Below are 72,089 nucleotides of genomic sequence, written 5' to 3' on the forward strand. Positions count from 1 at the left end.
ATATCAGGAAGGATCTTCTCCTTATGTCCTCTCAGGTTAGAGAACTTGAAACTTCGGTAGCAGATATTGTAAAAGCAACAAACGAGACGAGGTGCTCAGTCAACATGCGGCCCAGTTGGTCAAGCACTCATATGAAGCCAGAAAAGTCAACAATGAGTTCGAAAAAATGTCGCGCAGAATAAAAAATCTTGGAAAACACCAAACCGAACACACAACAACATGATACAAGTAGAATACAAACTTTACAGAATACTGTTCTAGATATCCAATGTCGTTCTATGAAGAACAATTTAATATTCAAAAATTTGGAAGAACAGCATACGGAAGATGTCGAGCAAAAACTCCGTAGTTTCATATATGAACAATTAGGTATAGAACACGATATCGAATTTGGTAACGTTCACCGGTTCGGTAAACGCTCAAGGAACAATCCGAGGCCTATCGTGGCGCGTTTCTATACCACAACGACCAGAAGATGGTGCTGGATAATGCCAGATGGCTAAAAAACACACCGTTCAGTATTCACCAACAGTTTCCGAATGAAATAGAAGAACGTCGTAGGAAGTTATATCCTATCCAGAAGGAAGCCAAACATTCGGGTAGACATGCTGTACTTGTCCGTGATAAACTCTTTATAGAAGGCAAACAATATATTCTAGATGAAATCATGGAGCATATGGATATTAGAAGAGGTAACCCTAGAAGTGATATTCCTAACAGTTATCGCGATTCTCTTCTGACCACGCCAAAGGATACGGACAGGCCGTACAAAAGGATGAGACGCTCAGATTCATCCCCACCAATGAATGGCAATGGCGTCTAGCATAGCCATGGAGTACAATATACTACTGAAATTAATGACAATGTAATAATTAAGTTATCACATTAGGATAAACTGGTTTAATAAAAGTAGAACTCCGTTTTTCCCGGAATCAATCCTAATTGTTTCCGAAATTTAGTCACATTTCATAATACGTCATTTCGTGACGTCATTCATGCGTTGTTAACCAAGTGCAAAGGCTGCCAGCATAGTTAGCTAAAATAAAAACGTTAAAAAATCGTTGAACATAGTTAGGGAACAACATGAAGCCACCAAAGAGACACAGGAAACCAACAGGACAATCACCAACTAAAAAGAAGAAAACACAAACAAAGACGACGTTAAACCAAATTAGGAGAGAGGATCTGTCAGACCATGCAACAACGCCAACAGCACCGCAAAGAATGACCCTACCAGACCAATCGGGAAGCACAGGAAGATCAGGAACAGATACTATTTCAAATACAGCAGTCGGCTCTAGGCCGTATTTCTTTGCTCAGTGGCAGTGGCCAACCATAGATGGCTGGAATACACCTTATCGCTATTTGTCCGCCATTACTGGACATCACAAAAGTACCCGTATAATTCTGACGTCATAATACACCTTATCGCTATTTGTCCGCCATTACTGGACATCACACAGGTAAAATTTTGACGTCATAATACAAAATATCTGACGCCACAATGGAAAAGTGATTGTTGTATGACGTCAATAGTTCAAGCGGGACAGATTATCGGGTCAGCCGGGAATACCGATAAGGTGTATAGAAAATATCTGACGCCACAATGGAAAAGTGATTGTTGTTTGACGTCAAAAGTTCAAGCGAGACAGATTCTCGGGTCAAGCGGGACAGATTTCCAAATAGCGATAAGGTGTATTGACCAAAACCCAGTACCAAGACAACATATAACCGGTATGTTTAACAATACAACAGGTTTAAGTGATTGTATCAGGGGTTATTCACAGGGTCTTAATTTAGACATCATACACGAAAGTGCAACGCCAGTGTACACATCAAGTGTTTTTGACACTGTAGGTGCCCATATACAGATATACCAGATACCGGTTAAAATTAAGGAGAAAATTTGGACCGGAGAATATCTTGATTTACATGTTTTACTGAAATCTGCAAAAGATTTAGCCACAGACTCCCATTTAAATGGCGATCTTTCAGTAAAAGGGGGCTATTAACTATAACTCCAGAAAAACAGAGCACCCTTACAAATGTGCACGTGTGGACATCTGCTTTCATCACCTATATGGATATAATGATAGAAAAATGGCCTAATAAAGGACAAGAGTTCCTGAAATACATGTTACTTTGTATTACGTTCGGCTAGCTTCATCTAGAGGGGATGACTCAAGTTGGGCTATATATGATGAACAATACCGCCTCCGTAAGGCTAGGTGTCCACACTCGTCTTGGGCAGAGATTGACATGGAGCTGTGGTTATTGAACGTCTCTACTCCTCAAAGATCTGTTTATTGAGATATTAATCATTCTATTGGGGGTCAAAAGGGATCACAATATGTCCACAATAATGAATCTGAACATGTAAAAAGATTCTCAGAACCATGCAAGAGTTACAACTTAGGCAAGTATACTTATGGGGCAGCATGTAAATTTGAACATAAATGTTTAAGGTGCTCTGGAAACCACCCTATTGGGGCCTGCAAAAACAGGTTAGGTTTACCAGCTCTTTGGGATGTTCCCCTTTTTCAATTTATTTGTGTAAATGAAGCAAACAAAATGTTTAAAACGACTAAGTCCATTAATATTTATTACAATACTATTTTGCCTCCTCAGTCTATAAAATTATCATTTCAAATATCTTGATTATATATAATAATATTACATTATAATATTAGTCATAAATCATACACAGTTCATATATTGACATTATAGTTGTTTCTCTCATTATACATTTCACTTATACTGTTAACAATAATAATAATAATAATAATAATAATAATAATAATAAGATAATAAAAAAAAATAATAATAATAATAATAATAATAACAAATAATAATAATAATAATAATAATAACAAATAATAATAATAATAATAATAATAATAATAATAAATAATGTGACTCAATTAGCATTCACTGTTCTACCTGGAGGCCCTCACAACAAGCATACAGAACAAATATTACAGATATTACAATTTTTGAACATATAAATGTTTCATGCTATATACATATATGATTATCTGTATCCGATACTCCAAATAATTATGACGTCTTGCAAGGCTATTTTATTTTTTTTCTGTGACGCCTTCCTACGACGTCATAACTCTGAAGCCATTTTTTACGTCTGGACTTTGAGAGAGAATTTTGGGAGAATTAAGAAATGATGAAATAAGATGCGATTCCATTTGAGGTGAGCAAATATTTGCTTTAATTTCAAAATGGTTTCCCAGAATTTCCAAAGTGCGTCACTTCCGGAAAGTATAAAATATCGAAATCGGTAAAATTTGATGGACCCGAATTTCCGGAACGTTCGATTTGTATTATCCGGAAAACCAGGTCCTTCAAATTTTACCGATTTTGATATTTTATACTCTCCGGAAGTGACGTATTTTGGAAATTCTGGGACACCATTTTGAAATTAAAGTAAATATTTGCTCACCTCAAATGGAATCGTATCTTATTTTATCATTTCTTTCGGATATTTCTGGAAATATTTTGAATCAATATGACAATAAGCACAAAAAAGGTAAGACTTTGTAACTATGCAAAAATTTCTAGCCGGCAATGAAGATTTCATGCCAAAATTGGGTCTCAAAGTTCCCCCAAAAATTCTCTCTCAAAGTCCAGACGTAAAAAATGGCTTTTGCGAATTAACAATATGACGTCGTTGGAAGGCGTCACAGAAAAAAATTAAAATAGCCTTGGAAGACGTCATAATTATTTGGACTAGATTGTCTGTAGAAAAGGAAAAATAAAAACAAATAATACATTATAGATCATTATATACAAACATTAAAAAGACAATTATAGAGTTAGAGAGTTGTTACATATCATTTATAGTTTATAATTTACACATTTTCTTTTAAAAGTACCTAGATTTCACATCGTTTTATTTATTTTAATTGGTAGTTTATTCCAAAGTATTGCGGAGCTGTATGCGAATAATTTTTGTATTAGGCCTCACTACAGCTAGATTATGATTTGCAGACGATCTGCTGTGTAGGTTTATAATTGGACAACATAGTTCTTTAAGCCAAATTAAGGTAATTAGGTGCTTTATTATTGAGAATTTTATGAACAAGAATCTATTTATGGTAAGAAATCCTAGATTTGAAATTTAACCATTTCAACTCTTTAAATAAATTTACAGTAGGTGTTAGTATTGGTGCGTCAAGTATAATTCTGGCAGCTCGTTTCTGCATCTTAACAATTCTTTGAATTCCATCTGCATTACAATGTCCCCATATTGAGCAACAAAAATCAATTATGGGTAGAATATATGCATTATGAAATAATTTTCTACTACTTATTAGATATAGGAAGATGTGGTATGAGTGCCAATGAGACAACTCTCCATCCAAGTTACAATTTATAAAAGTTAACCATTATAGGTCAAGGTACGGCCTTCAACACGGAGCATTGGCTCACACCGAACAGCAAGCTATAAAGGGCCCAAAAAAATTACTAGTGTAAAACCATTCAAACGGAAAAACCAACGGTCTAATCTATATAAAAACGAGAAACGAGAAACACGTATAAACTACATAAACAGACGACAACTACTGTAATCAGACTCCTGTCTTAGGATAGGTGCAAACATTTGCAGCGGGATTAAACGTTTTAATGGTACAAAACCTTCTCCCTTTTCTGAAACAATAGTTTAACATCACAACATAGAAAAACACACTATAAAATATTAATTGGAAGGCTTAAATCAATCAAAAAACGTAAATTAACAATGAACGAACAAATTTGACCTGTGACACCTGAATGCAAATACACAGTTAATAAAAAATTACAAGGGATAAATAATTAAAGTCAAAAGTAAATAAACAGGTTTAAACAAAGTTAAAGTATGATATCACTGTGATATATCTAGATATTTCTTTATTCAGTGTAAAAGTGGAATAAGTAATGTCTAAGTTTTACCTGATTCTTTTAAAAATATGTTCTGATTCCTGATGCATTAATCAAACGGTATCGGCATAAAAGTGTGTAAAGCCTCCGGGTAGGGAACTTGGCACCGAGCATCAGTGATTGCAAGTATAAAACAAATCTGGCACTGAGCATCAGTGACTGCAAGTATAAAACAATTCTGGCCACTGAGCATCAGTGATTGGAAGTATAAACAAATATGTATAAAACAAATCTGTACATGATTTATATGATGTGAAAATAAAGTATTTCCATTATAATGCACTCTAATAGTAATATTATAGATATGCTATAGAAAGCAATGTATATAGAAATGATCGAACATACTAATCAAAGCTTGCTAAAACAAAACAAAAGTATGTAAACACTTTGCAAGGTGCACCTGAAAGGTTTCTGACACCCGGAGGACTACTTATTGTTCCACGTCTAGAATATTAAAAACTGTTGTAAACTGATAGTGATATCATAAGCAAGTGAAACTCGGTAAGGGTGGTGCCAATACGTTTCAGTTGGGTTTCGAGGGGAATTGTTTGGCAGTGAGTGGGTATGCCCCACTCATTTGGCGGGATATGGCAAGATGAAAATGGAACATGTCCCCACATTGTACGCTAGCTTATATTATGGGTTCTCTTCTGTGTTCCCACAGAGTTTAGCTTGGGTCTTCTTTGAATGTACCAAAGAGACCGGTTCCTGAATTTGTCCCAGTTCGGAGCCATATTGCTCGTGAATGATCACTTACTCCATAGATGATAGAACTGAGAAACCAAAAAGAATATATTTCCATCTTCTAACTTTGAGACGCCAGTTACTAGTAATTGATTCGATTCTACAATTTTAATTAATATTTTTCAAGATTATTGACAGTTCATATTTTTATTACATCTATATGACATTTAATTCAGTATTATTATCATTTCAAATTTGTTGTAAATTCAAAATAAATAAGTCGTTACAGTATGTCCAGCGGGATATGGCAAGATGAAAATGGAACATGTTCCCACATTGTACGCTAGCTTATATTTGGGGTTCTCTTCTGTGTTCCCACAGAGTTTAGCTTGGGTCTTCTTTGAATGTACCAAAGAGACCGGTTCCTGAATTTGTCCCAGCTCGGAGCTCAGGTGTTCTCCTTGAATTTTAATAAGCTTCAAATGTAAACCAAAGAGTTCTTGGGGGAATATTTGCTACGTATCGGGTCTCATTTTCCATACGATCTCTCTATTTTATAGCAAATAACGTAAAGGATTGTAGCTTTTATTGCCTACCAGCGAAGCACAGGCTTGCCAAAAATAATGTTTCGGCGGTTTGTACGTTCATCTTGCCTTATCTTGTCTGCGCAAAAAAATCATACTGTGGCCATATCATTCCAAATTCTTTGTTTATTATATTTATCTTTGCATACAAAAGAAGAAACTATTATTATCCGCGAAAGGGGTTGATCGCACTTGAGACATATATTAAACGGAATCGAGAAATTTGGTTGATCGCACTTGAGACATATATTAAACGGAATCGAGAAATTTGGTTGATCGCACATGAGTCATGATGAGACATATATTAAACGAAAGCAAGAAATTGGTTGATTGCACATGAGACATGTAAATGTATATATATATTAAATAAAAACAGTTTCGTATCTTTGTTTAAATAAAAATACCCATATTTGTTTATCTGAAAATATAAACTGCATTGCTCATTCATTACTTGATAATCAAAATTCCAAATTGCCGCCAAAATATTTTTTCCGCCAAATTAACGCAATTTCAGGATGGCGGGCATTAATATCAGTCCCATTGTTGTCTTAAGAAAGTAGCAACAACGGTCGTTTCTAAGGGCTTACTTTCCAACTGTTTTGGTCAATCATTAAAAAGGTTTAGCAAAGTAGACGTGTACGTGTACGGGTAGTAGGGAAATTCCCTGATGCAGTGCGTTATACGTCATCAATGTATGCGACGTTTTACAAGTACACGCCATTGGGAACTTGTGAGGCGGGATTTACACGTTAAGTAAAAACTTCTGAGTTTTATTGGTTTTTCTGAACATTTTTTCAATGAAAATAGCAGTAAAATAATTTCTTTTTTCTCTCGGGAGTATGCAGCTCTAATTACATTGACTTCAGAAGATTATTTTGTTGTTTACAAATGAAAAGAAATATATGGGCCGCCAAGCTGGCACTTGTCACTGAAATGTACCTAAAATGAATTTCATGAAAAATTGATCCCTTTGATTGACGTTGCTGCAATACTTTGCTACCAACGGAGGAAAACAAAGTGAATAATAAATACAAGATCCCGAAAAAGGGGGAGGGGGTGTGTTAAAACATCCCCTCATTCCCTTCTAAAATTTAAATTGACTCTGTAATAGAGTCTTCCTCCCTATCCATATCTTTACCATTATTTTGTTAACAAATTACAAGTTTCATACATTTATTTTGATTTGTACAAAATATTTCATATCTTACAGGGCACTTTAAGATGGCATCTTGTACTCCTGCAAGAAAAAAGCAAGCAAGATTTTCTGTGGCTGATGATATTAAACTGCTAAGGGAGGTCACATTAGACAATCCATTCCGAAATAAAGGGAAGTGGATAGAGATAGGCGAAAACCTCTCGACAACAACCTTCCTAATAGATGGGAGACGGGCTAGAGAGAGGACCAACTTGTTAATTACTCAATTCAAAAAAAATAATAGGGAAAACTTGAAAAAGTAAGTGATTTTCCAGGGGGTGTCTTATTTACATTTTGTACATTGGTACATTTTTTCATAAAAATAAAAATAAATATTTTCCAGAAAATGAGCAGCCCCCTAAAATCAATTGCCTTTGTTTTTTTTTAACAGGAATGAAAAAGATTTATTAAAAGTGTAAAAGTGTTTAAAAAGAGTTATTAAAATTATTAGCTTTCAAATCAAATGCAAGTTCTTTTTGTTTTGTGTTTGATTTAGTTTCAAATATAAAGCCTTCCAATGGAGTGAATTAATTTTGTTTGATTTATAATTTTACATTATATGTTTTAGATCAGGTATAAATGAGGAACTATAGCGAAAGAGAAAGTTTACTGGAGGAGGTGATAGGGTTGATGGAGGAAGAAGAGAGGAAAAAGTATGCAGATAAAGAAAAAAACAGCTTCCCTAGAAAAGGCTTCCCTTGACATTAGAAAAAGGGCATTAGAAACCCTGACACCCACAAAAGGTAAGTTAAAATCATGATAGTTTTAGTTTATTTTTGGTATTCTATATTCACAATACAATTTGTATAAAATGACTCGGCTCAATCAGTTTGAAAAATAAAATGGTTGTGGTTATTATAAAAAAAAAGATGTGGTATGATTGCCAATGAGACAACTCTCCACAAGAGACCAAATGACACAGAAATTAACAACTATAGGTCACCATACGGTCTTCAACAATGAGCAAAGCCCATACCGCACAGTCAGCTATAAAATTCAAACGAGAAACTAACGGCCTAATTTATGTACAAAAAATGTTTATGTTTGGTTCTGCTGTAAACTATTTTTTTATTACTATCTTCATTTGTCCCTAAAAACAGAGACGGTAAGAACAATTTTATGGTTTTTCGTTGATTTGAAACATGCATTTTATTGCAGACGTTTTTGAATCACAAAGGTAAATCATAAGCATAATAATTTATTATTTTATTGTTTTAACCTTTAATTGGAAAGAACATATTTTCATGTGACCTTCTATATACAGATTGTGATGCAGAAGAAGCTATTAGACCAAAGAAATCAAATTCATCCAACAACATTCTTTCTTATCTGCAAGAAAAGAAGGAAGATGGAAATTAGGAAAGAGGAGATGGAAATGAAGAAACAACAACTACAGTTTGAGAGGGAGAAATTTGAGTTGGAGAAAAACGAGAGGAGACAGAGAATGGATATTGAAAGACAGGAAAAGATGATGATTTTTGAAATGTTTAGAAAGCTCGCGGACAAGAACTGAATTAGCTGATATTTTTGTGAATAGGAAAAATAAATTTTTCTGATATTATACAAAATATTGATTACTCTATATTTGCTGTAATTTTTCATCATCATTGTGTCATATTGTGCGATTCGATAATGAGATAGTAAAATGCTTGGTTTAATTTTGTTTTGGTGGGTTGTTGACTCATGGTCTCCTTGAAATAAGATGCCACAATTTAGTTTTACCCCCACCACATTTGACGTTTACCGGTTCCAAGACAGGAATACCTTGGTCGATAGTTCGTGTGTGAATGTCTTACTTATACTTTTTATTATGCCCCATCTTTGATAGTAAATTAAGGGGCATCATGTTTTCTGGTCTGCATGTCCGTCCATCCGTCTGTCTTGTATCAATTTAAGTTTTGGTCAAGGCAGTTAATGATGATGTAGAACTTAGTACACATGTTCCTCATGTTATGATCTTTCTAAATTGTTTGTTGAATTAAGTTTTTGACCCTAAATTTTACGGTTCAAAGAAAAATGATAGTGTAAAAACAGTACATTCTAAGGTTACATTTTTTGTCAAGGTTATTCATGATGAAGATGGAGTCGCATCAACTTGAAACTAAGTACAAATGTTCATATGAGGATATTTCCTAATATTTCAAAAGAGGTATCATGAAACTTTATTTTTCCTTTTTCCTTTCTTTTTTCAAGGGGAAGATGCAGTATTTTTTAAACAAATTAAATCGGAGATGAGAAGGCTGGTAAAAATTGAAAACATATACGCCTTCAAGGAATTTCTTGCAACATATCTATGAGAAATGTATAATGGAATAAAAAGTTACACCTTTTCAATTTTATTTAGACGTCCCATATGGTCTGGATCTTGAATTAGACATTTAAGATTTAATATTTTCAACAATATTTATTTTATTTCCAAGACAAAATTCACATCAATTGTACAACAAAAACGAATTACACGTAGTGTATATAGCTTCACCCAGACAAATAATTTTCCAAACTTGGTGGATCAATGTCAAAATAATGTCCAGTCTCGCTACCGTATAGACAAGTGTGACAATTTACAAGAATAGTGCCAACCAAGTAATATTTCCCTGCAGGTTGCAAATACAACTTCAAGTTTTTCTTATAGTCCAAAAATGCAAACAAAGTCAAAATTTTGCCAAAAGTCCATTCCACACATGTTCTCACGGCAGACATCTTCTTGTTGAATCGTGCCTGTGCTGCTGAAATGACTCCTCCTCGGAAAGGTTTTATGGTGTGTGTAGTCATGGGGTAAGCCGGATCACCGTAAATAACATAAATGTCACCAGTTGGGGTTGTCATATGTGTCTGAAGTTCTCCACAAATACCACTCTCTCGTAGTAGACCGGCATCATGCCTTCGACCTTCAATCGGACCATACATGTTTGCTACAAGTCCATTAGGAGCACTATGCTTTGAAATTTTATAGCGTGGACTCTTTTGTGACCATTAAACAGAATGCGCTGATTTGTAGTTGGTCTACATAAGGGTCGAACGGTCCAATCAATGAAACCCCAACAATTAAGAAGAGGTGCATCTCTAGCTGCAATGGCGTCAGCGTATTCCTGTAAATGCCTGTGCGATAACCAATTACTGTTTAAATCATGTAAGAGATGGTTATAAGCATCGTAAACAAAGTTCAATACTGTATTAATGATTATAGACATAGCAGTTTCAGAGCGTCCGAATACAGATTTAAGGTCTGAAAGGCGACTAGGATAAGCTAATCTACGTAATAAAAGACACAAGGCTTCTAGACCGGAACACACCGTTCGGTCACATACAAAAGAATCTGGGATACCCAAGGCTGTACATAAATTTGGAATGTCATCTTTTTCAAAACGGAACAATTTCTTGCAAGCCTCTGCAGATAATTCATCAAAATTAAAAGCATCTCCTGAATTTGAATTGTCCTTATAACATGAAAGAAGCAATAGCTCGTCCTCTATTTCCTCATCTATTGCAGCTAGCAGACGAAAATTGGCCATCTTGCCGATGAATGATATTCTCCGATTCGATAATCGTGCCCAATCGAAATCTCCGTTAAATTGTATTTACATGTACCCGTACAAGTTGCGCCATCTATTAGACATGAACGTGTACGTGTATGTGTACTTGTACGTGTATTTCATCCGTACAAGTACACGTACACGTACACATTCAACTGCTAAACTTCTCTATTACTTGATAATGACAATGTACTTGTAGATTTTAATGATCAAAACACGCAGGTTAAACTTAACGAAAATGTTAATCCGTGTGAAAATAGACGATCTTGTGACATAGACAAAAGGTCGTACTTTGAATTGTGTAATGATTTGAATGTAACAGACCATTTTACTGCAGTTGAAATATACAATTTATTTTCACAAATTATCATTTGTTAATTTCTATTCAGATTTTTTAAATGATGATATAAATGACAGTTACCTGAGTGTTAGTAATATTGATATTGACTTAAATAGTTCATATTCCTATGACACTAGTGGTCGTTCACCGAGTGTAACTAGTACCTTTAATAGTGGTCATGTCATTAATGATGTTAATATTTTATGTTTAAACTGTTGTGGCATAAAGTCCAGAATGCAATATCCAGAATTTGAAAATATAATAAAAAAGCACGTTATCGTATGTTTTGTTGAGACGAAAACAGACGATATTGATGTCATAAATTTTCCTGGTTTTCACTTTAAAATGAAAAACAGGAAAACGGTGACTAGCAGACAGACGATCAGGCGGTATTATAGTTGGTTATACGGAAAATTTAAAGAACATGATAGAAATTAATGAAACAGATTGTAAATATGCTCTGTGGTTTCAAGTTGACGGGAAAGTTTTTAATTTAGATGATCCAGTTGTTTTTGGCGTCGTTTACATTCCTCCGGAATATACTAAGTATTCTTCAGATGAAGCGATAAATCAGATTGAACAAGAATACTTACGCTATTCAAATTATTCAAATTATATATGCCTTTTAGACGACTTTTACCAGAACAGGTTGTGATGATGATGATTTTGTAATTATAGATGAAAATGAACATGGTGATAATAATTTGTCTGATTTTATCAAAAATCCCGTTAATGCTCTTAGAGGTCTGTCTATCCCCATTAATCGTGTAAATATGGATAAAGGAAAAAATAGATATGGAAATATGCTGTTGAATTTTTGAAAAGGTAACGGCGTTTTCATACTAAATGGAAGAATGGGAAGGGATCAAAATATTGGGCGATTTACTTGTCGTAATGCCAATGTCGTAGATTATTGTATCAGCAGTCCTGGACTTCTGAAATCGTTTAAGGACTTTGAGGTTTTAGATTCAAGTAAATTATTATCAGATGTTCATAATCCTCTCTCTCTTACTTTTTATTGTAATAAAAACTTGGTAGATGACCATGCAGAAAATTTTGATTGTTATAGTCACTATAATACTTTTAAGAAAATAAATAGATGCGATTCTGAAAAGATAAATGATTTTCAAAATAATATTGATGAAGAAAAAAATGTAGAATTAGAATACAAACTTTGTAATACTGATTTGAAGATGTTACAGTAATAAAAATGTAGATAATTCATTTATAGGTGATTTATGTAACATTTTTGTCAGTTGTTGGCAGGCAACTTTTGGTATTTCTACCGTAAAACGGAATAAAAAAAAGGGAGAAAGTGGAAATAAGAATAAACCATGGTTTGATGTGGAATGCAAATTTGCACGACAAATTAAAAATAAAAACAGTACATTCTAAGTTACATTTTTTGTCAAGGTTGTTCATGATGAAGATGGAGTCGCATCAACTTGAAACTAAGTACAAATGTTCATATGAGGATATTTCCTATTATTTCAAAAGAGGAATCATGAAACTTTATTTTTCCTTTTTCCTTTTTTTTCAAGGGGAAGATGCAGTATTTTTTAACCAAATTAAATCGGAGATGAGAAGGCTGGTAAAAATTGAAAACATATACGCCTTCAAGGAATTTCTTGCAACATATCTATGAGAAATGTATAATGGAATAAAAAGTTACACCTTTTCAATTTTATTTAGACGTCCCATATGGTCTGGATCTTGAATTAGACATTTAAGATTTAATATTTTCAACAATATTTATTTTATTTCCAAGACAAAATTCACATCAATTGTACAACAAAAACGAATTACACGTAGTGTATATAGCTTCACCCAGACAAATAATTTTCCAAACTTGGTGGATCAATGTCAAAATAATGTCCAGTCTCGCTACCGTATAGACAAGTGTGACAATTTACAAGAATAGTGCCAACCAAGTAATATTTCCCTGCAGGTTGCAAATACAACTTCAAGTTTTTCTTATAGTCCAAAAATGCAAACAAAGTCAAAATTTTGCCAAAAGTCCATTCCACACATGTTCTCACGGCAGACATCTTCTTGTTGAATCGTGCCTGTGCTGCTGAAATGACTCCTCCTCGGAAAGGTTTTATGGTGTGTGTAGTCATGGGGTAAGCCGGATCACCGTAAATAACATAAATGTCACCAGTTGGGGTTGTCATATGTGTCTGAAGTTCTCCACAAATACCACTCTCTCGTAGTAGACCGGCATCATGCCTTCGACCTTCAATCGGACCATACATGTTTGCTACAAGTCCATTAGGAGCACTATGCTTTGAAATTTTATAGCGTGGACTCTTTTATGACCATTAAACAGAATGCGCTGATTTGTAGTTGGTCTACATAAGGGTCGAACGGTCCAATCAATGAAACCCCAACAATTAAGAAGAGGTGCATCTCTAGCTGCAATGGCGTCAGCGTATTCCTGTAAATGCCTGTGCGATAACCAATTACTGTTTAAATCATGTAAGAGATGGTTATAAGCATCGTAAACAAAGTTCAATACTGTATTAATGATTATAGACATAGCAGTTTCAGAGCGTCCGAATACAGATTTAAGGTCTGAAAGGCGACTAGGATAAGCTAATCTACGTAATAAAAGACACAAGGCTTCTAGACCGGAACACACCGTTCGGTCACATACAAAAAAATCTGGGATACCCAAGGCTGTACATAAATTTGGAATGTCATCTTTTTCAAAACGGAACAATTTCTTGCAAGCCTCTGCAGATAATTCATCAAAATTAAAAGCATCTCCTGAATTTGAATTGTCCTTATAACATGAAAGAAGCAATAGCTCGTCCTCTATTTCCTCATCTATTGCAGCTAGCAGACGAAAATTGGCCATCTTGCCGATGAATGATATTCTCCGATTCGATAATCGTGCCCAATCGAAATCTCCGTTAAATTGTATTTACATGTACCCGTACAAGTTGCGCCATCTATTAGACATGAACGTGTACGTGTATGTGTACTTGTACGTGTATTTCATCCGTACAAGTACACGTACACGTACACATTCAACTGCTAAACTTCTCTATTACTTGATAATGACAATGTACTTGTAGATTTTAATGATCAAAACACGCAGGTTAAACTTAACGAAAATGTTAATCCGTGTGAAAATAGACGATCTTGTGACATAGACAAAATGTCGTACTTTGAATTGTGTAATGATTTGAATGTAACAGACCATTTTACTGCAGTTGAAATATACAATTTATTTTCACAAATTATCATTTGTTAATTTCTATTCAGATTTTTTAAATGATGATATAAATGACAGTTACCTGAGTGTTAGTAATATTGATATTGACTTAAATAGTTCATATTCCTATGACACTAGTGGTCGTTCACCGATTGTAACTAGTACCTTTAATAGTGGTCATGTCATTAATGATGTTAATATTTTATGTTTAAACTGTTGTGGCATAAAGTCCAGAATGCAATATCCAGAATTTGAAAATATAATAAAAAAGCACGTTATCGTATGTTTTGTTGAGACGAAAACAGACGATATTGATGTCATAAATTTTCCTGGTTTTCACTTTAAAATGAAAAACAGGAAAACGGTGACTAGCAGACAGACGATCAGGCGGTATTATAGTTGGTTATACGGAATATTTAAAGAACATGATAGAAATTAATGAAACAGATTGTAAATATGCTCTGTGGTTTCAAGTTGACGGGAAAGTTTTTAATTTAGATGATCCAGTTGTTTTTGGCGTCGTTTACATTCCTCCGGAATATACTAAGTATTCTTCAGATGAAGCGATAAATCAGATTGAACAAGAATACTTACGCTATTCAAATTATTCAAATTATATATGCCTTTTAGACGACTTTTACCAGAACAGGTTGTGATGATGATGATTTTGTAATTATAGATGAAAATGAACATGGTGATAATAATTTGTCTGATTTTATCGAAAATCCCGTTAATGCTCTTAGAGGTCTGTCTATCCCCATTAATCGTGTAAATATGGATAAAGGAAAAAATAGATATGGAAATATGCTGTTGAATTTTTGAAAAGGTAACGGCGTTTTCATACTAAATGGAAGAATGGGAAGGGATCAAAATATTGGGCGATTTACTTGTCGTAATGCCAATGTCGTAGATTATTGTATCAGCAGTCCTGGACTTCTGAAATCGTTTAAGGACTTTGAGGTTTTAGATTCAAGTAAATTATTATCAGATGTTCATAATCCTCTCTCTCTTACTTTTTATTGTAATAAAAACTTGGTAGATGACCATGCAGAAAATTTTGATTGTTATAGTCACTATAATACTTTTAAGAAAATAAATAGATGCGATTCTGAAAAGATAAATGATTTTCAAAATAATATTGATGAAGAAAAAAATGTAGAATTAGAATACAAACTTTGTAATACTGATTTGAAGATGTTACAGTAATAAAAATGTAGATAATTCATTTATAGGTGATTTATGTAACATTTTTGTCAGTTGTTGGCAGGCAACTTTTGGTATTTCTACCGTAAAACGGAATAAAAAAAAGGGAGAAAGTGGAAATAAGAATAAACCATGGTTTGATGTGGAATGCAAATTTGCACGACAAATTAAAAATAAAAACAGTACATTCTAAGTTACATTTTTTGTCAAGATTGTTCATGATGAAGATGGAGTCGCATCAACTTGAAACTAAGTACAAATGTTCATATGAGGATATTTCCTATTATTTCAAAAGGGGAATCATGAAACTTTATTTTTCCTTTTTCCTTTTTTTTCAAGGGGAAGATGCAATATTTTTTAACCAAATTAAATCGGAGATGAGAAGGCTGGTAAAAATTGATAACATATACGCCTTCAAGGAATTTCTTGCAACATATCTATGAGAAATGTATAATGGAATAAAAAGTTACACCCTTTCAATTTTATTTAGACGTCCCATATGGTCTGGATCTTGGATTAGACATTTAAGATTTAATATTTTCAACAATATTTATTTTATTTCCAAGACAAAATTCACATTAATTGTACAACAAAAACGAATTACACGTAGTGTATATAGCTTCACCCAGACAAATAATTTTCCAAACTTGGTGGATCAATGTCAAAATAATGTCCAGTCTCGCTACCGTATAGACAAGTGTGACAATTTACAAGAATAGTGCCAAACAAGTAATATTTCCCTGCAGGTTGCAAATACAACTTCAAGTTTTTCTTATAGTCCAAAAATGCAAACAAAGTCAAAATTTTGCCAAAAGTTCATTCCACACATGTTCTCACGGCAGACATCTTCTTGTTGAATCGAGCCTGTGCTGCTGAAATGACTCCTCCTCGGAAAGGTTTTATGATGTGTGTAGTCATGGGGTAAGCCGGATCACCGTAAATAACATAAATGTCACATGTTGGGGTTGTCATATGTGTCTGAAGTTCTCCACAAATACCACTCTCTCTCATCACGCCTTCGACCTTCAATCGGACCATACATGTTTGCTACAAGTCCGTTAGGAGCAACTATGCTTTGAAATTTTATAGCGTGGACTCTTTTATGACAATTAAACAGAATGCGCTGATTTGTAGTTGGTCTACATAAGGGTCGAACGGTCCCATCAATGAAACCCCAACAATTAAGAAGAGATGCATCTCTAGCTGCAACGGCGTCAGCGTATTCCTGTAAATGCCTGTGTGATAACCAATTACTGTTTAAATCATGTAAGAGATGGTTATGAGCATCGTAGACAAAGTTCAATACTGTATTAATGATTATAGACAAAGCAGTTTCAGAGCGTCCGAATACAGATTTAAGATCTGAAAGGCGACTAGGATAAGCTAATCAACGTAATAAAAGACAAGGCTTCTAGACCGGAACACACCGTTCGGTTGTCACATACAAAAGAATCTGGGATACCCAAGGCTGTACATAAATTTGGAATGTCATCTTTTTCAAAACGGAACAATTTCTTGCAAGCCTCTGCAGATAATTCATCAAAATTAAAAGCATCTCCATAATTTGAATTGTCCTTATAACATGAAAGAAGCAATAACTCGTCCTCTATTTCCTCATCTATTGCAGCTAGCAGACGAAAATTGGCCATCTTGCCGATGAATGATATTCTCCGATTCGATAATCGTGCCCAATCGAAATCTCCGTTAAATTGTATTTGCATGTACCCGTACAAGTTGCGCCATCTATTAGACATGAACGTGTACGTGTATGTGTACTTGTACGTGTATTTCACCCGTACAAGTACACGTACACGTACACATTCAACTGCTAAACTTCTCTATTACTTGATAATGACAATGTACTTGTAGATTTTAATGATCAAAACACGCAGGTTAAACTTAACGAAAATGTTAATCCGTGTGAAAATAGACGATCTTATGACATAGACAAAAGGTCGTACTTTGAATTGTGTAAAGATTTGAATGTAACAGACCATTTTACTGCAGTTGAAATATACAATTTATTTTCAGAAATCATTGTTAATTTCTATTCAGATTTTTTAAATGATGATATAAATGACAGTTACCTGAGTGTTAGTAATATTGATATTGACTTAAATATTTCATATTCCTATGACACTAGTGGTCGTTCACCGAGTTTAAATAGTACCTTTAATAGTGGTCATGTCATTAATGATGTTAATATTTTATGTTTAAACTGTTGTGGCATAAAGTCCAGAATGCAATATCCAGAATTTGAAAATATAATAAAAAAGCACGTTATCGTATGTTTTGTTGAGACGAAAAAAAGACGATATTGATGTCATAAATTTTCCTGGTTTTCACTTTAAAATGAAAAACAGGAAAACGGTGACTAGCAGACAGACGATCAGGCGGTATTATAGTTGGTTATACGGAAAATTTAAAGAACATGATAGAAATTAATGAAACAGATTGTAAATATGCTCTGTGGTTTCAAGTTGACGGGAAAGTTTTTAATTTAGATGATCCAGTTGTTTTTGGTGTCGTTTACAATCCTCCGGAATATACTAAGTATTCTTCAGATGAAGCGATAAATCAGATTGAACAAGAATACTTACGCTTTTCAAATTATTCAAATTATATATGCCTTTTAGGCGACTTTTACCAGAACAGGTTGTGATGATGATTTTGTAATTATAGATGAAAATGAACATGGTGATAATAATTTGTCTGTTTTATCGAAAATCCCGTTAATGCTCTTAGAGGTCTGTCTATCCCCATTAATCGTGTAAATATGGATATATGCTGTTGAATTTTTGCAAAGGTAACGGCGTTTTCATACTAAATGGAAGAATGGAAGAATGGGAAGGGATCAAAATATTGGGCGATTTACTTGTCGTAATACCAGTGTCGTTGATTATTGTATCAGCCCTGGACTTCTGAAATCGTTTAAGGACTTTGAGGTTTTAGATTCAAGTAAATTATTATCAGATGTTCATAATCCTCTCTCTCTTACTTTTTATTGTAATAAAAACTTGGTAGATGACCATGCAGAAAATTTTGATTGTTATAGTCACTATAATAATTTTAAGAAAATAAATAGATGCGATTCTGAAGAGATTAATGATTTTCAAAATAATATTGATGTAGAAAAAAATGTAGAATTAGAATACAAACTTTGTAATACTGATTTGAATGATGTTACAGTAATAAAAATGTAAATAATTCATTTATAGGTGATTTATGTAACATTTTTGTCAGGTGTTGGCAGGCAACTTTTGGTATTTCTATCGTAAAACGGAATAAAAAAAAAGGGAGAAAGTGGAAATAAGAATAAACCATTATGGTTTGATGTGGAATGCAATTTTGCACGACAAAATTACAGAAAATTAAAGAAACGATTTAAGTCGAAAAATATTTGCCAAAACCATTTAGACATAATAAATGCCGAAAAAGTTTATAAAAAGGTTCTCGATAACAAAAACAGAAACTTTAGAAATGATCTTACAAACAAAATTCAAACTTTGCGTGGCAACAACCCGAAAGAATTTTGGAAAATTTTAAATCACAGAAAGATGAAAAAGCCACCCGATATTGATATAGAAAAATTACACGATTTTTTTAAAAACTTAAACGCTGCACCGGAAGATGACCAAACTGTGCGTTTTCCCGACATTGATCCCATGCAAAGTGAGCAACTAAATGAACATTTAAATTCGCCTTTTTCACAAGATGAAATTCTTCAGTGCATTAAGAAACTGAAGTATGACAAAGCTTGTGGAGAAGACGAAATTATAAATGAATACATAAAATCCACATCAAGCTAGTTTATATGCATTGATGAGAAACTTTTTAATAATATATTCGATAAAGGTTTAATTCCACAAAGTTGGCTAATTGGTACTATTAAGCCTATATATAAAAATAAAGGCGACTTTAAAGATCCGAAGAATTATAGACCAATCACTATTGTTAGTTGCTTGGGAAAACTATTTACTGGAATCCTAAATAAAAGACTAAAAGATTTTTCAGACGAATTTATTATCATACAAGAAAACCAGAGTGGTTTTCGTCAAAAGTATTCTACTACAGATAATATGTTTACCTTATAATCTTTTTTTGAATTGTTAAAATGTAAGAAGAAGAAATTATATTGTGCTTTTATAGATTTTGAGAAGGCATTTAACACTGTATGGCGAGATGCTTTGTTTTATAAAATGTTATTGAATAATATAAATGGTAAGATGAATAATGTAATATTGAATATGTACAGTGATATTAAATCTCGTATATCATATAATAATTGTAATTCGGAATACCTTGCTTGTCCCAAATCAGGAGTCCGTTATTTTTTCTCGTTTGAATTGTTCTTATTTGTATATTCTATTCATTGAAGACCAAAAAGATTTACTGCAAAAGCAGAGTGTGTCACATGCAGACTATACAAATCACAGAACTGTTCAAGTTTTAACTAGCTGCAGCCATCAAGCTTCAATAGTGCTACTGTCTTGGTGTATCAAACATGTCTGGCATCCAGATTTAATAGTACAACATATCACTTTCCACATTTCCCATATAACTTGAGATTACTATATCAGTGGTTATAGGAATCTCAGATGTAACCATGCAGTTTGAGAATTTACCCATCAGGTTGACTTTGCAAGTGTTTGTTCAAATAGCATAACTCATAATTGTTGTACATAAAGGAACTGATGCACGTTAATCTGAAGAGGAGCTAGATACATGTCGTAAAACAGGTATCATTATTTTGTCATGTGTTACATGCAGTTCTTTTCCAATAGTTCGCAGGTACGTGGTTTAGTCAGTAACTCTGACGTAACAAGACAAATCTATGTAAACCTCTCAGTTTTTGTTTTTTTTTTTTTTTTTACAATTTCTGTATTAAATCAATCTATCGATCAAAATATAATACCTCTATAATTGAAAATGTATTATATTTTTTTAAAGGTTCACGGTAAATGAATCGTATACCTTATACGCTGATATCTATTATTCTAGTATGAAGGCATGAATTAATACAATATATAGTGTTGCCGATAGCCCAGCAAGCATAGTGGACAACGGAATTTATTAATCATTTACATACATGTATCTTAATATATATAAACATATGAAAAAATAATAACCACAATTACTCCGAATAACGAAACCATGATATACACTATTAGGTACAACTTAGCTAGAATAATGTAAACCTTATACGAACAAGAGCTATTATATGGTTGACATGAATGTAAACTGAATAACTGAATAAATGATTAACTCGACCTCGCCGGCCAGGAACAACCAAACAAACCCAATAATGGGATAAACTGAAAACCTGGGTCCGACCCAATGCGACAAATCGTCTCACGAGACATACTCGGACGTGTATTGTTTTGAAAACATATAAATACATGTGTATCATAATATATTCATAATATGAATGAAACTTGAATGTTGCCCTGTCTGCGGCGGGCTAGAAAGTCACGGATAGTCTCAGGGAAAAAATTTCCCGCTATAAAATTAATCACGTGTTTTATACCTAGTGACGTAAACTTATAAAACTATACGCTAGTACCGTACATACAATAATTTCTCCCTATACTATCGAAACGTGAGAAACTATACGTATACCTTATACGCTGATATCTATTATTCTAGTATGAAGGCATGAATGAATACAATATATAGTGTTGCCGATAGCCCAGCAAGCATAGAAATACCAAAGAAAGGGTTAGAGTGTAGTAAAATGATATCAAAATACCCAATTTTTGTGAAACTGAAATTCTCTTTTCTAAAGTATCTTCGATATAACCATCTTTAACAAAATCTGTTTTCCACCTCCCATGTCACTTTATGCATCTTTCATTTACATTAGACTTAGCAGCTGCAGTTGCACCACCCGATCGTAAGGAATGAAGACCAAGATTTAAACTTGGGGCTACCAGCTTAAGTCTCTTTACAATGTTTTCCTTAGCTGCAGTGTAGCTAATAGGTTTATTCTTATATTTAAGTTTGGCTACACCTTTTGGTCTAAAAACAGGTTTGAATATGAAGTGTTCAGATTGTGCGTCTAAACCAGCTAAAGACAAATATCGTAAATACATGTTAACTGGACAAGTGATAGTGATACCTTTAGAAATAAGAATTTCATTCCCTTGTCTGTATTGATCAGTTTTGCTATTAGAAATAAAAAGTTTTAAATGATCTTCGAAAATGCTAACATCTTTGCATCTTAATTTACTTATCTCATCGAACCTGAGAAACCCTGAATAAGACAACAAAATCATAGTGAGATCCCTAACTATAAGTAAATCTGAACTATCTGTGTACATAGAGCATAAATCAATCAACATGTCATTGTTAACTTGATCTTTTTTGTTTACAGGCCTACCATTACGTCTTTTAGCGGATTCTAAAAGGTATTTTACAAATGAATTTTCTGTCGGATCATTAAAACCGTTAAGATCATGGGCCCATTTGATTGAATATACAGCTGAATTAACAACACTCGGAGAACATTGTTCATCTATTAATTTTGTAATGTAAAGTGCTATATGAACAGGCTCGGCAGGCAATTCATTTAAACAGTTTTCGATTGCGAATTTCTTCCATCTATTGAAACTTGAATAGTACTTTTTACAGGTATTCTCACTTCTCGAATCAACAAGGAATGTAGTCATCTTTCCAGCTAAGTTGTACATTTTACTGTTCTCTGAAACGCCACTCTCTACTATAGCAGCTTCAACGTTTCGTCTAAGGTTCACTCCTGCAAATAATAATTGTATTATCAAAAATCTATTTTCAAAGCTAGCATTCTAAATTTCATTGGCACTTTTACGAACACTCCGTTTTTGCCTGCTCCTTTAACTATCACCCTTTTTCCCGACAGATATTCTATGTCTTGTATAAAATGTGCTCTACTTTTTGATGTGTAAATCAGCGGCCAAAAAGGGGCCGATTTCCATTCCGGAATAACTAAGGTACATGTAGCTTTGTCATGCTGTATTTTTTGTAAAACCATAGGAACAAGAGACGGTGGTGGGACTAACCAGTTTGTGTCGTTACCCCAATTTTGAGAGAATGCGTCTATACTTTCTGAACCTGGGCCCCAATATTTTGAGTTGAAACGTGTGCATTGTGTATTATAATGCGTAGCGAACCTGTCAATACTATATGGTCCCCATTTACCATTCAAATATTTAAACAATTCGCCGTGAATACCACAATCATCGTTATCAGTGTTTCTGCTCAATTTGTCTACATATTGATTGTCTGCCCTGGGTAGCCATATAGAATTTAAAGTGATGTTCTTATCTGAACAAATATTGTGAATATCTACTGCTATGTTTTGTAATATGTTTTTCTTGCTGCCGACCTTTAGTATATGTGGAACGTTTTTTTTTTTGTCAGAGTTGATGTGAAACGACTTGTTATCGAAGCTAAATTTACTTTCATAACTGCATAATACCCGTCTGGCGCATTCTAATTCGCGCCATGTTGAACTTTGCAACTTTTCATCACTTTTCCAATTACCTGACATTTCATCGTTGTCGACACAATTAACAACGCTACACTGGGTGGATAAAAAACCACCGTAGCCTACATCCGAGGCGTCACAAAAAATGTCAAAATCTAACACAAAATTATGATCAACTCTGCAAATGTCAACACCATGCTCATTTAATTTTCTGAGCGAGCTATCCCAGAATAAAATTTCTGTGAGAGCATCTGGATCCATCTTTACAGGAGCATCCCAACTTGCTCGTCCCATGATACACTCATACAAGTATCTGGTGTGCAATCTCACCTTGTTACCGATAACAATCATCATGGAAATTGTTTGACCTAAAATACTAGCTAAAAATCTAGCACTGAATAGCAATCTACCGTTTGTAATTTCTTTGCATAATTTGCGAATACTATTTTAGGCTTTCTCAATTCTCTCTTGCTTGATAAAAACTCTACCTATTCTGGTATCCCATGTGTAACCCAACCAATCCATACTCTGACTAGGTGACCAATGACATTTATCATGGGCTATTAAAAATCCCAATCTTTCGAGTGTATTTTTAACTTCAAGACTACTATTCATACTATTTTTAAAATCATTGTCTCCTCCGAGACCGTCATCTTAAAACATGACCGCACATTTACCTTCTGTTCTCATGTGTTTGACAACTTCTCTTAACACTTTGGTAAATATATACCCAGCTGTTGCGATGCCAAATGGCAACACATTAAAAACAAAATATCGCATAACACCGTCAAAATCAAATGCAAAACCAAGAAAAGATCTGAGTATTTCTGTGATCTCAATTATGGTGATATGCGGATTTCAAATCGTAGCTAAATAGAAAATCACCCTTTTTAAAAAGGTCTCGTGCGTTTTCTGTATCTTCGTACTTAAATCTAAATTTAAAGAGATGTGAATTCAAATGTCAACAATCTAAAACCAGTCTCGGTTTGTTCTTATTGTAAGCAACTGTAAGAGGGTTTACAACAAAAGGCCTTTCTTTTACTTCTGAAATGCATCTCTTCTCTATTAAGGTTCATCTATACACTTCAACAAAAATGGCTGTGTTTACACCATGAAATTTTCTCTGAATGCAGACAAAACTGTGTAATTCTAATAGTTTTAAATCCTGGCAGCACCTAGATATATACAAGTTGTATTCATTTTGTGTTTTAAAAAGAAAAATACTTTTGTGCATTTTGCTAAACATTTTCTTTCCTTGCCACAGGTGGTGTAAAAATAAACAAAGTCATGTGAAATCTTTGAGATGGTCCCCCTCAGGTAATGATTGTATTGTATCATATTGATTGATATGGACAATAGAGGGACAATAGAAATCTACTCACAACAAAGGTGAGTTAAATAGTGTAAATGAGTGGACTGTATCAAAGAAAACTCAGGTGTTTGTTTATTTCACTATCTTCTGTGGCAAGGAAAGAAATGTTCATCAAAATCCATAAAGTCTTAACTTTTTAGAACATAAATTGGATGTAACATTAATTTATCTAGATGCTGCCAGGCATTAAAACTTTTAAAATTACACAGTTTTGTCTGTACTCAGAGAAAATTTCATGGTGTAAACACAGTATAGATGAACCTTAATTTTCTTATTTTCTCTTATACAAATTTTGGATTATCAAGTGAAGATCTGTTATTCTTCAACAGTTCTGATCTTGGTTCTTTCTTAAAAGGTATCTTATATCCGTTTTCAATAACATCTAAAATATGTGTATTGCTTGTAATTGATTTCCATTCAGGTAATTTAGATTTTAACTGACCTACAGGTGAGAGAATACCTGTAGGCTGGTCAACCGTAACATTTAACGGCGATTTAAAACTGACCTTATTATTAACCTCGTCTTTGCAATAAAATGTCATGTGACCATCAGTTTCTATTGAACTCTGTTCAGTATCATTTAAATTTGAACATATACTATAAAATAATTAGAGATTGGCAAATTATATAAAGTTTTAAAAGTACTTATCTTCTTCTTATCCGGACAATCGTCGGTCCAGTGGCCTCTTCTTCCACAATTGAAGCACCTGCCAGGTTTCCAAGAAGAATTGGTAGTCTCTGCCTTTTCTCTCGTGTATGGTGTTTTTCTTGTAATTTGTTTCTTGGATTTCTCTGCTTTCTGTTTTCTTTCTGCTCTGTTTTGTGCCCTGATTATTTTCCTCTCATCTTCCGAATCGTCGGCGATAGGATTTGTCACGTATTCGCCTACAACCTTCCACCCGAGTTCCGAGGAATCTGTCATTTTAATTAGTTTCTGTCTTTCTTTTACTAATTATACCTTCTACTATCTTGGCTTTGGCTGCTTGTACGGAATCAACACTCAATTCTGGTCCTTCTAAATTAACGTCTGCTTCTTTCAGCTTAGATAGTACCTTAAACTCGTGTTTAAACTGGTTCTCGTTGCCTTTTCTCTTGAATGAGTAATTATCAGTAAAGGTCTGCTCGATTTTGTACATCTGAGACTGTGAAATGTCCTGTTGAGATTGTCTGATGTTAGATTGGAAAGACGATAACCTTGAATCCATTATAGAGGAAATGCTATTCAATATATCTTGTTGAATGTTCGAAACTGCATTTTTAACTTCCGAAGATATGGCGTCTTTAAGTGAACTAGATATCCCGGTGTCCATTTTCAATGTTGCCCTGTCTGCGGCGGGCTAGAAAGTGATAGTCTCAGGGGAAAAATTTCCCGCTATAAAATTAGTCACGTGTCTTATACATTGAGTATACGTACCTAGTGACGTAAACTTATAAAACTATACGCTAGTACCGTACATACAATAATTTCTCCCTATACTAGCGAAACGTGAGAAATTATACATACAATGTATACTTTGTAATTTTGTAAATGGCTAGCTTTTACCGAGACTTCCAAAGAATTTGAAAGGTATTAACAAATGTATGATGACATATACTTCTGCATAAATAAAAGGCATATATTTTGATTTTAACATTTTAATAGAATTTTAATTCCACCAAAATCATCAAATTATCTAAATTATCGATTGATATCAATTTACGTATGCATTATAACAATTATTAATAAAGTGAAAATAGTTTAAATAGACGTTTTATCTAATTATTATTTTTTATGTCTTTTTTCACACCATGCAATGTGTATTGCCAGGTTCAATAATTATAAATTAACCTCGGTTATAGAGTGATCAGCATATCTAATGAAAAGCTTCACCTACAGTGATGCCCGGGTGCTGTATCTAACGAGTTTAATCCTTGCTGAGACTTATAATACTTCTAATACAGTTTTCAATTCTTTTTTTATTAACCAAATGTTTTACAGCATATAGGTACATGTATAATCAATATATACTAAATATAGATTACAAAAATATACGATCATGACAAAACAGACAGAAGTATTAAATAAACAAAAAATAAATACATATAAATATAATTCCAAAAAGCAAATATATGTAACAAATGAATTACAAATCAACTTACTAAAACAGTCATTTCTGAGCTTCAATGCTCTAAATATATATTTTCCTAAGTTGCACAAGTCTTTTACGTTAGTAGTGCTTACGCCAATAATATGGTTTTATCAAACATTCACGCAAATGTGAATATAAAGGACATGATAAAATAAAATAATATGTAATATATGCTTCTGTTTTTAATGTATAAATCATGTTTTTTTTTTATCAAATTCAGTAACTTTCTCACCAGAAATTATGCTGGGAATTGCAAAAAATGTTTCTATATATAAATCTGCTGTTAACAGGATATCGTAAAGTATTCTACAGGTTTTCTTACTTCGTCCCCTTTCACAGGTAACACCTGCCTCATATTAAATAATACAAACATTTTTATTATGTTATAGATATTTCATATCTTTTGGATAGTTTTGCGGTGTTTTGTAAATTATACCATAGCTTTTGTTGAAACCACCGGCAATATGCCGAGGGGTTTCAACATAAAACTATGGTATAATTTACGAAACACCGCAAAACTATCCAAAAGTATGGAATATCTGTTTTAACCTATCGCATCTTTTGCTGTTTAAAATTGTATATTTCATATATTTTTGTTTGTTTACTTTAAAAAAATTTTTGATAAGAATCAGTTAAATAACCTTTTCGGGCCTTACACATAAAGCTCCGCCTACTTTCTAAAATAGGCACGGGCTTCTGAAACAGCGGGAAAATAAGTTAGACGAGATGCTTCGACAGCGATGGATGCACATTTACATTGGTGACGGCTAACGTTACAGACGAACAAATGTTAAAGGAATTAAATGTTCTGGATATGGACGCAAGAGACCCCAAATTGAATGGCAAAGAATTATTTTTTTTAATTTTATAAAAATGTTCGAATGTTTTAAATTTTTTAATATTCATTTATAATTCTGAAGAAATTAATTTCACAAGAATCTTTTTGAGAGTTTGGATGAATCATTCCACATTTTAATTTGTACCTAAAGCCCAAGTCGTACATTAATTAAAAGGGATTTCAAAATGTTCATGATTAAAATCACATGTTGACTAGCAATAATTTACACAAAAAATTAAGCTTCATTTAGAGAAACCAGACGCTATTTCAACATTATTTTTAATTACTTGAGTAACCCCGCTAAAGTCTAGATGTCAGCAATGTATAACAAATCGGGTGCGGATCCAGGATACAGAAAGGGGGATCTAGCAAGCCAACATTTGGAGTAATACAATGAAAAAGTCTATGCATTTACCATATATGAAGCTCCTCAAAAGGGGCTTGCTCCCTGTCCCCTCCCCCCAAAAAAGCCACCTCGGCAAATTCAAACCTATACATGTAGCTGTACAGTAGAGCCTATGGAATACAATCCAAGTATAAATCTCAATAACCGAAAATCAACTTATATTTTCCAGGATAATATATACACATTTATATATTTTTTTAAACTTTATTTGTTTGTTTATTTGTTCTAGGAGCGATTTTTTTTTTCATTTAAAAATATAGGACAACAGAGTTGGTGTACGTGGGTTCGATTCCCACCCTAGGCATTCATTTATATCAGCTGGTGCAAAGCGGGCAGTTTAGCTTAGTGGCCCCGCACTGACTGTTGTTCAAATGTCAAAAAATTCAGCCAGCCAAGTCTTGCTATCTTTCTTTTTCTCGAAGACCATATACAACAAAACCATGGTATAATTGTGAAAATTATACCATAGATATCTATGGTATAATTTTCGGTTATTGAGATTTATACTCGGGTTGCATTCCAATAGGTTCCATTGTACAGCTATAGGTTAATTAATATTAAACCCATCATAATGACTCGTAACACTGATATAATATGGCATCTGCTATTCATTAACACGCCGATGGTCAAACATTATTTTCAACTGTGTGCTAATTAGTTAAAGGATGTTTTGCATAAATTATCTCTATCCAGAATGCATCGCAAAAAATTTGGCCATTGATTTTTGTTACTATAAATAGCAATCTCGCTCAAATCCCGTTTCAATCACAGTTGGAAGTACGGGGACAACGTGATCGCCTTACTATATAGCGGGTTGCACACTTCCTCTAGTTATGGACTTCTTATATTATATTATTCATATGGAATTTTTTGCTCACAAGTTGATGCACATCTTTTAAGATTTTTAAACTTGTCAATGACATTGTATAATTGGCGTACAATCTATTATCATTATTTTATATTTTTATTATTATTATTATTATTATTATTATTTTTATTATTTTGCCAATATTCTTAAGTGTGGTGGTATCCCAGTGTGATATCCATATGAGTGAAGGCTGGTAAAGGTCGTCTGAGAAATATATGGTATGAGGGTCCTGATTGGTCGATCTTCATTTCTGAATTCTTTAATTTTTTTAGACCATTTTTCCTGTATTCTTTATTTGTTTTCCCCATAATTGTCTATTCTGTAAACCCAATCCAGACCCTCTGATATGATATGAGTTCATGACTCCATTTTATATTCCATATTGATTTCTTAGCAATATGAATACTTACCCTTCTTGAGCTCCTGTATTCACTTTCGGAATTTGGGCAATACACGAGTTCCTTAATCCTTTGTTTCTGTCGCAGTATTTAAAAAGAATATTTTCTAAAAAAGTTCATCGGAAGATACCAAGACCTTGTTGATAAATATTCGATATCAACTTCACAAATAATACACGATGGTCTTGAAGTATAGATTCTAGGTACTGACGTTGTTTATCATCTTAATTACGTGTTATAGTGTTCTTTTATTTGTCTTTGTAAATTATCTACTTTACTGTTTAGTCCATTTTTGGTAATATCCTCTTGGCGTGGCTCGGTACTTATACATCCCGCCATTGTGTTATTTTGCTATCGTCATTTTTGTATTCTTGTCTTTCATTTTTGCTTTGTCTATTTGCCATTTTGTTTTTCTTTGTTGACATGTTTGATTGTTTTTATATTTGATTAAGATTAAAACACAATGTTGACTGCTGTACCCCAATTTTTGACATTTTTACCTATTGTCTGTTTGTTTTGCTCACACATTGTTGTCAATATAATGGAATTCTATATGACTGTCATACAAGTGTGAGGTTTAGCTATAGCTATGAAACCAGGATTAATCCACCATTTTCTACATAAGGAAATGCCTGTACCAAGTCAGGAATGTGACAGTTGTTTTCCATTCGTTTGATGTGTTTCAGCTTTTAATTTTGCCATTTGATAAGGGACTTTCCGTTTTGAATTTTCGTTGGAGTTCGGTATTTTGTTATTTTACTTTTTATGGACTGTTGTTGGTCTACAGTATTATTATTGTTGCAATGTTTGTCCTTATTCGACTAAAGATTTAGTTATCTCCCTTGATATTTTTTTTTAGCAAGTGTATTTTTTTTTTCGACATACTATTTTGCATTTATATACCCCTCAGGCTCTCTTTTATATTCATGGAAACACAGAAATACAATGCATCGATTCACAATACAAAAATTCTCACCACCGATTGCAAATGTTCAAAACTCCCTATTTCATTTATGAAAAATATGTTTATAAAATGTGTTACGATAAGCATAAAAGTTTAGATAGGTAGAAAGATGAAATTGAACTAAATATTTTTGGCCTGATGTATGTACCGAAATACACTAAAATACTGTTTTGGTATGAAATACACAGTAAAATCATACACTCAAATATATTTGAAAAAGATATTGAGATACAAACAACATGTTTTTTGTTTACCCCGCAAAATGTTCGTTTGCCTGTCCGGCCCGATACTTTATCTTAATTTTTCTTTTAATTTGGGGAATTTGGTGTTGATTCCAGATCTTTGATAGAATTTCTTCACAAACGTTAAAAATCGGGGCAATTTAGAGTTTGATGTATAAAATACACAAAAGTATATTTATCACGGTTGGAGACAGTATTTCGACCTCTAGATGTGTGTTGGTTTTAAATGTATTTGTTACATTTTTTTTGTAGGTTGATGTCCCATCATCGTGCACCCAAAAATATTTTATTCATCTATAATATTATTGTCTTTAGTTTTATCTTAATGGTTTTGTTTTATATTAAATAACTTGATTTGATGGAAAATCCTTCAAATTGGTAGTCTACGTTGGATGTATTCATGATGATAGCTTGTCTAGAATATAGTCGGTTTAGAAATGGCGTATAGATGGAACTTGTCTATTGTTGAAAACCGTATGTTGATCTTTGTATACACAAGGAGGTTGAATAACCTCCTTGGTATACATCATGTGTTTACTAACTACAGCGTCTAGTATTAATTTCTATAACGGTACCATCAGTTCATTTAATTCTACACGTTTTAGAATTTAAACACTTTATTCTGGAATATCAACATTTTCAAAATATATTTATCAAAATATGAATAATTTATCGTGAGATGAAGAAACTGGTTTTTGATTGATTTTGAAGAAAGGAAATGTGGGGTATATGTCATTGAGACAGCAAACCCTCGACAAAAATAACCAAAAGACATATAGAGGGCAACATACAATATTCAACAAATAAACAGATGTCCATACAATATATCAAGTTCGATCGTCCCGGGTTTATATAAGTAGTGAAAAAAAATTAACAATGTCAAACTCTTAAGTGCTAGGGTCTATAAAAGTGGTGAATGAATTTAACAGAAACAATCAAAGATCTGCCATCAACATCAAACTGTATGTTTGCCGAATGTCCAGTGACAAAATAATAACAACTGCCTATTTCGCTAGACGAGAACAAATTAACAATAAGTTATTTTCTCAGACTAGGTTGATCTTAGGTTGATTTGAAAATTCATTGTTGGTCCTTTTTGGTCAAATAGATCAAAAAATATTTATGCATCCTTGGTTTTCGGGTTGGAACGTTCCGGATGACGGTAAATCCAGAAAAGTGCATCGGAAGCACCAACATATTTATAAAGTGTTAATTTTCTACAAATTTAATGGACTGGAACGAAGGACGGGAAATTTTGACTGCCACTGAAAAGACTGTATGCTTTTTTTTTCTTTATTAATTATGGCTCTATGCTTGATACGGCTAAACATTTTAGAAATGAAAACCATAAAAAAAAATTTTTTTTATTCAAAGGTACTATAAAATGTTCTTTTTCTTTTAAAAATGAAAAAATGAAAACTATTCAATAACTTTAAATGCAAATACAAGTATATTAGTGATGTAAATCCTCCATTATCTTAAAAGAAACTTTAATTAAGTCTTTCAAATAACAAAGAGATCTTCAATATATCATATCTGTGTGATGCTACCTTTGAAATTATCTGCAAAGTAAACAACCATGTACATTTCTGTAAACAATGTAACAGATTACTTAGAAGTTGTTATCTTTATGGGCTAGCGTATTAGTATCATGACGTAATCATAACGGTCTTAGGAATATATACATGTATATCAGGAATTAATAGATTCATACCTACTTACATATTTAAAACCAACTTCAATTGGTATCACAAGTCTGTGTTTATTTTACAAATCTTTGAAAATGAAAATTGAAATTTTGTTTGAGGATAGTCGAGGGCGTTTCTATGCGGAAGAACGTGACATTAAAACAATATTTCACGAAGGGTGAAAAACAATTTTTTGACTGGAACAGAGAATGTTTGCCTTACGTACACTGAAAAAGACATGAAAGAAAAACGGGTAAATACGTTGCTAGAAAATACACCTCATCTTTAAAGATCGATTAGTTAAATGGATTAATTGACATTTTCATAAATGTTGAGAGCCTGCTATTTTAAGTTTGTATCGATAATTTGGTAGCTAATTTTCATGTGGTAGGAATCTCTTTTATTATTATATTAAACAATTTCGAGTTAACTTATTTTGAAGTAAAGTTTAAAAAAAAAGACTTCCAAACGATAAAGAGTGTTTCTATAAATTAATTCACATTAAAGTTATTTTTTTTTTCTGATAAATCTGGAGTGTGTAATGTACAGTACATGCCCCAAAATATATAAAATATTTCGAAAATAGTTGTTATACAGTTTATAAATTTAGCCCATACACATCCATACCGGTATGGACAAGTCAAGAAATGTTCCAAAATTAAACACTCCTTCTATCAAGTGAACAGTTTAAAAAAAAACCATCAAAAATGTAGCTTAACTCTTTTTTTTTTTCATTTCCACCCTTCAACAAAACTTGAAATGAATGAGAAAGAGAAAAAGTAAAGAAAAAATACATACAAAAATTTATGATAAAAGAGATGATTTTTCATTTCCTATTGTTAATTATCCATTTTTATATGGTGATGTTCCCTTGTCACCATCTTATGGTGTTTATATATCTCAACTTGTACGATTCGCTCGAGTATGTAACAACGTATTAGATTTTAGCGAGAGAAATTTATATATTACTGAAAAATTATTACACCAGGGTTTTCGATATCATAAACTAGTCAAAACATTTACTAAATTTTATCATCGGTATAAGGACATCATTCGTAAATATAACTCAACATGCAGACATCTTATACGTTCGGGTATTTCACATCCAATCTTTTATGGTAATATTCTTTACAAAGCACAAAAATGTCAGTATTCACCTCAAAAGCTAACAAAACCTTTAAACAGACTTATTAAGAAGGGATATAGTTACGATACTGTTGTCAGGTCATTAAAAATTGCATATTTTGGCTTTAATATTAATTCACTTATAGGGTCTTTGCATCGGAATTAAACATATTTATTCTAAAACCAGTTGTTGGCATGACACGGGTTATGCTCTTCTCATATATTTTATGACGGTATAATACTAAACCCCTAACAGGAGGGATTAATTGTGCCCGATATTCATATGATGAAGACATAATCTTTCAATCAGTTTAATTGAGGTCTGGAGCTGGCATGTCAGTAACTGCAAGTAGTCTGTTGTTATTTATGTATTATTGTCATTTTGTTTATTTTCTTTTGTTTCCTATTCTGACATCGGACTCGGACTTCTCTTAAACTGAGTTTTACTGTGCGTACTGTTGTACGTTTGTTTTTTCTACATTGGCTAGAGGTATAGGGGGAGGGTCGATCTCGGAACAAAATTTCACCCCACATTTTTACCAGTAGCGTTAAGAACAAAGATGACGGAAGCGTGATGGAGGTAACGATTTGTTGATGTTGTTTCAGTTTGTTTTTGGTAAACGATCAATTTCAATCTCTAAAACAAAGTCTGTGAAGGGTCTCCTACGTCAACAACGAGTAATTCCGTAAAATTTAAATTAAGAAATCTCGGAATGATATATATCAGGCCCGTACTCGGGTTTTCCAAAGGGGGTGCGAAACATTGCAAATTGCTAAATATTTGGGCGACTTATAGGGAGCTACCATTTGATTTTTATGGGGGGGGGGGGGGGGGGCTAGAATAAAATTTGTAAAAAGGCAGGACAGGCTGCAACTAAAAAAAATGCAGGACAAAAATTTTCATCCTTGCCGGACCTTATGGCTCATCGTTTAACTTTTTCTAGTAAAAATGCAAAATACTCCAAATTATTGGTGGTCTTCATCAAAAGTTACCAGTCAGGTCTAGCATTCAACAAATTTTAACAATTCTGTACAGGATAGTACACACAATCGGGTATGCAGCTTATGTTATGAAAGGATTTAGAACGTTATAAGAAACAATTAGAAATTGAAATAAAGTAGATCTTAGTAAAACAAAAATATATATTTCTAGTTTATTAAGATAGTTAAAAGTAAAAAGGTATATAAATGTCAAATAATTCGTTGATATAGGAAAATGAAATAAGAAGAAAACACAAAAAGAAAATAGTTCATGATTCGTAGGAATAACATAAATTATCTTAGATGCAAGATAAGCAAAAATAGTACAAGTCAAGAATCTTAATTAACAAGTATGTAGCACGCGTAAAGAAGGTTGTTATGTTAACCATGGAAGTAATATTTTTTTCTTCCATGGGTTAACGGACAGATGTGTGACGAATTGCTATTACATCTAACGTTATAACCATATTCACAGAATTGTAAATAAGCTTCAGCATCATGAATATTCAGTAATACATTAAGAGGCACACAAGAATGTTATTAATAACCAATCAAAAAGCTGGGATACGATGATTGACGTATACAAAATAATAATTAACAAATCTTAATTATCTTTTATTATAAAAGATTAGAAATTGGTATTCAAACAAAATATTATTCTAACTAATTTTAGAAATAATAATTCGGATGCTTTTCTAAAACAATAAGTGTATTTTGCATATTATGAAGCAATAAGTGTTTTGACACCAAATTACATTATTTTGCAGAGAGGCTCAGTTTTGAACGGGGGAAAATGATGTCAGGTATTCAACGGGAGATTCCCGTCAACATCATTTTCCTACCAGCAGAACTGAGTTCTCGTTATTTATTCTTTTAAAAAGGTCAGCTATTTTTATTTATTTAAAGTTTAGATACACGCATTTAAGATTAAAATAAAATAGGAAATATTCCATAAATAATAAGTAGGAAAATATTTTATTATATAATTCAATATATATAATGTATCAATTTAATTCTTAATTTAATAGCATAAGTTATATTAAATATTGATAATTCAATTGTATTCGAATATAACATCATAGTAAATAATTTCATGAGGTTATTCATTCCACGAACAATAAATAGGATGATCATAATTAAGTCAAAAGCAGGTGTTTCATGCGTACTACATTAATGCATATAAATATCACAGTTATTTGACATAGAATTCACGAGTTAATTTCAGCAATATACGAAACAGAAATACTTGTAATTTGTCAAAAGATCATATTATTTATTGTTAATATGTATAACTTATTTATTGTAAATTATTTTGATCAAAAAGAAAAGAAAAGAAAGTATAATTAAAAACATCATTTTCCTACCAGCAGAACTGAATTCTCGTTATTTATTCTTTTAAAAAGGTCGTAAGGCAGATCCCAACCTTGCACTACCGAGCATCCCCAGAGCATTCCAAAGGTATGCATCATCCTTAGTGGTAATTGTCAATGAACAGGCTGGAGAGTTGTTGAGACGGAGGGCACTAAGTCCCGTCACAACACTTACATATATACGACCAAGTACATGTACATTTTTACTTACAGTTTAATATATTCAGACTGCAACTAGTTGTGTTTATATAAATGTCCCAAATATAGTAACAAATATATATTTTGTACAATGTTGATTTCATCATGGCTCTCTTTTCCCTTATAAAGGGTTCACTTAGGGATAGGAATAATTTGAAATTTATGTTAATCAATATAAAAAAGAAGATGTAGTGTGATTGCAAATGAGACAACTCTTCACAAGAAACCAAATGACACAGAAATTAACAACTATAGGTCACCGTACGGCCTTCAACAATGAGCAAAGCCCATACCGCATTAATTAATGTATATTAATTTTAGTTGCAGTATAAGACAATATCATCATGATCATGTCAATGTAAAAAAAATATGAACTTTTTTGTATTCTGCAAGAATCTGTGGAAGAGCTAAACCTCGCCTTTCCCCAGTTTCTCCACCTCATACAAGAAAGTATATATTTTTCTGACATTGACCTAATATTGTATATTAAATTGCCTAGCCCTGTGAAATTGTAAAATAGGATATGCATGAAATTTACCTGAAATTATTATTTTTATTGTAATTTCAGTTTAGGCTTTAGATACAAAAGAAACAATGAAAAATATTCAAGATTGTGATTTAACTAACAGGTTTGTACAAATTCGTGTTTTTGTAATCACATTTCTTTGTAGCTCAGCTGGCTCAAATTGCCAATAAGATCACTTGAACTCTTCTAAAAATATTGTTTAAAATCACAGATTTTCTTAAAACTAATTCCCATGATTGAATTCTAGATAAATCCTTGAATTATTATGCCCCACCTATGATAGCAGAGGGGCATTATGTTTTCTGGTCTGTTCGTCTGTCCGTCCCGGATCAGGTCTAAGTTTTTGATCAAGGTATTTTATGATGAAGTTATAGTTGCATCAGCTTGACTCTTAGTACACACATTCATTATGATGTGATCTTTATACATTCTATGCTAATTTAGAGTTTTGACCCCAATTTCATGGTTTACTAAACATAGAAAATGATAGTGCGAGTAGGGTATATATCTGTGTACTGTGAATACATTTTCTCGTTTTTATTTTTACATACATGTATGGTCTACAGGTATTAAAATAAGAAAGCATTGCATAATTAAATTGTTGATTTAACTGAACAAAAGTATACATGTACAATAGCAAAAGACAATGATATACAGTGTATATGACTGCATTTAAACTCAGGAGAAAAAAAAAGTAATTTTATTTAATAACAGCACATTATCTTTATGCCTTCTATGAATGTTTTTTTTCCAATTTAGAGTTTGTGTTGAATTGAAAACTGCAAATCATGAAATCATCACTTGCTACGTTGAAGAAGATGTTGCCAGTAGGCTTAAAAATGGTACTTTAGAATTTAACCATTTGTTAACTTATTTCTTATATTTAGAAAGGAGTTTTTGTATATTTTACATTGAAATACTTTTCATGATCTGTATGGGAATGACAGCTTTATTAGTAGTTTGATTTTCAAGTTTAAATGAATGCATGTACATATACAACAAGTGCAATTAAATTTATGGTGTTTTTAATAAAATCAATTTCAACTGGAGATTAATAATGAGAGAAACATCTTTTAAGTGGCATCAGAAAATTGGAATAGTTGAATTTATTTCATCTAAAATGTTTAATGATTGATAATTTGGCTATTGAAAAATTCTTGTAATAATTGAGTGACTAAATGCAAACATTTTTCACAGTTCAGACCTTTTTAGAGATAATGCTTCTGTGATATATCTTTTGAATGACCCATATATGTCTTTAAAAAATGAGAGTTTTCCTATTTTTTTCAGATCCTGAGTACTATTACAATTTTTTTTTTTAAATTCAGGGGAAAGAACCAGGGGCTTGTACAGTACATGTTCCATCTCAACATAGTGCTGAATCTACTGATCATGATGTTCCATCTCAACATAGTGCTGAATCTAGTGCTGAATCTGCTGATCATGATGTTCCATCTCAGCATAGTGCTGAATCTACTGATCATGATGTTCCATCTCAACATAGTGCTGAATCTACTGATCATGATGTTCCATCTCAACATAGTGCTGAATCTAGTGCTGAATCTGCTGATCATGATGTTCCATCTCAACATAGTGCTGAATCTGCTGATCATGATGTTCCATCTCAACATAGTGCTGAATCTAGTGCTGAATCTGCTGATCATGATGTTCCATCTCAACATAGTGCTGAATCTGCTGATCATGATGTTCCATCCCAACATAGTGCTGAATCTGCTGATCATGATGTTCCTGTAGATAATTACGTAAAGGTAAGGGCTATTTCATTTGAAACTACAAACCAGGGGGTGCAATTTGTTTTCTGTTGGTCCTGGGTTAGAGCAAGATTTTGTTATCATATTGGCATTGGGGATAGGCCTATTGTGAAATTGTATTCTGTTTGGGTGGAAGAGAGGAATTTTGTTCTCAGAAATTATTGTCTCTGGAATAGTTGGCAATAATGTTAATTTCAAAATTACTTCCATTGGTGGTCAGTTTTTCAAAAGTTATCTTGGTTGTCCTGTAGGCAGGGTTCAAAATTGTTTTCTATAGGTGAGGAGTTATGTAACATAACTGGCATCTCCCCATGGTGTGTAGATTTAGAAGGAATAACAATAAGCAGAATAAATATTAATGTATGAATGAAAATATTTATTGATAACTGGTTCTGTAACTTGTCAGTGTTACATGTAGTTTACTACAATGATTAGGTATGTTGGATTGCATAGTTGTATTTTTTTTGGTTTGACAACAATGTATTAATTGTTTTGTTAATCACTTTGCTTTCTTCATTGATGGTTGAACATTTACACTATATTTAAGTCCATAAAATGTATGCTTACAGAAATCAGATGGAATGTTAAGGAAACCGATCTATTGGTTTCACTATGCATAGAAAGAGATGCACAATTTCAACTAAATAAAACTCATAAATCTATGTGGGATAAGATAGCTGAGGAAGTGAAAAAAATGGATATAGTTATACTGGTGCTCAGTGTACAAATAAATGGAAGTCGTTGAAACGGGAGTATAAGGCAGTGGTTGATCATAATGCCAAAACTGGAAATTCTCCTAAAACTTGTAAATATTATAATCAATTTAATGAGCTGTATGGGAACAAGCCAAGTACTAGACCTGATTTCACTCTTGATTCAAGTTCCTTGGAAGACTGTAGCTCAAGCTCAAATTCAACTTCCACCAAGCACAAATCTGGTCAGTCGTCTAAAGAAAAGAAATACACAGATCTTAGTTCAGATACAGATCCAGAAGGGGAATCTGAAATGCCAAGTATTTCCAAAAAGAAGAAGAATAATATTCAAGGAAGGAAGGTAAAAACTTCCAAAAATCCTCAGACAGGCATAGATAAAATGATTCAGTTCATGGAGAAGGTACAGGAACGAGAGGAAGAGAGACAGCAGAGACATGAAGAATTCATCAGTAAGAAAAACTACGACGTTTTGACAGACTGTTAGATGTGTTAGATGTTAGTAAATAAGAACACATTTGATTTTCATTTGTTAAAAGTATGTTCACATGATAGGTAATCATAATTGAACAGACACTAATATTATATATCATTTGTCCATCGGTGGTCCCACTTTCAATTGTGTCCAGTTATTTGGTCAGGTTTAATTCTAGAAAATGCAGCGATAAGATTACTGGTGAACGAGTACAGGCTCCCAGGTGCCTATTTTTTTCTTGTTACTTTTTTATTTGTTTTATTTTTTATTTGTTCTGTTTGAACTTAATAAAGTTTAATTATACTTAAAAAGTTTGTTGTTAACACTTTAAATGTCAATTAAAAAATAAAGCCATAATCAGAAGAAAGCTTAAGGGTATAATGGAGTGTGCTAGTGTACATGTTAATATGCTACAAAGTATGTCAATCTGGTACAAAGCATGCATCATATCTCATTCAGGGTTTGATCATTACTTCTCAAAAGGATTGTTACAGTTTTGAAATGATGTGACTTTGGATTTAGGTCCATTGCTCATTTACACATTAATCCATTGTGATATATCACTGAATACCAAATACTGACCGGCATGGTCACTGAATTACATTTTCCTTTTAAAACCACCTTGTTTCAAAGACGTTGACTTGTCCTATACATTTATAGGTAAGATATTTAATCACTTCAATTCTCTTGTTAAGTACAACAACTTTTAACAACAATCGGATCACCTTGACCTACATTCCATGCTTAAATAAACTTTAATTAAGTCTTACTTTTTTGTTATATTATTATATAATAAAAGGGAAATGGAAATAAATATAAATGAGACAAAACCTAACACATATTAATACATTATAGTATTGGAACAGTGCCTTGATTGCTGTTCTTATTCTATATTTGCTGTGAAGCCTTCAATAATGAGCAAACTCATGCTTGGTATGTTTCATAGATGTTTCTCGTTTCTCGTTTTTTAAACAGATTAGACCGTTGGTTTTCCTGTTTGAATTGTGTTACACTGTCATTTTCGGGCCCTTTATATCTTACTGTTTGGTGTGAGCTAAGGCTCCATGTTGAAGGCCGTACTTTGACCTATAATCGTTAACTTTTAATACATTGTGACTTGGATTGAGAGTTGTCACATTGGCACTCATACCACATCTTCTTATTTATATTCACAACAAATGGAGAACGGCCCTTTTTTGTTAATGTATTCCCAACATTTTGGTCTCAATATTTTTCTTCACGCTGTTCAGTATGTTTCTTAACCATTCGATTTGCACAGTCAGACTGGTCAGACTGGTTGATGAAATCAAAATCACAAAAAATCTTGAGTATTTTATAATGTGAATAACTAGAAAAAAAGATGTACATGTATAAGCCACAAAGACAGATTTAACATAAAACATATCTGAACAGCTAGGTCTGACATGAATGTGTGTGGTGTGAGATCAATATTTTTGTTGATGACCATGCAATGAGCTTTACTGGTTAAACTTCATATTTGGGATCTTTGTGATGTGCACCATCATAAGTAACCAATAACAACATTGAACAGGAATGATACTTTTAGATATAAAATTGAAGTGTCATATATATAAATCACATTTTATTTTTTCAAGAATTAAGCATTGTTAAGTAAAGCAGCGGCAATAGCATCTCTAGCTGCTTCAGCCCTTGGCAAGTTTCTGAATATACATGTATTTGGGTAGTTATTAACATTTTGAGCTTCGTTCATATCAATAAAGTCTTCAATTTCATCATCACATATGATACACAAGTTGTGTAGAATACAGCAAGCCATTACCAGTTTGCATATATCTTTAACATCTTTGCAGTAAACTTTCTGTAAACGGCAAAAACGGCCTTTCAAATGAGCATTTGCTCTTCCCACACACTGGCGAGCACTAGAAAAAGATTTTAAATTTTTTTCTGTTGTCTTGACAAGTTTCCATTATCTCTGTATGGGGTAATCAACCAACGACGAAGAGGATATGCACCATCTCCTATTATGAACTTGTTTTGAGAGGTAACTATTCCATGTTCTGCATCATCATATATTTTAGAATTCCTCAGAACTCAAGCATCGTGGGTACTACCTGGCCAACCTACATATGCATTGTTAATAAGAAGATTATCAACAACTATAAGTTGCAACTGAATAGATGGGAACCCTTTTCTGTTGACATAATCAGCATTTCCACCTGGACAATTTACAATTGGTATGTGCGTTCCGTCTAAGACACCAACAATATTAGGAATACCACACATTTCTTCAAAGGAAGTAGAAATTGCTGCCTCACGGTCCATGTTTGGTGCTTTAATATAGTTTTCAACATGTGAACATAGAATTTCAGATACATGTTTAACAATTGTAGTCACACTCCACTCACTGACTCCAAATAAAATTGCGATTTCTCTTTGGGAATCTTGGTTAGACGCATACCACAAGAACACCAATAGCTGTGCTTCAGGTGGCACTGGTTCCTGACCAGCGCGATACTGCTTTTCTAAATCTTGGCATAAAACAGTAAGTAAGTGTTCATATACATCTCTACTGATACGGAAATGTCTTCTAAATTCATCCGCGGACATTCTCCACAAAGCCTTCTATATTTGGTCTTATATGTCCTTCGGTACTACATAATATACAACTATACAACTCAGGAAAGGTATTTTTGGAAGGATCAATCTCATTTTCTACTAATTCTTCAACCATTTGATATATCCCAAGCGTACTCGTAATTTCAGTCGCATTAGTAGCCATGTTGAATTTGTTCTCGGACGTTATCCATGTTAGGGCGAGTTCACACGAGAACACACTCCTACTCTATTCTCGGAACGATCTAAAATCCTCGCCCAAAGACGCCCCTCATTTTTGTAGGTAAAGTGTTCACTGGGTTCCACTTGATATGCAAACTACAGTGAGATACGTGTATCAGCATCCCTGGGTATTCTGAGTCAAGAAATAGGACGAAACATTGTCCATGGACTAAATTTATGCATTGCATAGCACCTATTTTCGAAATTTTAGTACAGTACATTCCTTACTGAATATCTATCAGAAAGCAATTTTTGAATGTGATAAAACGTCATAAAGAAATAATAAAGAAACGAATTGTGGTCAATGGCTACATATCAGAAAGAAATCTAGTATCAAAATATTACCTCCCCTGTAAACACTGAAAACTTGATCTTTTCAATGTTTGTTCCGTTTTAGCAATAACACTATTATTTATATTTTCTCAAAAAAATAGCAAACGACGAGTTCAGCAGGCTAGGAGTTTTGTGTAAAATTGGTTTAAATGTTGCGATACGAATAAATTCCTCGAGTACCAAATTCAATTCATTTTTCCTCCGGCTGTATACCACTCTGAAACATGCCAATTATTCATATATGTATGCACCTAGATCAGAGAAGTTCGGGGGAGGGGGGTCTAAAAGAATCGATTGCTATGGAGCAAAGATTGACACTTTTGAAATTAAGTTACTAAGCAAATTCAAACGAACCTTATCCCGATGTAAACATTGAATGTAAATAGACCGAGAAGACCGCAAATACATGAACAGAAATCAAGACGACCTTTTCTTAAAATTGTACAAAAATATAGTAACAAAATCTTTAAACGGATAACTTACTTTGTGAACCTATTTATCTCTAATTTTTAAACATGCACACGTCAGACACAAATTTTAAATTGTTATATTCACGAACAGACAATATTCCTACATTGAAAGTTCACGTGAAAAGAGCAGAACGGTGTACTCCAAAACTTAGATGTGAAAAATAGGTATATTTGGGGAAATTACAAGAAGTATTACACAAAAAGAAATGTCAACTTAACTGTAAAAATATATGTCTGATCTTTTGTTTTTTTTATCCGGAAATCTTCTCGGGAATCCACGCAGAATATTACGTCCAATATGTCACAATCTAGTATGATGTAGTTTGTAAATAAAAGTGTCAATCCAACTGCTGAGAATATTAACGTTTATCGATTTCTATGTCTATGTCTGAAAGTTTAACTTTGGTGTCTGTATATAAATAATTGTCACGGAAATCTCTAGAACACTGTAGAAAGGAAACTACTAAGCTGGTCCTCGACTGACTACTACACTTTGTTAATAGACAGCCGGTACGGCCTAATGTGGGAGGCAGAATTTTGCCCTCGGGATTTAAACGAGATTTGACGTTTCGTTGTTACATGGCAACGCATCGGTGTAAATGGCGCCATTGAACATTAGGCTCTCATTGTGAAGTAATAACATAAGCATTGTGAAATTTAAAAAATTCGGGAAATGCACGAATGTGAAAGTTATGCATATTATGTAAGAGGGTCGTAATGGGGATAACTTCATGACGAATAACGGTAAAAATTCTTGCCAAATGACGTTAACGGTAATTTTTGGTGCATGACGATAAAATGTACACTTTCTTTTAGACGATAAAAAAATCGACTGATTTTGACGAATCACGTGAAATTTTTTCCAAAAATAACGGTAACGATAATTATTTGAGACCTCTGACGAATCACGATAAGGACATTTTGACAAATCACGGTGAAATTTTAACCAATTTAACACTAACGTTAGCCGAAAATGACCGTTTGACGCCTGACGGTAAAGGGCATTCCTACCCTCATGTAAAGTACACGTAATTTGATTGGACGAATATGTATCTGTATATATTCTTCACCTCTAATAGAGGAGATTGAAAACAAGTCTCTTGACTAATCAGATTCTACAATAGAACGGCTCTGACCGGCTGTCTATGAACAGTGTAGTAGTCCGTCGAGGACCAGCTAGGGAATCTTCTGAAAACTTTATAACGGAAACTTCTAGAACACTGTTATATATACGAAACGTGCGTCTGGCGTATTAAATTATAAGCCTGGTACCTTTGATAACTATTTACACCACTGGGTCGATGTCACTGCTGGTGGACGTTTCGTCCCCGAGGGTATCATCAACCCAGTAGTCAGCACTTCGGTGTTGACATGAATATCAATTATATGGTCATTTTTATAAATTATCTGTTTGCAAAAGTATGAAATATTCGAAATACTAAGGATTTTCTTGTCCCAGGCATAGATTACCTTAGCCGTATTTGGCACAACTTTTTGGAATATTGGGTCCTCAATGCTCTTCAACTTTATACTTGTTTGGCTTTGTAAATATTTTGATCTGAGCGTCACTGATGAGTCTTATATAGACGAAACGCGCGTCTGGCGTATTAAATTATAAGCCTGGTACCTTTGATAACTATTGACGTTTAAATTACGCACTTTTTATTATGATCATTCTGGAAACGTTATGTAAGTAAAATAGAAAGTTCTAATCATTCCATCAGTCTCTATGATTGTTCCAATGATTTCTAAACTGCACAGTTACAATATCATTTTGTGAACAAGTACAAATTATGTAAACATATTATTAGGCTACACAAAACAAATTAGGCCAACTAAATAAATATGATAGTTACAATATCTTAACAAATATAAAAGATGACTATGTATGGTTATTTCATAAAAAAATAAGATAGATAAGGGCTTCTGTACTAATGATGTTTACGTCCTATATTCCCTACTTTTCTTAATATTTTGCATCTTTTCTCGCAAAGTCGTAGGCAATGCATCAATAGTTTTTATCCAGCATGAACAGTGCAGCACTGTTCATGTCCTAGCTGTTCAAATACTTGTACATGTTTCTAAAAAAAAGCACACACTGTGACTTTGAGATGAAGAACAGCAATTAAAGCGCTGTTCCTTTGCTTTTTGTGTGTTTTTGTTGTGCATGTACTGATTTTGTGTCATGGATGGATACCCCATATCCTTTGTTTTTCTATCATACAGACCTATCCATTTTTCTAACAATTTTAATTTATTATACACTCTCTGGTGAAAGGGACTTCGTTTATGAAAACGTTGTTTTTCAAGAATTGAATGCTTCTTTTGGTAGTTTCATTGGGGTGTAAAAGCGTTGACCGAATAATATTTTGTATACTAAAAATGAGCACACGTTCTACACTTTTACAATCTTATAAAATTGTACAAATTCAATTCTTATGATTACATTTTATGCCTCAAACCTTGAAATTACCAGTTTAAATCGAGCCTTTCCATTGTTTTACTATGCATTGTTTTAACGTTGTCACAAAGAGCAGGTGCACATGGTGCAGTCATTGGTGTTGTATTCTTACTATATGAAAATTAACTATGCCTTTTGGAATGCATCGGCTAATTACACATGTAATTTTACAAAATCGTATGAAACTTTTGTGCATGTAATGTTATTATTCTGAATGGCAGCTTTGAACATGTAAAATACCGACAAACTTTCGATATGTTCTTAAAATAACATTGTCAGTTTTGCTTGAAGTTGTTGGAAACTTATATTTTTTAAAGATTGTAATTTTTACTCATTATCAAAATGTATGTAATGAATAAGTTATTACTTTAGCAACTACACTAACTAATTTACATCTGATAATACACAAAAAAAAAAAAAAGCCGAAGATCAAAAGTTTTGGAGATAGCAAACCAGACTGAGTGATATAAACATGCGAGATATCGACCGATTTGTAAAAAAAGTAATCCCCAAAGATAGGTCTGGTCTGGCTATCTCTTAACAACATGACTTTAATTACCTTGGAAACTTTACAGTTTCAAACGCTACCCACAGGTAAGTTTAATAAACAATGTATTTCCTACGAGTTGGCTCAAAATAGTTATTCACACCGGTTTGATTTTTTGGCAGTACAAACACGGGTAGTAAGGTCGTCATATCGAGGAGCGTTTAGTACAGATTTTGTCATAGTTTGGTTAAGTTGGACATGATTGTGTTAAGTGTTTTTTTTTATGACAAACAATGACACAATGTAAACATTCTGATTTTTTACTAAAGGAACGTCTGAACATGAATTCAAGCTGGTAAATATCTTTGTTTATAGCTGATATGTTAGTAAATTCAAATTTGTATCATATATTTCATTATTGACACAGAATAATGCTTGCGTATGTCAAAATTTAAAAAGTTGCTAACTCGTTTACCAACCATAAAAAAGATTTATTTATTGTCTGCTACATCACATATTTCGTTACAATATACAATTGCCGTATTTTTTTCTGAAAAAATAGCTTCTTTTGCACATAATTACAGATTACTGACAACTCAGGGTCATGGTTTGGTTAAAAACTGTCATGGTTTAGTTCATGTTCGACATGGTTCAGTTATGTTAGATTCTTATTGTTATTAAGGAAAAGTAACGATATATATATCATTGTTAAGGTATTCACATTATACACCACCCTGTTCACACGCACACTTTCGGTTTGCGTTCACAAAAATTCCGGATAAATGTCAATGAATCCGGAGTCAAAACACTTGAGGTATGTAGTTTGACATCCGAATTCAACTATTAGATTAATATATGTGATGACGCAAATGCGTATTCTTCACCAGAGTATCAGTGCGTATGCTTTCTTTTTGCTATTTCTTGAGCAAAAATACCACGTTCATGCATAAATATTAATTTCACTCGCCAAAGCGAATTTTCGCTTTTCTTATATAAATTTAGGACACGGCAGTAAGAGCTTGACATTTGACTTTCAAGCACTGTCATCATTGCTTACGGTATTATGACCTCTAGCGGTTTCTCTTTTTTTTTTCTTTTTTGAGTCACTGTCCTTTTATAAACTTTGACATTTTCGAAATGCCAAGGATTTTCTACCAAAGGTATTTCGTACTTTATTTGGCATTTTAACTATTTTTATTCGAGCGTCACTGATGATTCTTTGTAGACTTCATTCGCGTCTGGCGTACAACATGTTAATCCTGGTATCTTTTTATATCTACATGTCTTTTTATATAAATTGGTTCTTTTGAGAGTATGTTCAGGTATTCATAAAACTTCTGAAAATAAGATATTCTTCAAAACCAAGTTTCCTTGTAGAATATTTGGATTGATTTAAGTAAAATCGGGAAATCCTTAAAATTTGAGATGTTTTATGAGACCAGAATAAGTCTCTATATAAGAGGTCCAAATGAAGGTGGTGTGTTACTCTCAAGAATAATATACGAAACCTTCTTATAAGTTGCATGCCACAGGATTTCACTTCACATGGAAAATGGACTTTAAATTTATCTATACAACATCTACCATACAGACAACTTCAATAACGATTTAAGAATATGAAGGCATCCAGATTATAAAGAAAACTGAATGAGTGCTTAAATTTATATTGCGATTGGTTTGTGCAATTGCATTATACATCCGGTTTGTAGAAACTGGGATTTGCAATAGGATAATGAAAAAATGATGTACAATCCCAAGTAATAAATGAAATAGTCGAGCTTTAAAATGTATATTCAAATAGTAGCTGTATATACACTTTTCTATTCAGAACTTTCCAACATAGCTTTCAACTGACTTGTGCAAGAATGTACACAAGAATATTCTTATTCTTATTCTTACACACTATTACATATTTTTAATAAAGTTTTTTTTAACATGATCATTATCTTCTTCTATTCACAGCCAATTATTTCAATTCGAAAGCAAACAAAGATTCAGCAACAATCTTTTGGTGACCAGTCAGCGGTCTTAGGTTCACGTATTGCTTTTCTTTTTTTTAAAGAAAGCAACTTGTTGTTTTTTTTATTTAAAAAAAATGGTGTGATTATAACATTTAGGATTTAGGACACAAGTAATTCACATTGGGTAAGGTTGTCCTGCGAGAGAACGTTCTGTGTTGGTGATTCGGTCCTGACTGGTGCTGGTGATCATTAAAAATATGTAAACAAAGACGAAAATGACAAATTTTGACGTTTTCTCGCATAACAAATGGAAGGAAACAGTTGGGATGTTTAAATTTTGTTTCTTATGGGTTCATAGGCAAACAATTACAAATGTGACCCTCTAAACTGTTTCAGTAAGCGTAACACAAAAGTGCTCATCTTTAGAAAATCTAGAACTGAAAAAAATAAAACAAAAATGCTCCTGGAGTCCGCTTTCTATACCCAAATCCACACGACAAAATTATTTTGTGAAAAACCTGTGCAATTTATTAAAATTGTGCATTTTCTCAGTTTAGATTTGTCCTGATTCTGTGGTGGTGGGTCCTGTCATTTTGCTGGTGGGTCCTGGTACGGTGCTGGTGATTTTGGGTAAACAGTTGGTTATATTTGAAACAAACGTTACAGAATCAATAAAATTGGGCAGATAATTGTATTCAATCGGATTTGTGACTCCTATTTTTACTTTTGTGCATCCATTTGGCTGTTTAATAAGAGTTTTCAAATAATCGTAACTTATTTTACATAAAAGGGCAACATCTTCCGTCCAATATCAGATGAAAATATATCTAATTAGAATAGTTTTATTTAACATATTAAATGCCCTTAAATTGATGATTCTCTACATAATATGCTAACTAAAACAGTTTTAAAATGTGCTTAAGGTTAAGCGACATGTATATTATAACGACAATAAACGTTTGACTGGTTTATTTCAGTTAAATATACGAGGTTAGATGATCTTACTACTGGTGCCTCTAATTTCTTCCTTAATATATACACTGTCTCCAATACATTTCGACTGGATAAAAAAACGACCTAGACTTGTTTTTCATACATGACTGATAAGTAAATGAAACAAGATGTGAACAATTGCAAGTCAAAGTATGACCTTCAACAACGAGCAAAAACCATAACGAATACTAGCTATAAAAATCACGGTAAACGATTAAAAAATGAAGACCTTCGGCCTGATTTAGAATACAACTTTGAACAAAAAACAAACATGACAGATAGCAAGCATCGACAACCACTGGTTTTGGGCACTCGTGTCAGGGCTAAACACGTTTGTTAGCGCTCCACACCCCACCCAACCCCTCCTCCTTTCCTCCTTCATTGGTACAGTGGTGTAACAAAACAACACTTAGCACACAAAATAATAACATAAAGACACAAATTATTGAACCACGAGTACTCGCAGCTACTGAAAGCTAGTTCAACTAATAGATAAACCATGTTCTCTTAGATTAAAATCTCAATCGGTACACATCAAACAAATTTCGCAAAACTTAAGTTTACATTTTAACTTTTGTTTAAGCAAAACTTTAAAACTGTGCAGTTAATCTTGTGCTCACAACAGATATTGTCATAAATATGTATACATCAGACATTATAAAGGCATGTGGAAGATACTAAGTAGTATTTTACAGTCCAATTTATTGATCATAAAGGGATGGAGATTGCATGGAGGTTAACATAGGATAAGAAGAAATTGATAGTATTTTTGGCGAAAGACTTTAAACCTTCTTTGCATTAAATTCTAAAAGTTTTCTTGTTGCCGTAAATGGTAAAATCCTCAACAAAATCTCAATAATTTGTTGGAATGAATAAAGGTTTTAGATCAAATTTTCATGGACATTGACCCACTTTTTAGCTCCCACCCTGACGAGCCATGCGAGCTGTTGGTATCCTGTTGCACCTACCGCCCGTAAACTTTCACATTTCCATCTTTTTACCCAATTCATATGTGACAGGATTATTATCCTAGTAACCGGTGTTACCAATGTAGCGAACATTTTAAGTTAAAAAATTCCACAATACTATATTCATTTTGTGTGTCAATTTGTTTAGACAAAACAAAACTGCAAAAACTTCGAATACAAGAGAGTATTTTTTTTTAAATGTCATTATTATCTGTCGATTTCTAGATCTATGCATAGTATTTATTTCAGATGATATGGATTTTACACCCTGGTGACCCTGCTTCATATATTCATATTAATCGTCTTTCCCTACGCTTATATCACCCTGCTCAGTCGCTCACGGCTTTGAGACGAGAGCAGGGATTATCTGAGACGTCACAATGTCTGAGGAGAAGTTATCAGCGACCAGTTATAGAACGATAAACAGATAATCGGGTTTTCTTCGCATAGATATCGTAAAATATCAGCCGCTCGACACAATGTGAAGCTTTTTCTCTCGTTCGCTGCGCTCACTCGCCTAAAAGGTTCACATTGTGGCTCGCGGTTGATATTTTACGATATCAATGTGTAGAAAACCCGATAATCTATACACATATATGAATAAACAAACTAAAGGCTGCAACTGGTATTTTTGCATTTAAAATGATTCATTGCAACAAGAATATTTTTATTGAATGGAAACTGTGTGGTTCAAAATCTTGTTATTGCTGATAAATGTTGCTGGACCAAGTTTCGGCATCTGATCTGAATTTTCTGAAAAGTGCAAGGTAGATAGACATTGGCCTGTTGAATATTTTTACTCGGTAAGTTTTGCTCTAACCATGCTAACTGCTTGAATTTTTGCGGTATAAACTAAAAACTCGAATATATTTTAACAAACAGTGGTCATGTTTGTTGATGAATATTGATTTCCTAGATTCACTCAGGAAAATTCATTTGGGTCATGCAATTTCAGAGAAGATTTTTTTAAATTACGGACGCCAAGTCAATAGCTGACACGACCCCTTGATAGAGGTGAGCTTAGAGCAAAACGGGTTGATAACCAGTTGAAATTAAACCAAGTTTTGTAAAGTTTGTTTATTTGGATTGTTTAAAACTGTTTTTATGGCTTTTAAAAGTTCAATGTGGGTGTATAATTTAAGATTTTTTGCATCTTATATACTTGTTTATACTCAATTGGTAGTATGAAGCTACGAGATATTGTAATTTTTGCACATTTAACAAAACAGCCGATTTTGGTAGGTGCAAATACTTCTGGGTTTTTAAGATGCATAAGCATAAATTCAACTGAAAAAAAATGCACGAAAAGATAAAATATTGACCTTAAAAAGCATTAATTTGCATCTCTGCCCCCGGCAACAGTATATTTTTTTGGGAGGGAGAGGGGTCTAAAAATGTGCAATTATCTTATCGTAAAGAGACAGTCGAGTACACATTTTACGTTCAAGGCGTGTTTGAGTTGTTTTTTTCCTGAAAACGTATAAAATAAAGATAAAATGTTTGATATACCTGGCTATAGATTCGATTTTTTCTTTATATTAAGGCTACATGTTAATATAATAATACTGAGAATTCACAGTACTTATCAAAAACTGAAATAAATGGATGAAGTGAAATACCTTTGAAACGAGTCATTACTACAGAGAAGGTGTGTTTGAAACACAAAAATTAAAAGCTTCGTGCTATTACAAATATTTAACTAAAGTGTATTTCTTAGTCTGGTATTTTTTTTTTTTTCGTTCACTCATTTTTCACTCATTTTCAATTAAAATTTAGGCATATTTTATTTTCAATCAGGAAATATATTTAAAAATAGAAAATTAGGACACATCGTTCACTTACTCCCCCTTAATTCTTTATCAAAAATCCTTGACAACAGACTTTACTATTGGATCCTTAAAATGCATGACTTAAAAAAATCTTATTTTTGTGTGTGTTATCTAGGTTATCTAGTCTTCATTTTCTGACAAATTCTAGTCTGCCCTTCCATGAAATATTTAAATATTTTTTTTAATGTTTTATTGAACTTTCGAAAATTCCCCCTGACAACCGATCAGACAATAATTTTATGTTGACCAGAGGCTTAAAGGTACAGCAAATGATGCTTAATAGCTAATAGATACATTTTTCTTTTAAAGTACAACTTTTAAATCTTACGGGAACCCCCTTCCCCTCTTGGAAAATGTTTTATGGTAAAATTATCAACTGCAGTAATAAAATCGTTCTTGATCACCTGCATCAAATTATTTTTTATCAACAATTTTAGAATTTCAAAACTATTCCAAGCTTAATAACTTTCACCGTGACCTCCCTCTTCCTTATTAAAATAAAACGGAATATTATTGTCATCCTTTTAGTAAAAACTAAATTGTTACAAAGAAATCTGATTTTAGCTGTTGAGGACACATGATTCTTACGCGCAGAAACAAGGCTGAGATTCATTTGGTTGAATAAAAAGAAAAGTATCTACAGTATCGTACAAATTTGTCAGAGAAACAATATCCAGGATGCTTAGGCTACACTGAATGTATTATCTTAACTCATCTAAGAAATGTTCAGACTCACCTGATAGTTTGCCGTGACCAACTTAGGTTGTGCTTGATTTTCATGTGATGAAGACATAATCTTTCAATAATTTTAATTGAGGTCTTGAGCTGGCATGGGAGTAACTGTTAGTAGTCCCTTGTTAATTTATGTATCATTGTCATTTTGCTTAGTTTCTTTAGTTACCTATTCTGATACGGACTCGGACTTCTTTTAAACTGAGTTTTACTGTGCGTATTGCTGTGTGTTTGTTTGTTCTACATTGGCTAGAGGTATAGGGGAAGGGTTGAGATCTCACAAAGCATGTCTAACCCCGCCGCATTTTTGCGCCTGTCCCAAGTCAGGAGCCTCTTGCCTTTGTTAGTCTTGTATGTTTTTTAAATTTTAGTTCATTTATATGCTATGGAGTTTAGTGTGACGCCATTTTCATTGAAGTGGTACACATTTTATTTAGGGACCAGCTGAAGCTCGCCTCCGGGTGCGGGATTTTCTCACTGTGTTGAAGACCCATTGGTGTCCGGCGGCTGTTTTCTGCTCTTTGGTCGGATTGTTGTCTCTGACACATTCCCCATTTCCATTCTCAATTTTATTAGAAAAAAGTCTTTTAACTTGGATGGAGAGTTGTCTCATTGGCACTCATACCACATCTTCCTATATCTCTTTATTCTATATTTATTCTCTCCATTTTTATGCAAAACCTTTTACATTTTGATTTTTCGCGTCATTGTTGAAGGTCGTACGGTGACGTATAGTTGTTAACACCTAGTTCATTTGGTTTCTGATAGAAATTTGTCCATTGGCAAACATACCAGATAATCTTTTTTATATAAGTATTGGATATTTTACACCGTATTTTGATGGTCATGCAAAAGGATCGTAATCCCGCAAATCGTATGCATAATTTCTTATCTCAAAAGGGGGTAAGAGGGGTTCAATTAACAGGTCAATATTTTTTTTTTATTTTGCTCAAATCAGATTACAGTAAATTTAAAATATTGATAAATATTGATAACGGATAACAACATTTTAAATCATCTTAAATGAGAAAACAGTGAATTCAAAAATCAAAAAACAGTAAACAGGGGTATTTTGTTTTCATAATAACAGTTCACAACAATGTCAATTTTAAGAAAACAGATAACAGCTAATTAGTCAAATATATTTCATTTCGTTTGAAATTGGGGTTTCCCGTTTGGTATTTGTATTAATAATATAGATGGGAACTAGTGTAACTAGTTCTGAAACTAGTTCTGCAAGAGTATGTACTATTTATAAAGTTTGATGTCACGTGTACAAGGCACGAGAAAAGTTTTGGCGGTTTCTACGGGTGGGGTTTTATGGTACTATATAAAGTTTGGCATTTAAATGTATTAGTATCGAAGGTGCTCGCAGTTACGTCGAATCGTCACGAAGTTAGTCACATTAGTATATATACAGTGGCTGCTATGTTTATTACATGTATTTTTATATGTTGGTTGTATCAAAGATACCTGTATTGTAAAGTTTAATAAAATAATGTATCGCAAGAGAAGATAATATGTTACTGCGAGCAACTAATCCTATTTCTGTGTTTGTTTTGTTTAAAGCCTATTGAATTTAGAGTAGAAATACTTTAAATTCGGACGAGCAGGGCGAGGGAGAATTTAATAACAGTGAACAGCACATATATCATAACAAAAGTTTAAAAATGCCAAAACACCTCAACAGAAAGATCTTGCACCCCTTCTCAAAAATCAAATAAAAAAAAAACAGACTCAACTTGGCTCATATGAAATATCCACCAAACATATGCTAGGTATATTTTCTATCAGTTATACAAATTTTCTGCATCATTGATCTTGAATATTTGCCACTTTTAACTAAAATATAAAGGCACAGAACCAGGACATAGGTGCACAGAACCAGGACCGTTTTTCTAATCACCAGCACATCGTCAGGACAATTTCGTTTGGCGAATTTGCACGACTTTTTCAATAAAAAATCGTTGTAATATTCCTCGCATGGTACTTAGGAAGTATCAGAGAAAAATTAAGCAACAGAACGGTTGTTTTATTGCCGTTCTATACAATGTAAACAAACCCACCAGCACAGAATCAGGACCCACCAGCACCAGTCAGGACCGAATCACCAGCACAGAACGTTCTCTCGCAGGACAACCTTACCCACCGTGTAATTTGGGAATGCACACCCCTTTTTTCTTAAGATTTTATTTCAGTGGTTTTTGCAAGGAATTGTATATTTAAATATACAATTCCTTGGTTTTTGTTGTAGTTTTAAATGCTCTTAGATATTTCAACTTATTTAATAATTTTATTGCTCTTATATTTCTACGATATAGATTTTATATCTTATTTTCTAATTAAAAAAAATAATATATATATACATATAAAATAGACCTGTGATTTAGGACACAGACATAGAATACAATTGTATAATATGTCTCTATGGTAAACGTACTGAAAGTTACAGGACAGGTAGGACTATACTCATGATGCTGGGATCTGATATAACATTAGTTTATATAGCAATATTTTTACATAAGGTCCAAGGACTATGACAATCATATATACTTATACTGATTTCCATTTTAAAATTTTGTATGATTTTTAAATCTCCGTATAGTTTAATTACAAGTCTATCCAGTATTTCATTTTTAAGGAAATATATTGATCAATACATTTTCAGGTTTTTGCTAAATCAGTCAAGCAGATTACTGTGACTGACAGTACTCAATTCTTCCCATTATCTGGTAAAAATTAACTTATATGATATTGAAATGCTGCTGTAACTAAAGTCCTTCGGTAAGCAAGTAAGAAAATTTTTATTTTTTTTGCAGTTCAGAAAAACCCACATAGTTTAATTTAACAACAAATCAACAAGTTACGTCCTACGTCGTCTTTTGGAAGCACGTGTTGGGAGTGTCCTATTTTAAATGCCGTTTCTCCGCCACGGAACTTAACATGCACGGTTCAACTTCTGTTCTACCGTTACGCGGTCACCATCAATAAACTGATTAATAATTATTTGCCACTTTAGGATGCTCATGTAAATATTTTATAGAAAAAAAGGTCGATTTGTGCTTTTGGTTTTTCAATACTTTTCTAATTATAAACATTTGATTAAAATATTTATGCGATTATCAAACATTGATAAATGTATATCAATATTTTCAATGTAATGATTGTGACCGATATATATCAAAACTGTTATTTTACAAAGTGAGCCGTGATCTGTTTACATGATGATGGAAGTGTTTAACGACCTTGACTGGCCTCGCACGGTCAGCTCGGTGCCCGAAGGCGTTTGGTGAGCGTTTAAATATTTTCATGCGTGACGATGGTAAGTTAACTGGAAAGGACGGCCGCCATTTTGGTTTTGGTAAGATCTTTTTGGTTTGTTGACTATTTAGTTGTTGTTTACTGCTGTCACAACGGCTGCTTTCAGGGCCAGGTTGGTCAGCTTGGCAGCACACTAACAACGATGATGAAGTACTGGTTGATGAGTCTCGGACATGGTAATAACGATGACAGGAAGCTTTATCAGGACCAAAGTCGTAGGACAGTGAAATGGCGGTCCATTATCCAACACCTACGATACAGACCCTCGGACGTCAGTCGGCATAATATGTCCCCCATTATGGGCGTTCGCGACCATATGCTAACGCGGGTATTTACGCGAAACTTCAAGTTTATACATCGTACTGTACAGCGTTGGATTGGTTTCTGTCATCGAGAGTAGTGTGTCGTTGATCCATCTATCAAAAAACCAACATCGTAGATAGCGGGTAAAGTAGAGCTGACCCAGCACGTCATTTCAGCTGTAAGGACTGAGACGTGACTGAATGTGATCGATTGAGTGGGATGTCTGTGGCTTGTTTTACTGAATCGTTCAGGTGTGCAAATGGCGAACAGACAGTATTTTGCAAATATCTCGATAACTACAAGTTAAAATTTTATCGGATTTTTTGTGTTTTCAACGGTTATTTCGAACTTTAAAATTATTCAAACATGTTTTTTGCGTTTAAGTACCTCTTTAGGTATCTACCTATCTATTAAAAGGCAAAAAACGCAACAAAATTGGTAAAAATCATCATCAAAGGGCAATAACTCTAATAAGGAGTCGGCTGACCATTTCGTCCATGGACTTATTTGTAGAACTTGTCTTGCTGATCATTTTTGCAATAAAATGTTTCTCTGTATTTATTATAGTATTCAAGATAATAGGCAAAAATGAAAAAAAAATTGTAAAATTGTCATTAAAAGGCAATAACTCCTTTAAGAAGTCGTCTGACAATTTTGACATATATGGACAATTGTTAGGGCTCAACATGACGTTTCTACCCTGTCAGATTTTCTCTATTCATAACAGTTTTCAAAATAATAGACAAAACTTGCATTTTACCCGAATGTTCCATTTTTAGCCATGGCGGCCACATTGGTTGGCAGGCGGGGTCATAGGACACTCTTTTCAAACTAGATACCCGAATAATGATTGTGGCCAAGTTTGGTTAAATTTGGTCCAGTCGTTTCAGAGGAGAAGATTTTTGTAAAAGTTAACGGACGACAGACGCCAAGTGATGAGAAAATCTCACTTGGCTAATTTGGACAGGTGAGCTAAAAAAGGACCTTAGAAATTACATAGTAATATATAATAAGTAGAAACAGTATAATTTCCAACGAGACAACTATCCAGCCGAGACAAAATGACGCAGATGTAAGCAACTATATGTAGTCGTATGGTTTACAAGAATGAGGAAAACCCATACACCATAGCAAGCTATAAAAGACATCAACAAAATTAAATGTAAAACCATTCAAATAAGAAAACTAAATGCCTGATTTATGTACAAAACAACAAACGAAAAACAAACATAATATATAGTAACAAATGATAGCCACTCAAACATTACAGGCTGTCTTTATAAAACATGTATCTTGGAATGAAAATTATTTTTTCAATCATATTTAGTATGTATATTTTTTCTTAAACTAAATACTAGATCGACTGCGCTTTTTTTTAATTCTCGTATCTTTATTGCATAAAGAAAATAAGTTCAACGGATTAAGCGGTACTACAGGATACATAAATACAATATGTGAAAAACATAATCCCGAGTAATCGTTTTTAATCATTCGTAAATATAATTGATAAAACTTGACATTGTATCGACCTTATTCTACTTCTCAATAGTGATCTTTCGTATATTTTAATTAAGAACTTTGTAAATACACGTAATAGACAATTTATTAAGTTCTCCGAAAATCACTAAATTTCATTTTTAGATTATTAAAAAAAAGTTGTACTGTTTTCCATGTTAAAATTTTGTCCCGTGCAGAAACGTTTTAAAAATAACTTTAATTTCATGACTTCTATTGACGTCACATCATGGTGGCTTTGTTTCGCGTCCGCTGGTTCAAAGGTTTCTGCTGATTGACGTTTCGTCACGAGGTGTTACGAGCCATGTAGGCAACACTCCTGCATTGATATTAAACATCATTCATGTTCTGTACATTTATCGTTAAAAAAAATTCTGCTCCTATGCACAACTTTATATTTTGGAATATTTGGTTTTCATTGCTCTTCATCTTCATCATTCTTTAGATTTCCAAATTTTTAGATGCATGCACCACGGACGAGTCACAAAAATGTTTCAATTCTGTTTTAGGTATTCACGAAATAAGTATTTTCAGGGATACTTCACCTTAGTCTTATGTTTGTCAAAAACCATTTTCATTGAGATTATACTGCAAGTTCAGGCGACTACTTACATAAAAATTCGCTGTAGTGATCACCAAGCTCTTGTAAAGCGCACAGACAATGGGAGAATTCAGTTTACCGTTAAACAATTTTTTTGAATTTCAAGCTGGGGAAATTTCCCGCCAATGTTATCTTAAATCGCTAGGGTAAAAGTACCAGGCAAGGTATATTTTGTATTCTTTGAATGTTCCTTTCCATGATATTCACTGTATTGTATTCAAAACTTTTCTTTTACATTATTTAGTGCTTTTGGGTATTTATATAAACGAATATAGACTTCTCTAATATATATTTAACAATATGAGACATAAGAATATGTGTTATGATTGTCAATTAACGTTCAATACAATAAACGAAAAACAAATATGATAGACATCAACCAACGAGATAACTCGTTTTCCTAGTAAAAAAAAAACACTTGAAAATCAGCACGGCTGGTAATCTACACACGCAGAACAATCGATTCTGCAATGAAAACCGTGAGAGGATTTTCCGGTTATACTTGAGTGGAGTAATTGTCACCGCTTCGAAAGGTATGTACATTTCTAAATCGCAATTTTGATCAAAATATTGAAAATCGGAGAATGCTATGCTTTGGTGAATACTTTAACGAAGAGACACATGTCTCATTTACTGTTGTGCATGGAGTAAAACTCCTACAAAATCAATTGTCCCACGAGTAATTGCCGAAAAAAGTGACATTTAAATTTTGAGATTGTTCTATTAACAGACCTACAAGTTCAAATTTAGATTTTTTTTTCTGTCAACGGGATTGAATGTCGTTTTGGGTGGCGTGTACGCTGTGCGAAGTTGATAGACGTATTTATAAATCTAAAAACTGCCAATTTTCATTATTTCATGCGTGAGGGGATCGGAAACCTTTGCGAAATAACGCAAACATTTGCGTTATAACGCAAACATTTGCGTTATAACACAAACCTTTGCGATATAACGCAAACCTTTGCGTTACAACGCAAACCTTTTGCGTTATAACGCAAACATTTGCGATATAACGCAAACCTTTGCGTTATAACGCAAACCTTTTGCGTTATAACGCAAACCTTTGCGATATAACGCAAACCTTTGCGACATAACGCAAACCTTTGCGTTATAACGCAAACCTAAATGCGAAATGATAACGTTTGCGTTATAACGCAAACATTTGTTTTATCATATTTCTTATTTAAGATTCAAAGGAAGGAGCAGTTATTAATGGAGGAGGCTGCATATATTAAAATTTATCTTCTTTGTACTCATTGCAAAGTAAAATGCTTTACTATTAAACTAATAATGAGCAGGATAATAGATATAAGAAGATGTGGTATGAGTGCCGATGAGAAAACTCTCCATCTAAGTTATAATTGGTAAAAGTAAACCATTATAGGTCAAAGTCCGGTCTTCAACACGGAGCATTGGCTCACACCGAACATCAAGCTATAAAGTGCCCCCCCCCCCAAAATGATATACATGATGATACATGTACATATATTACAATGAAAATTGAGTAAATTAAAGTTATACCGAAGAAAAAAAACAACCATGCTAATATAGATATAGCCGAATATAAATATACTTCCAAAGTAAGCTCTCGTTTGAGGATTGTGTAAGGTTGGTTAACTACCCTTTTGCAATAAATGAATAAAATGAAGATGTTTTATTGATAAAATTATGTTCTCTTCATTTAAATTGCTACCAAGTTACCACACTAGATTGAAAATTTCATGACTTTTTATCAAAGAATCTTTATCATATTCTGAGATTTTAAAAAACGATTTCTTACATCAAAATTAAAAAAGAAAAAAATCTTTCTTAATAATTCATTTTACAGCAGAGATATTTTGTCTATTTGACCTGACAGTTTTACAATTGTATGACATTATTTTTGCTCGTACTTATCTACTTAATCAAAATTTTAAAAATGTTGGCCTTTCAAATAAAATATGCCTATAACATTTCTATTTTCTTGTTAAATTATATACTTTTCTGATTCCTATGCCTGTTTATTAAAATGACTTTGCCTTGTATTTATGGTTCTTTTCCTAACTAAATCACAACAGAAATTTAATGACAGACGGACATATATACAAAACTTAATGAATAATTGAAATCAAGATGTTTGCGTTATAACGCAATGGTTTGCGTTATTTCGCAAATGTTTGCGTTATATCGCAAAGATAGGAATAAAATTATAAAAAAAAATTGTGTGGCGCTAATACGCTTCCGTATAGATTTATGATTGACTATGTTTTTTTTCTCGTGTGCATGTATTAAGACTTAAATCTATGTTTTAGTTGTGAACGATGCAGAGCAATTTCTATTTCCACAACAGATAAATTTTGGAGGTGATCTTGTGCCGCATCTTTCTTTGTGTTCCACCAATGTATGCTGATAGGAAAACTCCCCTCCACAAATGTCACATTTTAATTTTTCCGCGTGCTTCTGTCTTATATGCGCCCGGAGACGGCACAAAGTTGAAAATTCCTCCTGAAAATCATTTGTGTTACACTGCATGAAAAGGCTTGGCTCCCACGTGGACCACAGATTCATGCCTTCTTTTACTATCTTTAGATGAAAATGTCTTGTCACAGTAGCTGCACTTTGTGTCTAGTGTGTTTTCATGTACCAGCTTTACTTGGAAGTTCAGCTTTGGACGTTGAGTATATGACTTATCACACTGCAGGCAATGGTAGCGTGTTCTATCCATCAAAAACATAGATTAAAGTCTTTATACATGCACACGAGAAAAAAAAACATAGTCAATCATAAATCTAAACCACTTATATTTAACGTTGTAGCCATTTCCATTTCCATTGTCAATTTATATTTAGTATGAACTTCAATAAAACTATGCAAGTAACTTGCCCTTCTTTGAAGTGATTGTTGCATTTTTCTATATAAAGATATGATTGCACTTCCCCTCACGCATTCAAGATGTCCTCAATCAGAACCGATCCCCTCACACATGAAATAATGAAAATTGGTAGTTTTTAGATTTATTTAGACGTCTATCAACTTCGGATTGCGTACACGCCACCCAAAAAGACATTCAATCCCGTTAACAAAAAAAAACTAAATTTGAACTTGTAAGTCTGATAATAGAACCATCTCAAAATTTAAATGTCACTTTTTTCGGCAATTACTCGTGGGACGATTGATTTTGCAGGAGTTTTACTCCATGCACAACAGTAAATGATGCATGTGTCTCTTCGTTAAAGTAATCACCACAGCATAGCATTCTCCGATTTTCAATATTTTGATCAGTTAAATTAGAAAATTGCGATTTAGAAATATACATACCTATCGAAGCGGTGACAATACTCCACTCAAGCATAACCGGAAAATCCTCTCACGGTTTTCATTGCAGAACCGATTGTTCTGCGGGTGTAGATTACCAGCCGTGATCAGGTTATTGTCAGTATTAAAGATCACAGGTAAAAACTCAGGTGAATTACAAAAATTTTCACGCAAACGTAATGCTTGTCATATTCAAATTCGCGCAAATGTATGTCGTCCATTTTGATTGTACGTGTTTAATATATTCTAGACTTGGGGTAACCCGAATAATTCAGTCGTTATATTCCGCTGCTCTACGATGGCTACATTCGAGAGTGGGAGAGTCGATCACGGGCAGGGACTGAATTATTCGGGTTAGACTTGGGGCGTATTACCCCAACATCTCTTTTTATTCATCATAGAGATAATCTGGTTCAAAATAAAACAACAGGTGTATAATTTCATCAGAATCAAAATGTTGAAAAATTTATTAGCTGCTACGTTTTGCAGCTTCAAATAGAAGTCTTTAACCTTTGACTAGTGATGCCGCTAACGATATCTGTAACTCCCCGACAAAGTTCATCATTGACATACGGAGAAAAGGTTTTAGATGAAACAGCAACACTTTCTGTTTTTGTAATTTATTTTACCGAATGTCAGTTGAAAACAGCTATACCTATATAAATTCAATCTTAGGAAATCCACGAAAAGTTAAAATGTCTAATGCACGGTTTGCATATAACGCCCACCAAATTCGGTTAAAAAAGCTTTTTTCTTAAAGTCAATTTATAAATTGTATATCTTTCACAAGCGGCTTCAAACAAACTAACAATATAAATTTTTAAGCTGAAACACCTATGTATTAATTGGATCTAAACCATGACAAATTTGATCAAAACCATAACGAATTTCTAGAAACTTAACTGATTCATGTCAATCGCTTAACCAAACCATATCAGTTTCGATATTTTGGTTACCCTGCGTTAATTTCTTAAAAATAACAATTCCTATGTAGATCGATTGACTTGCAATATAAATTCAAACATCTTATTTGCTTTTTATTTGCTCTTTTGAAAAGAACTGAGGCAATCGCTCTGGGACGTAACCTAACTAAACCATGACCAACTTAACCAAACTATGACAAAATCACTGAACTAAACGCTCCTTGATATGACGACCTTACTACCCGTGACAAAGACCGGTTGTGGTTTGCATTTTGTATTAGAATGTATTTTATTTTTACCACAAAAATTTATTGTTTCCATTAATCAACATATGTTGCTCACTCTAGGATATTATCTCTATCATTGTGATGAAAGATTATGTTGTGGTGTTTTCTGGGGGAAATATATGGGGTTACATTTCTACCTACTCCGAAATCGGAGAAACGGTTTTGTTTGTCAAAAACTGTAAATCTTTCTGAGTTTCTTATCTATTCGTTGAAAAGATTTTTTTCTTTCAAAGTTTACTCTACTATTTCTATTTAAGTCAAGAACAGCATTGATGTCATAAAATATTTTATACTGTCAGTGCCCACTATTAGTATAATAGTCCCAGATAAGATTCATTGAACACGATGATTTGGAATTTGTACTTTATCGTGTGTCACGTGCCAGGTGGCAAGCGCTGATTAAAAGTCATTTAACTTCAAAATCAATATCTATTGATACTAAATTTCATATTTATTGTTTATATGCTTATATATCTTCTTTTATACATATTATTTGTGCTCCTAAAACACCGTTCAAGTGTCCTTAGTGCAAAAACTTTGTTCTTAATGCACTAATAAGACTTATTCCTTTGCGGTATTTCTACACACCGCTATACACCGCTATGCGGAGTCGTTCTTTTTTTAAGATATTTGATATTTAGTCAAACAAAATAATTTTTGGTAAAAGTAAGTTCCTGTAAAAAATGACGGTCTTGTAATCATTTCACTTGTAACATCTTAGCTGACACTCTGTTATTTACAACAAAAGATTATAAAGAACACCTGTTGTTGATGTAGAGGTAAATTCAAGGTAATGCCACATTCAAGATGGTGTTTTTTCTAACGGTTCCCAATCTCCCATGCAGAGTTATCGGTCCTTTCTCTCTCTCAATTGATAACTCTGCATGGGAGATTGAACGGTTCCTTAAAAGAGAGGGTCTGGATGGGGTTTACAGAACAGAATTATTTTTATTTTCACATATTTTGTAGATTTTTTTATGCTGATTCCAAAAATGCAAAGAATAAAGGGGGTCACTAGGCTCGTTTTCCCCTCAAATGGAAGCGAAATGTGCGATTTTGACCCTATTTCCAAAATTTTCCACCCTTTCAACAATAACGACTACATCAAATTCAAAGACTTTAAGAACCATGTCAGTATGATTATTATGTGAAAAAACAATTAAATTTGAAATGTAAACGTTCCCCTTGGTTGTTTTAGACTGAAAAATCCTTTTATTTCAGATTTATGTCTAAATTTGGCATTTTCTAATTTCAGTTTAAGGCTAAAAATATTGGTTAAATCGATTTTTCGTAAAATTTCCCCGGTAGATTTTTTTTAAAAACGGATATGTCAAAGCTATGAACTTTTCAAGCATTTTAAGGTAAAATAAAATGGGGGTCACCAGGCTTTTAAAAAAGTTAAGAGCTTTTGTTTAACCCCTCTACCCCATGAGGTCTGATTTCAATGCACTCCATTAATTACTTTCTTGTGATTTTTTTATTGATGTCTTTAAATAAAATAATGTTTGTAATTATATCAATGGACGATAGCTGAATATAAATGTGATTAACATTTTACTGTTTGTTATAAAAAAGCGAAATTTTGATTATTTTGGTGAAATACGGTAATTTTGTCTTGATTTTATATCGTCATTCGTAAAAATCTAATTTCGTAGCCACGTTAGGGTCAAATGGAGTAAAATATTTATCGTTAAAGTGATTCCCACTCCCTATCCCCAACTCCCATTTCTCTTCCCTTTTACTCTAAAATTTTCTCCCCTAACTTCTACTTCCATCCCCCTTGCTCCCAGACAAAAAAATGGCAAAATATATTTCCCAGATTATTCATCCCCCCCCTCTTTTCGAATTCTTGTCCTTTCACTCAAAATCATGTTCGCTCCAATTCACGTTCATCCCTTTTACATTCCCACCCTGAGTCTGTTTGTACCCTTCCTTTAATCTAAATCATGCTTTTGTTAGTATAGTTCTATAACACAATAAAATAAAGATATATTAAGTTTATTTTTATTGTTTAAAAATAAAGTGACTCACACGAGATCAAAGGGTTTTTCTATTTATAATCTTAAGATTTACTTCTACCAAATTAGTTACTTTTATTTTCACTTCAGACCAGGCTAACTAACGGACCTGCACATGATACCCCCTTATCTCGCTTCCTGATCCCTCATTCCTATGTTCCCTTACCCCTGTCCACCCGCTCAAGGGGTTCGATTGTTTCGTTTGTTTTCTTGAGAATATAAATGGCCTAATTATAACCACTACAGTACAAGGCAATACATTTTATTGATGGATTCGTCTTGATCACAATTTGTTTACAATTAACCCCCCCCCCCCCCCCCCCCCCCCGGTCTCTCTTTTGTATAAAAAATTTCATAACGTCAAGTATCAGGTTTAAATATACACGTAGGGCTTATCTTGTTTACCAAATAACACATACATTTGAATTGAAAAATTCATTATTGTTTTGTGCTTAGTATTTTTAAATACAAAATTTGTGTATCCCATATTCCAAACAAGGTACAAGACACCTCAGCATAATTTGGTTGACGAGGAGTACAAATGTATCTCAGCTGCATTTCAGAATTTTTAGGCAGAGAAATAACTTGTCCCTGGCAGCGAAACAGCATGCCCCGAAAAGTCTGTATTCAACATATAAAAACAAAATCACTATTTACACTTGCTGTGCATGTAATTTTATTTTGTTTGCTCATTATTGTTGTTACAAATTCTTCATTTTTTTACGCCGTAGCGGAGGGGGCATGAAGTTTTACCCTTGTCTGTCTGTACGTACAGTGTTTGTATGTCCCAAAATTGGTTTCCGTTCTCTAACTTCAGTTTGCCTCAACCAAATGTTATGAAACTTATACAAAATGCTTATTACCATCAAACACAGATCAAATTTGAATTTTTTTTTGGTGGTGTCACTTTTACTGTTCTAAAACTATGCCCCTTTACAAATGGAAAAATTGCTGAATTTTTGGTTTCCGTTCTCTAACTTTAGTTTGCCTCATCCAAATGTTATGAAACTTATACACTTTACTTATACAACAAAACTCAGACCAAGTAATAAGTTGGGTAGTGTCACTCTTACTGTTCTTTAGTTATGTTCCTTTATAACTTTATATGCAAGCGGGGGCATCATCTGTGTCCCATGAACACATTCCCCATTTATTTAAAATATGAATTAGATTATGCTTTTAAATGTCAATCATGGTTGATTTTCTGACAGAATTACTCTGACATTTAATTTCAGGCTTCAAGTACATGTAAGAGGAAGGAGTGATTTGTTGTGAAAGATCCCTGAATGTTCAACTTTACTTGGAAACTATTGGCAAAGTACTGACAGAATTTACAAGAGAAGCCAGTATCATCTTGTCTTGCAATTGGGAACTATATGTAAAGTGCTGAAACTTAAGAACAACCAACATTAGAAGCCAAGATCAACAATACTTGGAACTACATGTATAATCAAAGTACTGTCAGAATCCATATGAGAGAACCCAAGATCATCTACACTTGGTGTCTATATGCAATGTGTTGTCAGAATCCACTTTAGAAGCCAAGATCAACTATAATTTGGAACTATATGCTTTAGTGCTGTAAAAGTCCATAAAAAAAAATCCAAGATCAAAGGGACCTACTTTACCTACCTGTCCCAATGATGAATACAGATTATTGAGTCTTATAAAAAACACTGAAGAAGAATATTGATATAAAATAATGAAAATATAGAGCTGATCAGCTAATGATTGTACATGTACATGATGTATACATGTCAACAATTACTAGTATATTGAAATTAACAATGCTAATAAATGTTTTATAAATTTGATCTCATAGACATTTGAGGAATAAAAATAAAAAATGTTTCAAAAAATGAATTTTAATAGAGCTGAATTAATTTTTTTTTGCTGTCTGTAGTGAATTTTGCTGCAAACACAATTCATGATATACAAACTGCAATATATGCAGTTGTCTTTAATACAGAAGGTAGCTATGAGATTTGTAAATTTTGGAAATCATAATACCAAGTGGCAGTGGTGGTAAATACACATGCCTTTGCCTCATCTTTTACCTCACCAACCCCTGACCCAAATGGCCACTTGAATTATTTTACATCATTTTGGCATTTGTTTTCCATCCATATGCTATACAGTTTCTATTTCAAAAGTTATATTTTCTGGATAAAGGGAGAAATAAAATATAGTTTTGTTCAATGAGACAGCAACCAAACAAAACAACCAAAAGAATTATATATTGTCTGGGAAAACTTGTGTCTCACTATTAACTGACAACATTTTTACCTACTGTAAATTCGGAAATTATTGCGTGCATTTATTATTGCGATTTTTGACGAATGGACTAAATTGCGAGTCAAGTTAATTATTGCGATTACAAAAAAAATCTACATAAAGATCTATAACTCAGTTATCAGAATTCAAGTTCTTATTATTGCGATATTCACCCTGTGGCATTATCTGCATTGATAAAAACCTCACAATAATTTCTAAATTTACAGTATCACAATGATCCAGATTAAGGGAGCTACCATTTGATTTTTATGGGGGGCTAGGATGAAAAATTTTGTCCTGCCTATTTATTTTTCCATCTATTCAGTCCTGCCTTTTTATTTTTTACTCTATTCGGTCCTGCCTTTTTTTTTTATTAGTTTATCCTGACTTTTTTTTACCTAAATTGTCATCCTGCCTTTTTTTTTGGCAAACTGTCTCATCCTGCCTTTTTTTTACTCAAAACTCCTGTCCTGCCTATTTTTTTTTCAAATTTCATCCTAGCCCCCCCCCCCCCCCCCCCCCCCCTAAAAATCAAATGGCAGCTCCCTAATATTGTTTTGTAAATTTAGATATGCACTCAAATAGATACAGATTGCTACAAAGATCTCTACCTCATTTCATGGACCAGTGATCAAGGTTAAAGTTACCTGATTAGGGTTGTTTATCAGATACTGTTTGCAATAAGTCATTTGTCAATGTCATGTTTTTGTGTTTTTTGTCTGTTTTTTTCTAATCATTGCTAATACTAAAAGTACATGTAGTAGATAAACTATATGTATGCAATGATTCACAAATGTAAGGAGTACATGTCTGTCTGGCAGTTGTCATTGACCACATTTGCATGGTTCATTGATCAATGGTAAGTCCTCTTTTAACATGCTACATTGTGTAATCAATAGGTTATTATATTTGGTGTATGGTATGATTATTAAATGTATATATTGAAATATTAAGTAAAAAGATGTGATATGATTGTAAATAAATGAGACACTCCACAAGAGACCAAATAACACAGAAATAAACAACTAAATGTCATCATACGACCATCGACAATGAGTAAAACCTATACTGCATAGTTGGGTATAAAAGGCCTCCAAATGACAAATGTACAATTTAAAACAATTCAAATGAGAAAACTAACGGCATGATTTATGTACAAAATAATGAATGAAAAACAAATATGCCTGTCTTGCAGGGTCTATCTGAACTTAACCTCATGTTTATGGTTTTGTCTGTTACTGGCATACTATATATGTTTCAAAATATTTGGTTGATGGGGTGATTGTAACAGAGGCGGATTTAGGGGGAGGGCCCATTGTCTGATTATATAGGGAATCACTGAAGCATGACTGGAGCAGGCCTCTCTTAGGCAGTCAGCCCCCCCCCTTTTTCATGAAAAATTTTGGTTCCGCCACTGTGTAAGGCTGGCTTGGATTGGTTTATCTGATAATTTTCATGATCATTGATGATATTAATTTTTTCTGATACTTGTAGTAAAACTTTATCTTTAGGAATATCAACATAAAACCAATCATGAATGATGATTAGTAAAGCAGGTGAGACATTTCAGCTTGTGCACTCTTTCTAATACAAAAAATTACATGGACTGCCACTAGAAAATAAATGGACAATGCATGGTTGGTATGGACAAAATTCCTCCTTTTTACCCTACGAGGCTGCGTATTTATCTCGGAGGGGGGAGGGGGGGGGGGGCACTTCCTATTTTCAAGGTGATAGGACGTGCCGCTGGAATAGGTCACCTTTTCAAGCTTGAAAATATGTGAATAGGTCGGGAAAACTATCGAAAATATATGATAAGGTCAATAAAGTTTCCATAACTTCTTCGTCTGTCATCTTTCTTGGTGTACCCGGGTGTGATTTTATCAACCAAATTTTCTCTTTTAACACTTTGGTATTCTAGTCTTACATTACACTACATGAAACCCAATCATTATAGGGAAAAGGTTACATTTTTACCTAGTACGCAATATATGAAAAGGTATACATTTTTGAAATATAAATTATATGAAAAAGGTGGGCCCCCAGCGGCACCCCCTATCAATTAAGTATTGCCAACTTTTCCTGAGCCTAGTTAGTAGTATAGATTTTGTTTATATATAATGTCTTTAACTGGTAGTGTTTGGAACTGCCCGGTAGACTGCGGATGTGTGTCCTAGGCAAAATCCCGACTTGGTCAAACCAAATACTTTGCGCTTCTCCGCAAAGCATGCGGTATTGAGGGATAATAGCATATACCGATATATAAGGTCGGAATACTAGTAAGGTCCCGGTTGCTATTGACCAATTTTCATCTACATGATCAAAGGTGGAAAACTGCAAATTATTGAAGTGTCCGGTTTTTTTTCCTGCGTAAAACAAAAAATGTGTTGCTCGAGTTCCGTTAGTCTATTATAATAACTCATTCTTAATCAACTATTTTAGTTTTTACGCTGATATTTTCTCTTTTTTTTAATGCGAACTCTGTTGGCATAGTGATAGATACAACAGAAAATAGAAAATTAACAAATAGCATTATAAGTAAAAGGAAAATATCATAAATAGAAAACATTGGCCCCGAGGTCTCAAGTTATAGGACTAGAGTTCCAAAAATCATAGAATCATGATACGAGAAAATTTGTTAGATATTTTCGTGCCCATTATTTGATAAAGTATATAAATCTTTAAATAAATATGTTATGTGTGACTGTCAAGTCAAACAAGTATTTAGTCTTTGTTTGAAAATTGTAATGTCCAAAATTATTTTTGGAAAATATAAAATACTTAACTATTATCAAAATTTTGCAGTGTTAAAATATTTCACATACTCCGGAATTGTTATGTTCAAAAATTTTTGGCAAATAAAAAATACGTAACTATTATCAAAATTTTGCAGTGGGAAAATATTTCACGTACTCCGGAATAAGATCCTACCAAATGAATACTTGGAAATGAAGATATTTCAAGTAAAAAAGAGATTTATGACAGTAACAAAATGTTATAATACGCCAAACGGATAAAACGGTTAAAAGCTCATTAGAGCTTATGTTGACTCTGTTTGTATACTTTGCCGACTCTAAATAAAGCTTATTTATTATTATTTATTTATCTATTATTTATAGCGTGCAGATGAACCCCGATGCCTTTATACTATAGCATACTGTATGGGTTTCACTTGTTTTTGAAAGCCGTAAGGTGACATGCAGTTGTTTACATCGCTATCCTTTGTTTACGGTTAAACATTGCGTCATTGGCAAAATATTTTCATATATATATATACTAATACATCTAAAAGACATCTTTTGATATATTCAACCAGTATTTAAATAAAAATAGGGTGCGAACGGACCCAAGGGGCGAACGTGTAGGGTGAGAATGTGTTTTTGGAGCGAACGCACCAGATACCGTCGTACATGTCAATATTTATATTTTCTTTTTTTTAATGTTATGCTTTAATATATCATGTATAATTGTGTCCTTTTTATGTGAAAAATGAACAAACCACTCTGTATTTCTGATCGTATTTCCTTTTTTGAAGAAAGTTTTGCATCGTTTGTTGACATCGGGAAAGAGTGCTCTCAGACACGTCCGCGTTCCAATGTCGTCAACACTACTTTTGAGAAGACCCCTCAAAGCGATCGTTTCCAAGGCGCTCGTCGTTAGAAACATGCGTTAAAAACTGCGCACTGTTAAAGGGCCGAGCCACCTTAACGTCCAGCGGCAAATTAAATGCATGCATGTTCTGGACGAGAACATGTAAATGTTATATGAATATTAACCCTGTACTAGACCGACACGCTCAGATAAATTTTTAACGTGCTAGTTCACAAAGTAACAGTCCGCAGTAAGACATGTTACCCATCCGGGCATACCAGTCTTTGTTTTTACTCCTTAATGCCACTTGCTTAGCGGAGGAACAGCAAGTACAAATTTTTACGTCTTTGGTTTGACCCGGCCGGGGTTCGAACCCACGACCTCCCGCACTAGAGGCTAAAACACTACCACGAGAAATCCGAAGCGGTCAGAAAAATAGAATATCATACCAAAAATCTAAAGTGCAATAAACAATTCAATCTCATAGAACTCTCCAGCAAAAAGTATTTAACCTATTGATATCATTGAAAACTTCATTTGAATATCGATGGTCGACTTCAGAGTAGATTTCATGCACCAACGCTTTCTGCACATTAAGAACTCTTGCAGCAATTCTTTGAGGGATCCGAATGTGGCCAGCTGTTGCAAGGCTAAATTTCTGTCCTTATCCAATATATCCTCATTTCCAGTGGTATTCCAAGTTTCATGTCCAACCTCACAGTCGACCTTCTATTTTTGCTATTGCAGGGCCTACCCATTGTATTTATAATTAATGTGTTCTCGCTATGAACATACATAAAATATTTGCCACAGGACGTAAAACAAACAACATTAATCAAACAACTTCATAAATAATTCCTTGTAAACAGTATGTACACGAAGACAAGATATTTTACAATGCTATAAAGTAATATTTCCATGTATATCATTCGATAATTATAGAAACTTAAACGGCCTTTTTTCAGTTATCTCTTTGAAAACCACTTCATGAATGAATACTAATATCTATTTCTTTTTTTAGATTTTCTTCTTTCGTTCTTAGATCTACTGTTTTATCACGGTCTATCATATATGATTAAGTCAATTTATTTTAGAACTAAGACATGTAAGAATATATTTTCAGGGGTGATTGCTTAGTTATATTGAGTCCCGATGTCATGATATCGGCAACACCGCTGCGTAGTACACGACAGCCTACAAAATAGAAAAACAAAATCAGAAATCATATATACATATAAATCTTAATAATCAAACAATGTCCTACTGATAGTATAAATATCTATCTATCTATGCGTGAAAACATTTCAAATATACAAGCATCTTAATCCGGGTGGGGGTGGGGGTCTTAACCTAAACTAAGCTGCCTTACTGAACGGTATACGAGCTTCTAATGACCATATATCTTAAATTACTTAAACAAGACAACTATTCGCGCTTTAAAAATCCCGTGCTATTTACATAACAAATATCATACTCAATATATTTACGCAACGCGACAAATATTGACCAATCCGAAATATCATATATTTAAAACACAAACCTGTTTATCCAATATAAACACCAATAGATGACCACTATGCGGACACACAATCACGTGTGATTGTTTACATAATAGAAAACACGTGTATGCTCAACTTTAATAAATACATTTATTTTCATGTAATACATTGTATTTCAATTTAAGAACGATTGT

This window comes from Mytilus californianus, unplaced genomic scaffold (genome assembly GCF_021869535.1).
Source record: "Mytilus californianus isolate M0D057914Y unplaced genomic scaffold, xbMytCali1.0.p SCAF_2, whole genome shotgun sequence".
Lineage (NCBI taxonomy): Eukaryota > Metazoa > Mollusca > Bivalvia > Mytilida > Mytilidae > Mytilus > Mytilus californianus.